Source organism: Chenopodium quinoa, unplaced genomic scaffold, assembly GCF_001683475.1.
Source record: "Chenopodium quinoa cultivar QQ74 unplaced genomic scaffold, ASM168347v1, whole genome shotgun sequence".
Lineage (NCBI taxonomy): Eukaryota > Viridiplantae > Streptophyta > Magnoliopsida > Caryophyllales > Amaranthaceae > Chenopodium > Chenopodium quinoa.
This window is the reverse complement of record NW_018743878.1, coordinates 83,023-155,111: the sequence shown is the minus strand read 5'-3', so window position 1 is coordinate 155,111 and position 72,089 is coordinate 83,023. Positions and strand designations below refer to the sequence as shown.

Here is a 72,089-nt window from a genome sequence, read left to right as displayed (position 1 = left end):
AATACCTGTCACTTTCTCTTTATTTCAACCCCTCTACTCACCATATAAATGGTTGACTATTTAGAATGATTTTTTTGTTGTGTGAGTTGGCACTTGTGAGGTTGAATTTTTGTCAACCCTTGTTACGCATAAGTGTGAATTATCTTTAGGAGTTTGTTACAAAATAAATGTTACAATGATTATCTTATTCCTCAAGATCATATTTTGTTAACCGTAAGTTTAGGAGCTGCTAGATTCTTGTTCTAGTATTAAAGTTAATTCTTGTATTTGTTATTGCCAATGGTTTAGAGAGGAAAAAAAAAAGTACAACATTCAGCTTTGTGTGTTCAACAAACTCGTTTCTAGTGTATTAATTCCTGTAAGCTTGATTTCTAGTTGATTAGGTTTGTGGGTGGATATTCCTGTAAACAAATCTCCATAATCAACTAAGTTTTTTGTTAATTCATGGTGGATTTTTCTTATTGAGTTAATACCTATCTTTCATAGAGGAATTCTGGTTATTAAATCGTGATTACACGCATCACTCTGTTTTTAAAATCAAATGGAACTGACATCTTAGTTGTACAGATTTATGTTGATGATATATTATTTGGTGCAACTAACGAATCTTTGTGTAAGTACTTTGCTGACCTCATGGGTGGAGAATTTGAAATGAGCATGATGGGTGAGTTAAATTTCTTTCTTGGTTTGCAAATAAAGCAAACTAAAGAAGGGATCATGATCCATCAACAGAAGTATATTAAAGAACTGATCAAGAAATATAAGCTTGAGAATGCTAAAACCAATAGAACTCCTATGAGTGTTGCAACAAAACTTGATGAAGACTTATCTGGAACTTGCATAGATCAGACTATGTACAGAGGAATGATTGGCTCTCTACTTTACTTAACTGCTAGTAAGTAGAACTGACATATCTTTTAGTGTAGGTTTGTGTGCCAGGTTCCAAGCAAACCCAAAGGAGTTACACTTGATAGAAGTGAAAAGAATCCTTCGTTACTTGAAAGGAACTGATGATTTGGGCCTCTTCTATCCTAGAAGGGACTTAGTTGAGTTAAATGGTTTTACTGACGCTGACTATGCAGGTGACTTGGTTAATAGGAAAAGCACTTCAGGTATAGCATAGTTTTTAGGACCGTGTTTAGTATCTTGGGGTTCCAAGAAACAAAACACAGTTATTATCTACAGCTCTACAGCTGAAGCTGAATATGTAGCTGCAGCAGCATGTTGTTCACAAATGTTATGGATAAGGCAACATGTAAGAGATTTTGGTATATTTTTTTTATTGTGCTCCTATTTACTGTACTAGTGCTATATGTATTTCTAAAGATCAGGTTCAACACTCAAAGGTCAAGCACATCCACATTAGGAATCACCTCCTAAAGGATAATGTGGAGCAAGGGAATATTAAGTTAGAATTTTGTCAAACTGAGAGTCAAATTGTAGATATTCTAACCAAGCCCTTGAACAGAGAAAGATTTGAGAAATTGAGATTGGAACTTGGGATGATCAAGCTGACTTGATTAATTTTGAAGTTTCAAGATAAGGCAAAATCAAAAATAATGTAAAAAGAGGAAAAAAGACATCTAGCATAACTTTGGTGTGCTAAACATAGCTGAAGTGTCACCGTTGGTGAATTCCTAGAGGTTAGTTTTCTAATACTTGAATGCGTGTATAATTAGTATTGTACATTGTATGTGTGCATTAAGCGTGTTCCAATTGCATCTAATTTTTTGAAATTAATTGAATTTGGAAAGAAAAGATTTTGTTAAAAAAAAAATCATCCTGATTAATCTTTGTAAAATAAATTAAGTTATTCAATTAATGACTAAACTGTACAACCCTTTAATTTCCATCACACCGCTTCATTAATTATAAAAACAACCCACACCCACCGTTTTGCTCCACTGTCAAATCACAAAAACCTCTTCAGTAAAAATCATCAAATTCTCTAAAACCCTCAATCTTCATTCATGGCTACTGAAACATCCAAACAACCACGAAAGTTCCTACACCTCAACATTCCAAACCAGAAGAAACATCCCTTCTGGCTATGGTGGTGTACAAATCTCCAAACAAACCCGAAAAAATTCCCGAGGAAATTGCTGAGGGAGTTCCTGAAGCAAACACACCCACTACCTCAACCACTAAGAAAAAACCTAAAGAGAAAAATTCAGTAGGTGGTGAAGCATCGTCTTCCTTAAATGTGTTCAAGAGATTACAGGAGTGGAAAGAAAAGAAGGCAAAGGAGAAATCACTCGAAGAACATATCAAGGAGGTAGAAGATTTTGCTGAGGGGGAATTGCAATCGAAGTCAGAGAACAATCCTATGGAGGAGGATGATGATCAAAAGGTACTTGAAAAACATTCTAAAAGGTATATATATATATAGTTGGCTATAGACTAGATTTAACTTGGTGTCGAAAAGCTAGGTTTTTGGAATTTCTGGATTTATTGCATTTTCAAGGATGGGAACATATGTTAGCTAAATCTTCGAACAACTGCACGTATCCTCTGGCTATGAAAGAATTCTATGAGAATTTTAAAGTTAAGGAAGGAATAATTTCAAGCAAAATTAATAATATTGAAATTTAATTTAATGTTGAGCGGGTAGGAGACATTTTGAAAGTTCCTATTGAAGGCTATGAGGCTTATGTCAAAAGGAGGTCAGGTGTGAAAATGGGGAATTATCTGGGTGAGGACATAGTTGAGTTTCTAAGAGGTAAAATGGGAGTGAACATTATGAACCACAACAATTTGAGCCCCATGAACAAATTGTTGTTTAATATGGTGAAAAAGATTATCTTATCTAGAACTCAAAAGAAAGATGAGGCAAGTTTGTTAGATATGGTTGTGATCTTTTTCTTGGCTAAAAAGATCAAAATTAATTTTTCTTCTCTGATGTATCAACATTTAGCCACTCTATTCCAAACAAAACCAAAGTAGGCTATGGAGCATTGTTGTCTACTGTGTTTGAGGCCCTTGGAGTGAAACTCAAGGGAGTGTATGGTGGTTTGAAGGAGAATGTAGAAAATGTTATTAATTAGCAGACTTAGCAGGGGTTGAGCCTAAATGTGGTGAATGGTAAAATTCAGGAGGTGGAAGAAAAGAAAAATGAAACTAGTGGGAAAAAGATAAAGGGAGCAAAGTTAGGTGAGCCTGTAAGAAAGAGTAGAAGGTTGTCAGCTGGTTCCTTTCCTCAGACGAGTACGGAGAAGCCACTTGAACTTGATAAGGATGCCCTAAAGTCATGGTTGGGCAAGTTGCTGTACTTTTTGACAGAATTGAAGTTGCCGAGAGACAACTCAAAGAAGCTACTGTGATAGTTCAAAAGCTAGATTAGAGTGTGCAGGATCTTGAGAAAAGTCTTATGGGACAGCAGGTTGAGTTCCAAAAGACTATCAAGAGCTTGGAAGCAAATTTGGATGCTAGCATTGAAGCATACAAGGAGGACAATAAGAAGATTCTTGAAATCCTCGAAGCTTGAACCAGTCTACCTCTTGCAGCCTATCCTAGCCTAGCCTTAACTATTTTCTTCTTTCACTATTTATGTCATGAAAAATTTTAATTTCATTTTGGTATTTTGAAAACTTTGGTTTGTAATCGCTAAAATAGGATAATATTTTGTTTTTTTATGTATTTTGGATCTTTTCCTATACATGTGTGCTTTTATGATATGAAAGTATGTGTAGGATTTTGTGAAGGGACTAGCTAATGGGAGCTAGTCAGCGCTGCCTTCAGTTTCCCACACTTAATAAATTGCTTATGGGGATGTTGCTAGATGTCTAATAACTTAGCTTGCATGACTTTTTGATAATGCCAAAAGGGGGTAAGAGAAGAAGCAAACTTGAAAATGAAAGTTGTTCTGGGTTCTAGTTGATAAAGTATCAAAGATTTCTTTGATATTGTGTATATAATAGTTTAGCTCTGTTTTTTTTTGTTTTTTTTTTTTGTGTTATGTTAAAGTTTTTTTTTCTTGCTTTAGTTTCTGTGTGTGTTTTATTTCTTGTTAAAAAAAATCAAAAATACAAAAATACGTCCTTTGATTCTATTTCACTTTCCTGCTCGAAATTTGCTAAGTTTTTCATCATCAAAACGGGGGAAATTGTTGAAGTTTAAGAGTTTTTATGATGATGAATAAAAGCAAACTTCAACAAATGCGATTTCTCTAAGTGTTTGATTAGAATAGGTGAAGTTGACGTTGGAAGTGGAAGAGTAACCTATCTAGGAAGACTCAAGGAGATCTAAAGGAAAGTTAAAGAAAGTGGAAGAAGAGTTCCTCATTGGAACTAGCTTTGATCCCTAACAGGAACACGAAGAGAAGTTTCCTAACAGGAGCTTGACAGCAAGCTAAGAAGATTGGCTTAGTCTGCGTTGAAGACATCAAGTTTCATAAGAACTTGGCCTGCGAAGTTCCAGCTAGGAGCTGGAGAATGAAGGACAGCGGGAACTTAGTCCTGGTCTGCATGAAGCCCAAGTATCCTTGCAATACGACGTTTGATGAGATAATCGAGCTAGAGAATATAAGTCTTTTTTGTTAAGTTTATTTTTCTAAGGATTAATGTAATTATGTGAAGAGAGTTTATACATGGAATTTATTAAAAGCTTGGCAAGCTTTAAAAATGAAAAGTTTATAAAAGATAAGTTTTAATTTTATAAAAAGATTTTTGAAAGATTTTATTTTATAAAATCCAGTTTTACAAAATATTATTCTTTTTATAAATTATATCTTTGATAACTTTTCTAAAAAGATTTTCTTCTAAATAGATTTAAATAAAAGTTGTAATTATGAAAACGGTTGTTTTATAATTTCTATCTTTTGAAAACCCTACTTTACATACGAGTACAATTTATATAAAGTAGAAATCATAATTTGCACAACTTTGTGAGTTTATGCGTGAAGAATCTGAAGAGTGCTTAAAATTGTAAGTTTGCTAAGTCTAAACTTTGTCATATTAGTTTCAGATTTCATGTGTTGCTTTCCAGTCACATAATAGAGTCAAGAGTTTGTGTTGTTTTGGTATTGCGGTGAGTGTTTAGCATATTGCGTATAGATTGTAGGCTTTAAGGTTGAAGCTGGGTGTGTGAGTACTCCGGGAGTGCTGAGTGAATCTAAGTCAGGGACTTAGGTTGGGTAGAATAGGGTTCTATTATGTAGCAAGTTCAGTCTGAAACTTGTGAATAAAGGTTTGTAGTTAATAGGTTGTAACTAGGTGTGTTGCCCTATTATAGTGGATTAGTTTTGTGTGAAATCCCTTGGAGGGTCGAGGTTTTACTTCTACTTGGGTCCTGGAAGGTTTCCTTGTAAAAACCTGTGTGCATTGCAAGTTCCTTTTATATTATGTTTTTAATTCCGCAAAAGTAGTCACTAGGAACTCATATACAATTCACCCCCCCTCTTATAGTGTTCGTCTCAACTAACAGTTTAGATTGAAACCCTCAGGGTTTATGATACATTGTGGACCGGCGATAGAGTTTCGGGTGAAATACTGATGTCTAGGAGCACTTGAAGGAGGAATTTGAAAGGTTTAGAAAGAAGAAAGATTAAGAAAAAAAATTTAGAGATAATATGATCAAAAAAACGGTTTTTCGTAACCACGAAAGGCTACTATTCATATAGGAAAAAGAAGGTGAAAAGATAGAAAATACACCGCCAAAATAAGAAACCCAGCGCACCACGTTAGCAATCGTCGCGTGGTGACAATTTTGGCGCGTGGCGCTAGATTTCAGTTATTTGCGGTTTTTGTTTATATCATAACTTTTGATCCTGAAGTCAGATTAAGGCTTATAATGTATCATTGGAAAGCTATAAAAGTCTAATTTCGAAACCAATTAGAATTAGATCAATATCTTATCCATATAAAACAATATGGTCAAAAAAGTGCAAGGGTGTCGATTTTGGATAAAATTTGGTATTTTTGTCATAACTTTTTCGTTATAGCTTGGAATTGGGCTTACGATATATCATTGGAAATCTTATTTCAAGGCTATCCAACCATTTAAAATTTGGATAAAAATTATGAGTTACAAAAATCAGATTTGGTCAGTTTCGGGACTGCATTTATGAAAAGATAAAAATGGGCTAGGATATGTGGATTTTGGATTAAAAAAAGTGTTTGGGCTATTTGAATGGCTAGAATGGCTTATGAAATTTTAGAAATTACATGAATTTCTAAGCAAGATTCAAGTACTCCTTTCTTTCAATACTCCACTCGAATCAAATGACGATAAAAGATTTTCCTCATCATCGGGTTTCGGTCAGGGAGACATTTTTAGGTGTCTACAGTCTTGCTAGGTCTTTACACCTGCAAAACAACGAAGAATCGATTTATGGTCATTGTAGTATCGGAAGGTGGAAATTCAAAGTAGTAAATGGGATAGTAATTTGGTATTAATTGCACTTAGGGTACTCTCAATTGTTTGTTTAAGTTGTATTACCATCATCAATGATGGGTTTTTATATATAGCATGGAAATGCGTGATAATTAGGGAATTTATCCTAATTATAATGTCGTTTTACCTTCCTGGTTACAAAGTAGAACAGGTTCATGGCCCACCCTGTGTGAGTGGTTTGACCTAGCTACCATGTGTCCAACTCAATTGGCCTAACTAGGCTGAGCTGTTTAGCCATGTGTCAGGCTCTTATTGGTCTAACTGAGTGGGAATTTTACCGTAAACAGTTTTGTATTTCAGAGCTTTAATATTTCAATTCAATGTTTCTTTTTGCTAATTTGATCCAACTTTCATAAGTAGAATGTCCAATACAATGGTTTTTTTGGGATTGTAAGTGTTATGATGCTACCTCTAGTAGAAGGGGATGCACACTTTCAAATGGGTTGATGAAGAAATAATGGAATGGCAAAGGGTTAATTCAAATAAACTAGTGTTAAAATAGTTAGAAAGGAATAAATTTAGAGCATCATAATTCGCTTAGGTTTGAGCAAGATGGTGAAAGGTGAAGGAAAATAGAGTGAGAATGAGGGATAAGGTAGAAAGTTTAATTTAAGTAAGTTGGGGAGGAAACGAAAATGTGGTCCCTGCAAATGACAGAGTAGACGGAATCCGTCAAAAGGTAGTGCTAGACAAAGTGTTTGCAGTCATTAGTAGTTGTTTAAAAAAAACTTGGGTATTTGTTCACAATGTAGGCATTTTATAGGATAGTTCTAGAGAAAGTTTCCTAACATACATGTACTACCTCTGTTTCTTATGATGTACAACAAAAGAATATTTTATATCTTACAAATGATACCCTTTTGTTCCACATAATGATTAGGGAATTTTTCCCCGCCACGTGGACCAATGATATCCTGCCATGTGTCATCCACGTGGACCCATCAAAGTCTGCCACATGTCACCTTGTGAGAGGTTCAAGGTGGACCAATTAAGTCACGACACGTGGCAGACATAATTGTCAGCTGAGCAAGTGGCCTCATACGGCCCAAAGTTCCAAACAAAGCCCAATCAGCCCTAGGTTTACTAAAACCTAGTATTGGGCTCGTTTTCCAACACCCTACGAAAGGGAGATGCTTCCCTCTGAGGAACATTTATATAGAAATATTCAATACACACCAACTCTCCATCAAAGAAATTCAGACTCTTGACACCTCAAACTGAGCAATTACACATTGCAGATTCTCTCTTGGAATCCAAGAGAGACCCTTTACTTTCCGCACTTTACTCCTCATACACATTTTAACTTGATCGTTGGAGGCGGAACTCCCACCCACCGGAGTCTCCGTTGTTTTGCAGGTACAGGCATCCAGAGGTCAGTCTTGGAATTGTAACTCTCCCGAAGGACATCAAAAAACCCCGAAACATTTGGCGCCGTCTGTGGGGAGAGTACTTCAAAGATGACTTCACAAGAACCTGTACTGTAGGGTTTCGTAGTGACCCGACACTACGCGGAAGGAAACCCGCCAAGACCCGCCCCTTAATTAAAGCAATTAAACAAGCATAATAAACTTAATCAAACAAGATTAAAGACAAGAATTATACCTTTGACGCGTGCTTCGCTCCTAAAGAGCTCTTACTTCAAAATCCCGAAAAGACGAGATCTCCGACGGATCGTACCCTCGACCCGACCCGAGCGTCCTAAGTCTTGAAGGTTAGTCAAGACCCGGACAAAATAACTATGAGTTTTACGAATCAAAGGTTTACTCTTTTCTTAGAGTTGCCTTTTTAATTCCACTTAAGGTTGTATCAATTCCCAATACCAAGCTTGGTATTTATAGGGAAATGATCCCTTGATTTTTCATCCTCCACCAATGTGGGAGAATATATTATTGCTAATTAATTTATTTCTAAAATAAATTATTAAGCAAAACTAATCACAATGTAACAAGTGTTAAATAGAGAGAGAAGGTTAGGTGAGGACCATAAATGGGTGGGGGGACCATTGCCTTGTTCCTCAAGGCCTTGCCCAAGCTTGGTCCCCACCCATCACCAAAACCGTCACTTTGGTCCCCACCCCTCACCAAAACCGTCACCCTATGGACATCTGGGCTGGCAGCCTGCCTTGGCTGCCAAGGCTGCCAGCTGGCGCCTAGCACCAAGGCTGGGCAGCCAGCCAGCTTGTTGTGCTAGCAAGTAGTGCTGGCGCGCACTGGCGCGCACTAGCCTAGCACGCATCAGCCCTAGCACGCTGCGAGCTGTTGGGCGCTGGTGCTGCTAGCCTAGTGTTGCTGCCTAGCACTCCCTCGCACACACTCTCGCACATGGCCCCTCGCACAGGGCCTCTCGCACTACCAGCCAGCTAGGCCAGCATGTGCACATCCAGCAAGCGCACTACGCACGCAAGGCCTAGCATGCGTGCTGCTAGGGAGCCACGCATGCTGGGCTTGGTGCTCCTTGCTAGCATTTTGTGCTTGGTGTTGCCATGCGAAGGCAAGAACGCAAGCACACAGCTAGGTGCCTCATTGCGAGGCTGTTGGGCGATGGTGCACACGCACACACGAATGTGCCTAGCACTGCGATGGTGTTGTGCGTGATGCTAAGGAGTTGCGATAGCGCCTATGCACACACACGCACACGAGGGTGCTGTGCTTGGTGTGATAGGGCTGCGATGGTGCGAGGCATGCATGCACAAGCCCATGCGCCAGTGCCTAGCACTGCGATGGCTGTGCATGGTGCGATGGGCTAGCGACAGCACCCATGAGCACCCAGGCACCCTCGCTAGCATGCTGCTAGCTGCGATGGGCTTCCTGGTGCTTGTGTGGCTTGCGATAGCTGCCCTGCGCACCCAGGCACCCATGCTAGCTTGCGATGGGCTGCTAGGGCGCGCCTAGGCTGCGATGGTGCCTAGCACACCATGGTGCGCCTAGCACACACATGGTGCACCTAGGCTTGCGATGAGCTAGTCTAGCCTAGCTACGACTACGCTCATACTTGTTGCTTGTGATTTTGCGACGCTCGAGCTCGACGCCCTAGGCTCGATTTCCGACGTCTGTATTCGTAAAACACTGTCGACTCATTAAATCCTTTCGGATAAATTCGACGTCTCGGATCGGAGATTCGATTGGGTTCGACCCGAAGGGTTCAGTTAAGAGTAAGCTGAAATATCAATTGTACCTTGATATTACTGATCGAAAGCGGCCTCCACCTAGGCATTCCGATCACTTGACCTTACTGAAGAATTAGCTCTGTAATAATTCTGAACCCTCTATCGGAATAATACACTTGTTGGAGGGACACCATTCCTTTCAATCTCCCACTTGTCCTTCCGGACAAGTGTGCATATTGTGTATAGCTCATTTCCTTTGTCACTTAATGTTTCTTCGTGAACTATAAGGTAAGATTCTTTGTCATCCTTATTACGTTCAGAAGTGTTTCTCGATCTCCGAGTTCGACTGTCAATAAACAGATGATTTCTAAAATCCATCTAAGCATGGCCATGCATTTTACAGTCTCACTCTTCGAGCGGCCTTTTAAACAACAAAACATTTTCCCTATTGTTAGTAGGGGGACAATCCCAGTCTTGTATTGTAAAGTCTTCTTACTAAGAGGACATAGACTCCCGAGTGTTCCCGTTATGATCCCCATTTACGGCAGACGTTTGGAAACATCAAAGAGCCTAGTACTCAAACAAGAAAACTTCACAGTACTCATGGTATGAGGAAACAAGTTCCGATAGCCATAATGAGAAATGTACTTATGACAAAATTTAAATTTTCTTAAAGTACTCTCATAGGTCTTATACAGTACAGTTCTAAACTGTACTTGTGCAAATGATTTATAACTGTCACGTCCTCGCAGCACAAGAAACGGTGCTGTAAATCATACTACACACTAATCTATGGCGGTCATCAATCGTCCATCTGTTAGATGACCTCGATTAGGGATACTTCTCGATTTAATATTCAATGTTCACTTAACAGGTGTTTCTTTATCCAAGACATGGTCTTGATACCCTGTTTTGAATATTTCCATAAATCGAATGGACTCATTATTTAATTCTAAACCACAATTAAATAGTAATGGAGTGAATGATAATTTTGCACAAAAATTAATTACTCCATTAATGAATGGTTTTAGTTCAGTGTCTTACATTAAATCAACCCTATTTAATTAAAACACTTGTACAGGGAATATCAAAGCCAATCTCCTATGTGCTTGATTCCCATTGCCTCAACGTGTTTGTTGTGTTTCACTTGAGGCAAAGTTTTAGTCAAAGGATCGGCTACATTATCATCCGTGTCGATATTATAAATTCTGATTTCACCTTCGGATTTCCATTCCCTTATCATGTGAAACCGCCTTTGCACGTGTTTGACCTTCTGGTGTTCTCTCGGCTCCCTGGCCTGAGCGATAGCTCCATTATTATCACAATAGAGATCTATCGGTCCCTTGATTGAGGGTACAACACCAAGTTCACTGATGAACTTGCGAATCCAAACAGCTTCCTTGGCAGCTTCCGAAGCGGCCAAGTACTCGGCTTCAGTTGTAGAGTCTGCAGTGGTGCTCTACTTGGCACTCTTCCAGCTGAACGCTCCTCCATTCAGACAGAATACATACCCCGACTGTGACTTGAAGTCGTCTCTGTCAGTCTGGAAGCTAGCGTTGGTGTAACCTTCAACAACCAGTTATTTGTGGCCTCCATACACCAGGAACTTATCCTTGTTCCTTTTCAGGTACTTAAGGATGTTTTTTGCAGCAGTCCAATGCGGCTCTCCTGGATTCGATTGGTATCGACTCTTTACACTCAGGGCATACGATTCATCTGGCCTTGTACATATCATGGCATACATGATCAATCCAATTAGCGATGCATATGGGATCTGATTCATTCTTTCTCGCTCAACAGGTGTCTGTGGAAACTGTTTCTTACTGAGAGTTATGCCATGGGACATGGGTAAATGCCCTCTTTTGGCATTTTCCATGTTGAATCGAGCCAGTACCTTATCAATGTAAGTACTCTGGCTTAATCCAATCATCCTCTTAGATCTATCCCTGTAGATCTTGATGCCCAATATGTATAGTGCCTCTCCTAAGTCCTTCATTGAAAAGCACTTTCCCAACCAGCCCTTTACGGACTCCAACAATTTTGTGCTGTTTCCAATGAGCAGTATGTCATCAACATACAGGACTAGGAATGCAATATCACTCCCACTGACCTTCTTGTATACACAAGACTCATCTGGATTCTTGATAAAACCAAACTTGCTGATGGCTTCATCAAATCGCAGATTCCAACTCCTGCTGGCTTGCTTTAATCCATAAATGGACTTCTTCAGCTTGCAAACCTTTCCAGCGTTGCCTGGATTGACAAAACCCTTTGGCTTTGTCATATACACAAATTCTTCCAAAATCCCATTAAGGAAGGCGGTTTTGACATCCATTTTCCATATTTCGTAATCGTAATATGCAGCAATCGCTAGGATGATCCGGACGGACTTTAGCATTGCAATCGGTGAAAAGTTTCGTCATAGTCAATCCCGTGGACTTGTCTATAACCTTTTGCCAACAGTCTAGCTTTGTATATCGATACATTTCCATCTTTGTCTGTCTTCACTTTGAAGATCTATTTGCAACCAATGGGTGTATAACCCTCGGGCAAATTCACCAAGTCCCAGACTTGATTTTTTAGACATGGAGTCCATCTCGGAATTCATGGCCTCTTGCCATTTTGCAGAGTCGGGGCTCGTCATAGCTTGCTTGTATGTCGCCGGCTCATCACCATCCATAACTAGGATGTCCTGATCATCAGTTAAGACGATACCGAGGTATCTGTCTGGTTGAGATCTTTGTCGTTGCGACCTATGTAGGGTAATCGGTTGAGCATTTACATTGTCTGTTTGACTCTGACCAATCTTCTTAGATGCTTCCAAAGTATCTAGATTGTCAGTTTTGTCAGGTTGACATTGTTGCTCGTCCTCTCGAACTTCGTCGAGTTCGATTTTCCTCCCACTTGTCATTTTGGAAAGGTGATCCTTCTCCAGGAAAACACCATCACGAGCAACAAACACTTTGTTCTCGGATTTATTGTAGAAGTAATACCCTTTGGTTTCTTTTGGATATCCCACAAAGAAACACTTATCCGATTTGAGGTGAAGCTTGTCCGAAATTAATCGCTTGACATATGCTTCGCATCCCCAAATCTTGAGAAAAGACAACCTGGGATGTTTCTTAGTCTATAATTCATATGGAGTCTTTTCAACAGCTTTTGACGGAGCTCTATTCAGTGTTAGTGCTTCTGTTTGTAGCGCATGTCCCCAGAACGAGATAGGGAGTTCACCAAGACCCATCATTGACCGAACCATGTCTAACAAGGTCCAGTTTCTCCGTTCGGACACTCCGTTCCATTGAGGAGTTCCAGGAGGTGTCAACTCTGAAAGAATGCCACATTTGATTTTCAACCTCTTTCTGAAATTCTTTGAACTTTTCAAAGGATTCAGATTTATTCGACATTAAGTAGATATAGCCATATCTACTATAATCGTCGGTGAAGGTGATGAAATATTGGTAACCTTGCCTTGCGGGTGTGCTCATAGGTCCACATACATCCGTGTGTATTAGACCTAATAAGTCACTTTTCCTTTCTCCCAATTTGGAGAATGGTTGTTTGATCATCTTGCCTAATAAGCATCCTTTGCAATTTTCAAACGATTCTAAGTCGAATGAGTCAAGAACACCTTCTTGAAGAAGTTTCTTGATGCGTTTGATGTTAATGTGGCCAAGACGACAATGCCACAAGTAGGTTTGATTCGACTCGATGGTCTTAGCCCTTTTGGCAGTATTCTCAATGTTATAGACCTGTTTGTCTAGTGACAGCACATAAAGACCATTTTCTGAATGTGCCTTTCCATATAAAACATTATCAAAATATATAAAACAACTATTATTTTTTATTTGAAATTCGAATCCTTTGGCGTCCAACGCCGATATTGAAATAATGTTTTTGGTCACTCTAGGAACATGATAACAATTTTAAAGTTCTAGAACAAGCCCAGTGGGCAAAGACAAACTGAGAGTTCCAACGGAGACGGCAAACATCCTTGCTCCGTTGCCGACCCGAAGCTCGACCTCTCCCTTCTCTAGCGTCTTACTTATCCTTAGTCCCTGAGCATTGGAACAAAGGTGTGAGCCACATCCGGTATCTAATACCCATGATGTTTTGCTAGCGAAGTTTAAGTCTATAACGAAAATACCTGATGAAGAAGCAACGTTGTCGTTCTTCTTATCTTCCTTGAATTTGAGGCAGTCCTTTTTCCAATGTCCCTTCTTCTTGCAGTAGAAACATTCAGAATCTGACTTAGAAGAAGCTGCCTTCTTGTCCTTGTTGCCCTTGGCAAACTTTGACTGAGGCGGGAATTTCTTCTTTTTCCCTTTAAAGCTCTTCTTGTTGCCCGCACGTTTGAACGGCTTTCCCTTCCTCGCCATGAGCATGTCATGCTTTCCCTCATCCTTGAGGGTTTGCTCGGCTTGCTTCAACATACCATGAAGCTCGGTGAGGGTTTTCTCCATACTATGCATGTTATAGTTCATCTTGAACTGATCATAGCCTTTATGAAGGGAATGGAGAATGATGTCAATTGCCATTTCAGTTGAATACCCAGCATCGAGCCTTTCCATGTTTTCATCATTTTGAGAACATGCGAGCTGACTGGCTCTCCTTTCTTGAGCTTGCTCTCAAGGATCTGCCTGTGGGTTTCGAACCTTTCAGTTCGGGCCTGCTCTTGGAACATATGCTGAAGCTCAGAAATGATCTCAAAAGTTGTCTCCTTTTCAAAGAAAGTCTTTTGAAGGTCCGGAGACATTGTGGCCAACATGATGCATTTGACATCCCGATTGGCACTATGCCATCGGTTAAGGGCAGCTTGAGTGACCTCCTCATTGGGAGCGTCGGGCATTTCCTCATCAAGGATGTATTCCTTTTGCTCCTGCATTAGTACAATGCGGAGATTTCTTTGCCAATCAAGAAAGTTTGGCCCGCTCAACTTCTCCTTGTCAAGAATTGAGCGCAAAGAGAATTGGTTGTTGTTTGATTTACTTGCAGACATGATTTCTAAAATTGAAAGAATTTGAAGTGAAAAACCATTCATACATCAATAAGTTGAAATTTAAAGCGTTCATGCACTTATTCACACTTATTGATTATTTTATCCACGCATTTTAAGAATGTCCCTTATGGGCGAGAATAACATGATTCCGAGATCCCAAAGATCAAGAAATGGATAAGCATGCTTTGGCTTGTCTTAACCATTAAATATCTTAAGGTAAGCAATCCAATTGCTAATAGCTCCAAGCTACTCTCGGTTTGATAAAATGTCGCATCTAATGCATACTTGACATTTTATCTCTTTTGCCACGACATCTAAGGACTCCTTACTGATATCGTTGAGCTTAACCAAGACAACTGTATACCTAGTATACCTTACGTTCCTAGGGAAGTAGTGATGCCTTGCTTTGGCGTAATCCATCACGTACGCGCATTAGTTCGGTAAGTGTTGTTCTTGGAATGGCAAATTTTAGCTCAATATTATTAAGGGGCCTAGGGTTTCTATGTTGGTTGATTTAAGTGAACTTAACTAACCATCGCAACATCATAGAAATCCTAGACATGCATCTAGAAAACATATATATATAACAATATATATAAGGCATAAAAATAGATGCATTTGGCAACTAGCATGACCCCTTGAAATCTTCAATTTCCATGGGTCTTCATCTTGGCTCGTCTTCCTCGAAACGCCATCTTGAGACTTCTTGGCCAAAATGAAATAAAAGAAGCTAGCTAGACCGACTAAGACTAATCTAAATAGTACAAAAATACTTAACGGTTCGCAGACCGTATTTAGATTTACAAAAATACATAACGGAACGCAGTCCGTATTTTCTATCCTAGTCGGGCCCCACTAGTTGCCATTTTCAAAGAACCTGTTTTGAAAGCAATCTTTCATTCACCCGTTCACTATTTGTGAACGGCCCACGCAATTTTACGAAATACATAATTAAACATGCAAAGCTAGTAACTAACTTAGGTCTTTAATCCAATTAACGCGCCTAATTAAAACTAGTCAAAGTGGTTTAATCCATTATTTCTAAACGCAAAATGCAAACGCATTTAATTAAGCTCCCACTAAATTCCGCATCCGTACTTAATTAATCCGATTAATTAAGTCAGCATAACCCGTAATTTGTCAAAATTTTGCAAAATCGAAAATCGAGGTTTTTAGCCTCATTAAATAATTAATTAAAATTATTAATTCGGGAAAAAACGCAAAATCATAGCTCAACGTTAAGCAAAATCACCCAACAAATCCGTTGGTGGGTGCGCACCGTGGCTGCTAGGCAGCCCATGGCAAGGCGCCATAGTGCGTGGTTGAGGCCTGTTGTGCCTAGCAAGCAGCGCCTCAAGCTCAGCTGCCTGCTAGCATGCTTCGCATGCTTGCTAGCATGCTGGTGCCTGCGAGCATCTAGCCTGCTGGGCAGGCGCATCATGATGCTCGTGGTGCGCTGGCTAATGCTTGCTGCCCTGCTGCCCAGCAGCATGCTTCGCAAGCCAGCCCAGCCACCCCACGCACCCCAGCCATGCATCCCAGCCACACACACATAGCGCATAGCAGCATTCAAGGCTCGCCCTTGTGCGCACCACAGGCAGCCACATGTGGGCTGCTAGGCAACCCGGCTAGCCTTGGTGGCACTTGGGTGTGTTGCCTTGATTTGCGTGCTATGACTCGGGATTTTAATCCCGATTTACGTGTGACATGAATTAATTCCAAATTGTATTTTAGAATTAATTTTAAGGAAAATAAAATAAAACAACCATTAAGTCTAACTTAAACAAATTTTATTTTAATTTGTGCACAAGCCTAAATTTATCCAAAATTTCAATTTTGAACAAAATTATGTCAAACATTATGCTTAAAATAAAATGAGCTATGTCCAAAATTAATCTTTCCAATATGCAAATTAATAATGGATTTGACAAAAGGGAGTTGGAAAAGTAAATTAACCATCCAATGATAAAAAATTTCCAACTTGCATACTTGTGTAAAATACCAAGATTACATCTTCTAATATGAAGATTAATCAAATTTTACTCACAAGTAATTGAAATTAATGGATTTTAATCAACCAAAACATGAAAAAATCCAAACTTTGTTCAACATGGAATTTAGGGTTAGGGTTCCAATCATTTAAACACTTAAAGATTAGAACTTTAACAATACTTGGGAACTTAAGATACAAGATCACAACAAGTTTTCACACCTTATTGCAATTTATTTGCAAAATTGTGAAAAAACAAGTTTATGTGATAAATTGGTATATCAACTTAAGCACTAATAAACACTCTATTATTATGCTCAAGGATATTTTAAAACCAGTAGATTAGTGATGCAAATGTGCATTTAATCTAATCTTGTAATGCTTACATTAATCAAGGCTTAAAAAGAATTAAAACTTTCGTTGAAAAATGAAAAACCCTAGAAAAATTGGGTTTCTGGTTCGAATTTGGCTTCTGGACAATCGTAAAAGGGTTGAAACAGTTCTAGAATGTCGATTCCACCCAAAAATCACTATTTTTGAGCCAAAATCTGGGTTCGACAGCCAAATCGATAATAAAATCGAGTTTTAAAAATTAATTAAAACGAGCATCTAATCTAATTAGATGAACATGAACCAAAAAAATAAATTCTTTAAAACACCTTAATTAAACAATAATTGCAAAAATTAAAAGGAGCGTGGCTCCGATACCGCTGTAGGGTTTCGTAGTGACCCGACACTACGCAGAAGGAAACCCACCAAGACCCGCCCCTTAATTAAAGCAATTAAACAAGCATAATAAACTTAATCAAACAAGATTAAAGACAAGAATTATACCTTTGACGCGTGCTTCGCTCCTAAAGAGCTCTTACTTCAAAATCCCGAAAAGACGAGATCTCCGACGGATCGTACCCTCGACCCGACCCAAGCGTCCTAAGTCTTGAAGGTTAGTCAAGACCCGGACAAAATAACTATGAGTTTTAAGAATCAAAGGTTTACTCTTTTCTTAGAGTTGCCTTTTTAATTCCACTCAAGGTTGTATCAATTCCCAATACCAAGCTTGGTATTTATAGGGAAATGATCCCTTGATTTTTCATCCTCCACCAATGTGGGAGAATATATTATTGCTAATTAATTTATTTCTAAAATAAATTATTAAGCAAAACTAATCACAATGCAACAAGTGTCAAATAGAGAGAGAAGGTTAGGTGAGGACCATAAATGGGTGGGGGGACCATTGCCTTGTTCCTCAAGGCCTTGCCTAAACTTGGTCCCCACCCCTCACCAAAACCGTCACCCTATGGACAGCTGGGCTGGCAGCCTCCCTTGGCTGCCAAGGCTGCCAACTGGCGCCTAGCACCAAGGCTGGGCAGCCAGCCAGCTTGTTGTGCTAGCAAGCAGTGCTGGCGCGCACTGACGCGCACTGGCCTAGCACGCATCAGCCCTAGCACGCTGCGAGCTGCTGGGCGCTGGTGCTGCTAGCCTAGTGCTGCTGCCTAGCACTCCCTCGCACATGGCCCCTCGCACAAGGCCTCTCGCACTGCCAGCCAGCTAGGCCAACATGCGCACATCTAGCCAGCGCACTACGCACGCAAGGCCTAGCATGCGTGCTGCTAGCGAGCCACGCATGTTGGGCTTTGTGCTCCTTGCTAGCATGTTGTGCTTGGTGCTTCCATACGAAGGCACGTACGCAAGCACACAACTAGGTGCCTCATTGCGAGGCTGCTGAGCGATGGTGCACACGCACACGCACACACGAATGTGCCTAGCACTGCGATGGTGATGTGCGTGATGCTAGGGAGTTGCGAGAGCGCCTATGCACACACACGCACACGAGGGTGTTGTGCTTAGTGTGATAGGGCTGCGATGGTGCGAGGCATGCATGCACAAGCCCATGCGCCAGTGCCTAGCACTGCGATGGCTGTGCATGGTGCGAAGGGCTAGCGACAGCACCCATGAGCACCCAGGCACCCTCGCTAGCACGCTGCTAGCTGCGATGGGCTGCCTGGTGCTTTTGTGGCTTGCGATAGCTGCCCTGCAGCACCCAGGCACCCATGCTAGCTTGCGATGGGCTGCTAGGGCGCGCCTAGGCTGCGACGGTGCCTAGCACACCATGGTGCGCCTAGCACACACATGGTGCACCTAGGCTTGCGATGAGCTAGCCTAGCCTAGCTACGACTACGCTCATACTTGTTGCTTTTGATTTTGCGACGCTCGATCTCGACGCCCTAGGCTCGATTTCCAACATCTGTATTCGTAAAACTCTATCGACTCATTAAATCCTTTCGGATTAATTCGACGTCTCGGATCGGAGATTCGATTGGGTTCGACCCGAAGGGTTCAGTTAAGATTAAGCTGTAATATCAATTGTACCTTGATATTACTGATCGAAAGCGGCCTCCACCTAGGCATTCCGATCACTTGACCTTACTGAAGAATTAGCTCTGTAATAATTCTGAACCCTCTATCGGAATAATACACTTGTTGGAAGGACACCATTCCTTTCATGTACCACCTCTTAATGAGAAACGACCTACGGCCGACGTCTAGGTCTTCTCAGACCAAGAAACGGATCACGACTATGAAGTGGCCACCCATATGACCCCTGAAGGGTCCCTCAGGACACGCCGCATCCGTCCCACCGAAAGGAGGGAACAGAACACTAAGCAGGTAAGCCCCAGTGAAACAGGTCAGCCCTAGGCGGCCGAAGGGTCCACCCCCATAACTAGAAACGAGCTCATGACCCTCATGATAAGTTTCAAAGGGGAGATAAAGGATCTTATTGATAAACGGACGGTTGTCCCTACCAAGGAATAGTTGGCCAAGAAGCCCTCCTATTCTGGGAGGAAAAAACCGGTTAAAGACCGAGAGGCCACTCCTTACCCTAAACCAAGGGAGGGACGGAAGCCTTTGATAAACCTGGCTGGACTGCGGTTCCCTGAGCCAGGGCAGAGGAAGGTCATCCGGCATATACAGTCGGATGGTTCCAAGAAAACATATTCCGATGCTCATATGATAATCCAGCAAAAGAAGAATATGCAACTGTCAGAGTCGGCCTCCACGTCGAACTTCAATGACAGTTTTCATAATGCCTCGCTGAGGTATTCTCAATCAAACCAAGAAGACCAGACAGACGGCCTGTCCGCCCATTCTAGTCCTCAGATGTTCCAGGCGGCCCCGTGTGCCTCAACAGCCATACATGCCCTATGGACCGCCTTATATGCAGCCTACCCTCTTCGGGGGGAGGCGGCACCCAATATCCAGCCTTTGGATTGGCAGCTCCGACTGCTAAAACTTAGGGAATAGCCTTCAGCTTTCTCCAAGGAAATAGCTGAGGCCGCACAGCTGGCCAAGGTGAAGAATGTGTTGGTAGGAACTTATGATGGTACCTCTAACCCAGAAGACCACTTGATGGCATACACCAACCTTATGTATCTACAAGGGTTGGATGATGCTACTTGGTGTAGATGATTCCCAGCCACATTGAAGGGCGTCGCCCAGCAATGGTTTGGCAACCTACCGGCTGGATGCATCAATAACTTTAAGACGCTTGCATACTTGTTTGCGTCAAACTTCTCAATGAATATCCCTGCAAAGAAGACAAGTCTTGACTTGGGAGCCATACAGCAGGGAGAGAAGGAGGGGCTATGCTCATATATCAGGTGCTTCAATATGATGAAAATTCAAATTCAAGGGCTATCTGATGAGGTAGCTTACACAGACTTTTTTAAAGGTCCGAAGGACGGTTTACAGGAGACCGAGCTCTGCAACATCAATAAGCAGTCGGACTCAAAGAGGTCTGACAAAAAAGAGAGTTGGCCATCAAGGCCGCCTAAGAAAGAAGAAAAGAAAAGAACACAAGTCTAGGTAGCTGAATCCTCTGAACAGCCGTCCAAGAAGAAAAAGAGAGAAGCAAAGACGTACTCCCCAAAGTACGAGTTCAATAAATACTATTACTCCATCCTCATGGAGATTAAGGATCGGGTCTCTATTGACAAGTCGGCTCCTATGAAGGGTTCCGCCAAAAATCGGAACAAAGACAAATACTACCACTACCATTAGGATATTGGCCACGACACCAACGAATGCTATAGTCTCAAGCGGCTGTTGAACTGTCTGGATGATAATGGGTTCCTCAAGTCTTATATCTTGAGGTCCAAGGTTACCTTGCAAACTCACCCTGGACAGTCATCCAAGAAGAAGCCCCACTCTGCTAATAGCTCAGATACGGATGAAACTCTGATCTATACAATAGCAGGCGGCTTTGCTGGAGGCTGCCCTACCATCCGGGGCAATAAAGACTATGTTAGGTGCCTCTATGTTAACTCAGTCGATGAGGGACAGGCGTCCACGGAATACTTCCCAGAAGTCGTTATTACTGAGGAGGACAAGGGTAAAATCAAGAGTTTTCATGATGATCATATTGTCATCGAATGCAAAGTGGCCAACAAAAGAGTTGGCCGGATCCTCATTAACACTGGGAGCTCGTTTAATCTTATCAGTCACAAGTGTCTGGCCAAGCTCAGGTACAAGCCCGAGAGTATGCACGAGGTCTCTCATCTGTTAGTAGGATGTAGGGGTGGTGTGGTACACCCGGTAGGCCGAATAGACCTATCCATTCGTCTAGGCGAGAAAGGGGAGGGACGCCACATGGTGGTTCGGTTCTTAGTTGTTGAAGAACCGACGGCCTACAACATGATTTTGGGGCGCCCTACCCTGAATGAATCCAAAGCTGTTATCATCCCTTCTCTCATGCTTATCAAGTTTGAGAGGGATGATGGAACAGTCGGCTCCCTACGGGGAGACCAAAAGATGGCCAAGGAGTGATACCTCTCTGATGTCAAGCCTACTGTGGTCGCACCCGACCCTAGTGGAGAAACTACTGACCTTGACATAGTCAAGGAAGCTGCGCCTGCTGCAACATCAGCCGGCAAGAAGAGAAATGCCAACCAAATGATAGCCGAGAAAAAAAGACAAGCAATAGCAATCACTGACCGGTCAAAGGCCAGATGAACTCCGTCCCCAACCGGCTGGTGAACACATGGACATCGTCCTAGATGACTCTCATCCCAACCGGACCGTTAAGGTTGGGAAGCTTGCTTTTTCTGAACTCGGTGCAGACTTACACCACTTGTTAAAAGAATTCAAAGAAATCTTTGCCTTTGAAGTGGACGAGATGTCAGGCATCAACCTGGATCTAGCCGTCCACAAACTTGTTGTGGATCCTAAAAAGAAGCCGGTAAGGCAAAGAAGAGGAACCACGGTGAAGAAAGAAGCCAGGCGGCAGCCGCCGAGGTGAAAAAAATGTTAGATGCTGGTTTCATTTGACAATGCTACTTCCCTAATTGGGTTGCCAATGTTGTGCTTGTAAAAAAGCCAAACGAAACCTGGCGCATGTGTGTAGATTAAACAGACTTAAACAAGGCATGTCCAAAGGATAGCTATCCTATCCCAAAGATCGATAGTCTGGTCGACTCTACATTCGGCCATGCCTTGATGAGCTTCGTGGAAGAAAGATCAAGAAAAGACGGCATTCGTCACTGATCAAGGCTTATTCTGCTATACTGTGATATCGTTTGGTTTGAAGAATGCGCCTGCTACCTTCCAAAGAATGATTAATACAGTCTTCATTAATCAAATAGGAAGGAATGTGGAGGCATATATTGATGATATGATTGTTAAATCCAAATTCCAGACAGACTATCTTACAGATCTCTGAGAAACATTCGCCACACTTTGGCGGCACCAGGTCATGATAAATCCCAAGAAATGTGTTTTTGGTGTTGAGTTTGGAAATTTCCTCGGATTTCTGATTGATCAAAGGGGGATAGAGGCCAATCCAGAAAAAATACAGGCGGTCATAGACATGCAGTCGCCCCGCACTGTAAAGGAAGTTCAAAAATTAACAGGTTGTCTGGCGGCATTAGGGAGATTCCTTAGTCGGTCAGACAACAAGTGCCTCTATTTCTTCCAAGCAATCATGAAGAAGATAATGTTTGAATGGGGGACGATTGCAGAGGCGGCCTTCTAAAAGTTGAACGAACACTTACACTCTTTATCGAGGCTCGTCAGCCCTCTGTCAAAGAAAGTGTTATACATGTATTTGGCCATCTCTGATCATGCTCTCAGTACCGTTCTCCTTGCTGAAAGAAACGGTTGCCAGCTCCCTATCTATATCATCAGCCATGTCCTGAAGAATGCTGAGTTACGATACCCCATGGTTGAAAAATTTTGCTTGGCCCTCTTCATGGCAGTCAAGAAGCTGAAACCTTACTTCTTGGCACATCCGGTTGTGGTCTACACTGACCAGCCAATCAAGCGGCCACTAACAACTGTGGAATCATTCAGCCGAATGATTAAGTGGGCAATTAAAATACAAAGCCTAGAAATTACTTTTGAGCCAAGGAAAGCAGTGAAGGGGCGGGCACTTGCCAACTTCATTGTTGAAATGACTAGGCCGGCTGATCCAGAAAATCCTGACCAAGTCTGGAAGCTATATGTGGACGCGAGCTCCACAATGAATAGATGTGGTGCAGGCGTCATATGTCAGTCTCTTGAAGGAGACAAGTATGAGTATGCACTACGTTTCAAGTTTCAAGCCTCAAACGATGAGGCAGAATATGTAGCCCAACTAGCCGGCATCCGTATGTCCAAGGCGGCCGGGGCAAAGAAAGTAGACGCCTGTTCTGATTCACAACTGATTGTTAGCCAATACCATGGTGACTATGAAGCCACTCATCCGGCTATGATAAAGTACCTACAAGCGGTAAAAGAAGAGGCCAGGACACTTGAAGAATTCCACCTAAGTCAAGTGCCTAGGTCCGAAAATAACCAGGCGGATGCCCTCTCCAAATTGGCATCATACGCCTCCTGTGACACACCAAGATATGTTTTTTAGGAAGTGATGGAAAAAAGGAGCATTGAGGAGGAACCTATTGGAGTCCTTGATCAAAGCTCAACCTATATGGATGGCATCCGGGCATACATAACAGATGGTACCCTGCCGGATACTTACCTAGAGATGATTGTAATGAAAAAGCGTGCGTCTAACTTTGAGATTCACAAAGGGGAACTTTTCAAAAAGGGTTATCTACAACCTCTTTTGAAGTGTGTTACCCTAGAGAAGGGCCAAGAGGTCCTCAAAGATCTGCATTTAGGGTTATGTGCCTCCCATATAGGCGGCAGAACACTAGCAAAGAGAGCCAGGCAACAAGGCTATTTCTGGCTTACCCTTGAGGCAAACGCCATGGAGATGGTTAAAAAATGTGACAAGTGTCAAAGGTTTGGCAAGCTCATCCATCGTCCGGCCACTGACCTGACGGCTCTCCATAGCCCAGTACCATTTTCCAAATGGGGCATAAACATTCTAGGTCCCTATACGCCTGCTACAGGCGGACGGAGATATATTTTGGTAGAAGTCGACTACTTCACCAAGTGGGTAGAAGCAGAAGAAGTCAAAGGCATCAAAACCAAAGATGTCATCTCCTTCATTTGGAGAAATGTCATCACTCGGTATGGGGTACCCATGTCTATGGTTTTTTACAATGGACCTCAATTCGAGACGCCTGCTCTTAAGAACTGGTTGGGAGACCAAGTGATCTCTCATCGTTTTACATCAGTTGGCCGCCCCCAAGCAAACGGCCAGGTTGAAGTATTTAACAAAAAAATATCTCTGATGGCATCAAAAAGAAAATTGAAAGAACCAGCGGCCTATGGGCTGACGAGCTACCACATGTTCTGTGGGCCATCAGGACGATTGAAAAAGGGGCGACTGGAGAAACGTCATTTCTAATGGTTTATGAGGCAGAGGTTGTTCTGCCTATTGAGCATTATGAGCAGACTCTTTGAGTCATGCTTTATGACGAAGAGGCCAGCTGGGAGGCCATGCAGCTAGCATTGGATTCACTTCCAAAATGCAGGGGCAATGCAGCCTTGCGCCATGAGATCTATCGTTTGAGAATGACGAGAGCTTACAATAAAAGAGTGCACAAGCGACCCCTAAAAGTAGGGGACTTTGTGTTACGAAAGATTAAAGCAGTCGGTAGGGCCAACGAGCAGGGAAAGCTGACTCCTAACTGGGATGGCCCCTACCGACTGGAGGTTAGAGGCGGAACCTACTGACTGGAAACACTAGACGGCAGGTAGCTAACTAGAACTTGGAATGTAGACAACTTAAAAAAGTACTACTTCTGAGATTTGTAAATTATTTGTAAGAATATCAATAAAGTTTACAATTTTTTTCCATTATTGTGCAAGTCTCCTCAGTGGGGCAAGCCGCCTGTGCAGAACACAGTCAGCCTTATTTCTTTTAAGTATTTGAGTAAAAACGTTAAGTCCAGATGACTTAGCCATCTGTTCTTTTCTGAACAATCGAATGAGGTCACAGGCCGGATGATCAACCTAAGGCCCATGGCCGAATGATCTTTTTAAAATTCAGCTAATACGTCTATCCCAAAACTTAAGAAGCAATCCGGCGACATCCATCCGGGTGAATTCATCGCAGAGAGCATCTCTCATTTGGGTGGCACATTGCTCTATAAACCTAAAACAAACGGCCCTACCGAGTGTCTACTTGACAGCCTCGTAACCGCTTGACTTGAGACAAAGATAAACGTACCGCTATATTGTAAACACGTGGTAGACAGTTAAAATCTAAGTCAGAAACCGCTTGATATTGCTTGGGACAATACAGTCAGCCTAATTTGAGTAAATAGCCAAGCAAAACTTGGCGAATAAAGTGGAATCATGCGGCCAAAGCCGCCTGCTTCTTCTACTCACTCAAACCAAAGTGGCAAATTGGTTAACCCCAACGGTTAACTCCTGTTCACTCCGGCAAACTTAAGATGGAACCTAAACGGTGCGAACCAAGCCGCCTGTTTTTTGGCAAACAAACGGTATTCGGCCACTATTCCTCTAAGTTGCAAACACAACAGACGGCCACAACCGACTATTTCTATTGATTACTCAAGTACAAGTGACGGAGATTGATCAACATAAAAAGTTCATAATCACTCAACAATCTACATTTAGAATCTAAAAGGTACGAATGAAAGCGCCTGTTTTTTGGAAAACAGACGGCCTTCGGCCCCTGTTCCTATATGCAAGCACCAAGCAGACGAACTATTTACAATCAATGAAATACACTAAGTACAAAGCTTAGTGACAAAACTAAGTTTCGTCAAGAACTATATAAAGGCCGAGAGCCGAGTAATGCCATGTGTTCAATGGTCGACTACCGCCTGGTTTGGGGTAATCACCTTAGTGATTGATTGACTTAGAATTAGTAATACTCAAAGGTATCAAAAATTCTAAGTCAATCAACTCACCTTTGAAAACCAGGCACCAGTCGCCCAGGGGCAAGAACAGTCGGTATATAACATTCATGAAAGCAAGAGGCAAGCCGCATACATTTAGCAAAATTCATGAAAAGCAAAAATTCAAAAACTTCAAGATTTAAGAAAAACGGCAAAAATAGCCAAATAATTAATATAAGCAGTCGGTCAGATGACCAACTGAAAATGTTGAAATTAAAAATTTTATATAAACCCCGACCCCTTGGTCGGGTAAAGATACAGAACAAATGGCACGCAGGCCAAACAAAGTTGACATAAAAATTGGAATTTAAGCAGTTGGAGGAGGACCTACAAGGTTGACAGCCGCTTGATTTGGATCATCAACCGGCGCATGTTCCTTATCGGCATCTGCCTCTTCCTGCGGCGGCTCCTCATCACCGTCCGCCTCCTGCTTCTCCTCCTCTTCCTGGTCCGACTCCCCGGAAATGAAGTCGAACGCCTCCTCATCCACGTCCTCCTCACCGTCTTCCTGTCCCATAATCTTCTTGTTGAATTGATCAGAACAGACGGCGAATTGGCTCCCCCATTTTTCATAGCTGGTATCAGGGAAGGAGGTCGCCCAAGTCATCTTCATGATGGCGTTTGTGTCCTCCATCATGTCCTGAACGATGGCCATCTTCTCTTCATCAGCTTTTTCGTTAAGTTTCTGGGTGAGGTCAGCCTCTTGATTTTGCAGGCGGCCCTTGAGCTTGTTCACCCGAGCGCGGAGTCCCTCGGCCTCCTTATCCGCCTCCTTTAGAGGCCTGAGCTCAGCCTTAAGGTCCTTTAAAAATTTCTCCAGCTCTAAGATCTTTTTCCAGGCCGCCTCTAAGTCCTGCTTGACCTGTAAAGTGGCGGACGCCTGGTAATACCGTACGTCAGTAGTCAAAATCTCGTTTTGAGCTATCTGGAACATAGCTTTATCAGAATCAGAGGCGGCCATGGCCTTCGCAGCTTTTACCTCTTTGTTCTTTTCGGTGATGGGCTTGCGGAGACCATACACTCACAGCATAGACTGCAGCCGGCCAAAAACAGTCGTCAGTTACAAGCGACCAGGCAAATGTTTAAATTTAAAGAGCGAACTTTTTACTAAGTTTACCTTGGCAAGGAGACCAGGATGGCTTCAAGGTTAAGGGTGTCGAATCCCTTAACAGAGTCCCTTTCCTCGGCAGGGATGGCTTTCAGCATAGCCTTGGCCATCTGGACCAAGTCCAGCTCTTGTGGGGCATCTGCAAAGAAAACTGATTAGGGCGCGGCATAAAAATAGAAAGCCAGCCGCCTGAAATCAGAGGAGTCGGTTGGTTGATTAAACTTCATAGATTTGAGCAAGTTATACCTATGGCCGCCTCCTTTTCTCTTGAGGGTCGGTGAGCGCGGGGAAATTATGTCGTTGACTAACCTCCTCACGGCCAAACAAAATTTATTATAATCCTAAAATAACCCCTAAACAAGTATAGTGGTAAGTTCGGAGTCGAACCACAAGGAACGGTAATGTTGGATTGTTCTCGATCTAATGCTTAAGCTACGCCGAAATCGGTTTATGGATAGTGGACACTACAACTACACTAAAACACATATAAAGAACAAGGTATGATAAAGTCTACTAGGGGAAAAGATCCACTTAGAACAATTAATAAGCTAATGAGAATCCATTTGATAATCAATCATGCAAAGAAAGAATTATAATGAGAATTAACTACACTCAAAAGGAATCTCTCAAATTCCTAGCCTAGATCCCTCATTGACTAGGTGCATAGAAGAAAATTACCCAAAATGCAATCAAATATATCAATTCTAATTCACAATCCCTTGTCAAACTAAAACCAATATGCAATTAAGTGTGCTATCATGGGAGATCAATCCAATCTAAAACAAACAACATGCCAACATCAATTCAATCAATTTAATCACACAATTATCATCAAATTTATCTCAAATAACTCAAATAATCATTACAAAGTCTCACTCAACACCTAGTAGAAGGGAAACTACTCAAGCATAATGAAAGCAACTAAATAAAGCAATAAGAGAAGAGAAAGTAAGAAATGCTCATTGATATAAGGTGGAGATCTTCAAATTCCTCATTTGATTATCCAAAATCCATGAAAACCATTGTGCTCCTCACTTTCTCTCTCTAAAATTTTGAGAGTTTCTCTCTCTAAAACCTAAAACTAACCTAAAATCTCTCCTAAACTGAAAAATCTTTTTTCTTTAATGAGCAAAAAAAACTATTTATACCCCTACAAAATTGCTTAGGAAGCTCCGCAAAAAGTCAGCTGAAACGGGAAAAGGTCCGACCGAACTCTAGGTAGGTTCGGTCGGACTCAGGGTAGGTTCGGCCGAACTCAGGGTAGGTTCGGTCGAACCTCCCTGATCCTTGTTTGGTCGAACTTTCCTGGTTCGACCCCTCCTGTAAACATGCTGAAAACTTGGTTGAAACTGCCTTGGAGGTTCGGTCGAACTTTTCAAAAGTTTGACCACACCTTGGTTCGACCGAACCTCTTAGAGGTTCGGCCACACCTCCTCTTGAACTTCCTCTTCTTGCTTCCTCTTCTTCCCTTTTGCTCCTCTTGTCTTTGTCCATGCCTCCATACTTGGCCAAGGGGCCTCCTACCGTGCTTAGGACCGTCATGGAACCTGCAAAAGATAGCAAAGATCACGAGAGCATGGGGATGATAAAATTATGCATAAAGATTATCAAAACAAGCGCAAATAAGCATACTTTTCATCCATAAAAGAAAAGGAAGCCATAAGTGGAGAAAATAGGTAGAAAAACCTAAGAAAAACAGGAGAAAAGAGACCAATACACTACCCCTAAGGGTAACATAAATGTCACTCATCAGTCGGCTGCTCCGAGGGGTGGCCGGAATCCTTGCCCCACTTTGGGGAGTCCTTCCTTGCCTTGCGGCCGTCTGTCTCCTGGCACTGCCAGGAGTCGGCACTTCCCAGTCGTCTGTTTTTGACGTTTGGGGTCCGGCTGAGTTGAGGAGGAAGGTCTGACAGTCTCGCTCTACAACAAGTCAATGAATCAAAAACAGGTGACCAGCATATTATAATTAAAAAGATGGAAAATTGTGCCAAGGTGAAGTAGCTCACCCTAGGCGCTTGTTTGGCAGGCGACTCCTCGGTGGACCACTTGCCAAGAATGGTTGCGCGGAGTTGGGAGGCTATTTTCTTGGAGGCCGAGATCTTTTCCATAACTTTATCAACAAAAGATGAATCAAATGGTTAGACCCAAAAATTAGTCAAGTCTATCAAGACACACTAAACAGGCGGTCCTCTACTTCTCGGCATCTCCTCGCTAAGGCCGCAGGCGGCCAGGTATTTCCCATCGTATAACCACTTATACTTTGGGATGTAATTTTGAGGGACGAACTCCCTTACCCCGGTCTCGGGGTTCGCCTGTATGTACACTTTGAAGAGCCCTCTATCCAGGATCTCTTCCTTTGCTTGTTGAGGAGCAGACGGCAGATCAGAGCCGCCTATTAGGTAAGGTGGATCTTTGTTCCACCTGTTGTACTTTTTGTTCTTGACCTTATCAGGGTGGGAGACTATGTAGAAGGTGTGCCTCCAATCCTTCCACTTGTTCTCTTTTCCCATGGTCATCATGTAGCCTTTATGGCTAGACAGCTGATACCAGCCGGTACCGCTTGTTTTTTGGGTCCGGCTGAGGCAGTTCATATGAGAAAAAGCTTCAAAGCTTGGCTCTACCCCATACATCTCGCAGCCGGCAACATAGCCCAAGATGTTGAACCATGAGTTTGGGGCCAATTGCCAGACACCCAGCTGGTACCCATCAAAAATCCTCTCTACAGTCGAATGTAGAGGAAATCTTAAACCAGCTTTGATGGCTGCCTCATAACAGCCAAAACACTCGTCCCTATAGCTGGACGACTCTGGCCAGACTACCATATCCTCGGCATCCGACACTATTAAAATGTAACCATGACCCATCACATGGTCAGCCCTAAAGCTCCCTATTTTTTCAGACATGGTCTTGCGCCTGCCTTTGGGAACATGGAAAAAGTAGGGAGTGTACATTTCCCTTTGGGTGGCAGCCGGCTCTGCCCATCTCTCCCCTTTCTCCACCTCATGGCTCTCTCTCGCTGTATGTAGCCGAGAGTACTTCTCCTCTGAGTCACCTAAGTGCCGACTGGAGGTGCTGGGCTCAGAGTCGTCGCTCGAGCTCTCGAGCAAAGCAGTCGCCTGCCCGGACAGATCAATGATGAAAGGTTCATTCTGAACCTCCTCCCCTAATTCTGCCAAAATAGAATCACTTGGGGTGCTAGGGACGCCAGGTGGCACGTCCGATATCTCGCTTATGGGCGCGTAGAATGAGGAGCCGTCCGAGTTTGTTATCCTGGCCGTTTTTTTTGTTCTGGCCATGGTGTCTTGCACAGATACACAGAAAGTCGGACTCTGGGCAGTTCACAAAGGGTGGTCCAGCATGGGACAGGCGGCACTCCTAGTTCTAGATTCAACCGTCCCCAGTGACCGGCTGATCACTAACCTAGGTCGTGTCGGGTGCTTTTGGGCTACCATTTTTTAAAACAGAAAAAACAAAGAGAAAATGAAAAAGGAAACAAGTGGTTACGTTTGAGAAGAGAAGTCTTGGAACCCTTGAAAAAATTAAGCAGCTGAAGAAGCAGGCGGTCTGTAAAACAAGAGGCAATCGTCCAAAGAGGTAGAGCAATCGTCCAAAGTCATGTCTTAAAAGTTTCTAGAATGTCCAAATGATTTGGACACTCCCTATTTATAGGGGGAGAATTTCAAGGGTAAAAAAAAAAAAAAAAAAAAAAAAAAAAAGGATAAAAACCGTTCTCCAATCATGGCGTGACACATGTCACAGCGCCACGTGGCATACCACGTCACCCCTGTGAAGGGTAAATGATTAGGGGATTTTTCCCCGCCACGTGTCATCCACGTGGACCCATCAGAGTCCACCTCGTGAGAGGTCCAAGGTGGACCAATCAGGTCACGAGACGTAGCAGGCAGAATTGCCAGCTGACCAAGTGGCCTCCTACGGCCCAAAGTTCTAGGCAAAGCCCAATCAGCCCTAGGTTTACTGAAACCTTATATTGGGCTCGTTTTCCAACACCCTATAAAAGGGAGATACTTCCCTCTGAGGAACATCTATTCAGAAATATTCAATACACATCAACTCTCCATCAAAGAAAGTCAGACTCCTGACACCTCAAACTGAGCAATTACACATTGCAGATTCTCTCTTGGAATCCAAGAGAGACCCTTTACTGTCCGCACTTTACTCCTCATACACGTTCTAACTTGATCGTTGGAGGCGGAGCTCCCACCCATCGGAGTCTCCGTTGTTTTGCAGGTACAGGCGTCCAGAGGTCAGTCTTGGAATTGTAACTCTCCCGAAGGACATCAAAAAACCCCGAAACACATAATAAGAAAAAGAGGTGGTATATCTTACTTCGTACTTGAATTGATTTAATACATAAATATATAAATTTTTATTAATTTGAAACAAATATTTCAAAAAAAAAAACATTCACACTAGTTTTTCCATAAACGTCATTTCTGTTGGCAAATTCCTGACCACAACCAAGGAGAAAAAAAACCCAAAAAATACTTTAACCTTATCATCAACCAAGTGAGCACACCACCCTTTATTTAGTCATATGCCATTTGGGGTTCTAAACTTGTAACTGCAGTAAACTGAAAACAAGAACATTCAAAAATGGCTGCTATAAAACTGTTGGAATTAGCTCTGTTATTCAACCTGTTTTCAACACCAAATCAATTGGGTGGATTATTTACTGGGAATGGAAAGCCTGCATCATTTCCACCATCATGTAATCGAATCGAATGCCCGAGTTTCGATACTATAGAACAAGGTAATGGCTACGAAATTCGTCGCTATAATTCATCTGTTTGGGTGTCCACCAACAAAATTGTTGATATCTCTCTTGTTCAGGCTACTCGTACTGGGTTCTTGCAGTAAGTTTTACAATACTCCATTTTTTTTTTTTTTCTTGTTTAAAGCTTTTTTACATGCATATTTTTTAGTCACTAATTGTCAAGTTGTATTAGCGTAGATTACATAATAGTAGTGAGTTTTTGGCTTAATTTAACATATCGAAAATTCGTAATTGAAAACCCGTACCTAATTTCATATTGATGAATGTAAGGTATTTATCTAAGATAATCAAAACATCATCTTATTGCAACCTTGGAAATTTCACGTTCAACGCATATTTTATACTCATTGTTAATCGCTCATACTACGTAAGAACTTAACCCATGTTCTAGAGCTTGAACAATGATGTGAAAGGCTTAAGAGCAATCAATCCAATTATCCAACGGCTAAGGCCAATGCAAGGGCTGTTTAAACCTTATTTAACTTGTTTGACTGATTAGGATCTTTTAGTAAAAATTATAAAAAGTTGATGTTTAAAAAGTTTATATTGAGATGAATTTAAAATCTTGGACATGATTATACTTTTTCTTATGTATAAGTCATCAAAGACCATTAAAGGGACATGTAAGAAATATGAATAGTGCAAAATTTAAAAAATATGATAAAAAATAAATAAATAGATAAATAAATATTGAAGTATCTATTTGGTTATTTTTCAGCTATTGATTGTTTATTTCTTCAATTGTAGTCTTATGTTTATCAATTATGGTTTTGTTTTCGGTAGGCTGTTCAATTATATTCAAGGGAAAAACGAATACAAGAAAACAATAGAGATGACAGCTCCAGTGATCACCCAAGTCTCCCCAAGTGATGGACCCTTATGTGAATCTTCATTTGTGGTGAGCTTCTACGTTCCGAAGGAGAACCAGGCAGACCCACCACCTGCTGAAGGGCTGCACATCCAGAGATGGGACTCAACTTATGTGGCAGTCCGACAGTTTGGAGGGTTTGTCTCTGACTACGAAGTTGGAGAGGTAGCCGCAGCATTGGAGAGCAGCCTTGCAGGGTCCAAATGGGCAGCTGCCATCGAAAAAGCCCAAACAGAGAATCCTAAGTCAAGTTATACCGTTGCTCAGTATAATTCTCCATTCGAAATCTTCAATAGGGTGAATGAGATATGGTTAAGTTTTGGTATGGAGGATGTTGCTGCTGAGTGAATGTGAATAATCATTGTACTTGAATAAAATTGGGCATTTGTAACAATCAAATACTCCTATATGAGAATTACCTTTTTATGCCTTTTTATGATCTTAATGGTAAAAATGTTTTCGATCTTGTCATGAAATCATGAAAATAAATTTTGGGCAGTTATGAATTCATATATTATGTAATTTGGTGATGGAGAAGCAATGAAACCAATACATAGCACTAACAGAACAAGCAATCAAGCACCATCAGTCAGTAGAATATGCCAATGCATGCGATTAGCTAAAAATTGACATTTTTGTCATTAATCGCGATAATAAGCCCAAGTATCTTCGATACTACAATATTAACAGTTGCCCCCATTCAACAAGTAAATTGAAAATGGACAAAAATCGGAGCACAGTTCCTACGAGGCTAAAACCTATCGACTGCTACATTAAAAATCATATTATCAGAGTTGAACATTCGTAAAAGTCTGAATAAAACTATCACTTGCCGTACTCTCATAATTTACAAAATTTTGGTACTCACTGTCAGACAGAAAAGCTTCACTAAAAGGACCGCTAACCTGTCTCATGTTTCCTTTCTGCATATTTTCAAGAGGATACATTGCATGGTCTGAATCCAAAATATACCCTGTCTGCTCGGAAACATATCTTGTCACTGGCTTGCTCCCTGAAAACATGCTACAAGAAACCATTCTTTGAGTGGGACGCACACGAGTAGAGTGAATGCCGAACATTGAGGAAAATGATTCAACATTGCCATTATCAGAATAATCAGCGGTACTGAATGAATCTCGTGTACTTTCACTGGTGAAAGATGCTTCATCTGAACTAGTGAAAAGGGACCAATCACTGGTTGTAGCATCAGAAAATAATTCGGGATGATCCGCATGCATTTCAACGGCTTGATTATATCTATTGTTGGACCGGGGAACATCTAGTCCTACTTTGGAAGAATTATGGGTTTTGGTGATACAGGATCTTGAAGACTTGACAACTTGCTGCTTTCTAGCATTCTTTATATAGGCTCTTGGTGGTCGAGGAAAAGACCTATTGAAACAACATAAAGTTCAAAATCTCAGAGATGGAAGACTGTAATAGTCATGCTAAGTTGTTGCTCGAGCTTTCCACAAAAGCACATGAAACATATGATACTACAATGAAATTGCAAGCAATAGTAGCTACAATTCACCTTAATATTGCAGTGTCAGCAAATTATGTCTGAAAACTAGTGGTTTAAAACTAGCCATCTAAAAACTCTCAAATGTTTCCTCACATTAGCTTTAATTGAGGTTTATAACTGTAAAGACCAAAAGAGAAGTTGACTTTTGAAACTTTCTAAAGCAATTACTTAAAAGGTGAGGCAAGTTTCTTTCATTTATAAAAAAGCTAAAAACCTGTCATCAATGACTCCTAAAAAAACTACTTGTATTTCGACAAACGACAGCGTAATTTCCTTCCCTCTTTTCAACCATGGGGAAGGGGCAGAGGAGGGCAACTTTGAAGTTAGAAAGTGTTGCCTAATGCATAAGAACAAGGACTTTCATGGTAAAGTAAAGAAAAAATCATTCTCTAGTTGCTCTACTACCACTTATTAGATTTCATTAAAGTGCTCATTCAAATCGCAAAAGACCCTGTATTGTGTATACAAATCAACCAAGCAAAGGCTTTTTATTTTTAACAGGAAAATGCTAATAAATTCGAGTTACCTCATGTAGAACAAGATATATGCTCCTTCTGACATCACCTGGCTCATGGACACTGGATGAACCTGATGACAATCACCATGAGTACTAGAGCACAAATAGCATATTAAAAGCATCTAATTTTGTAGTATCAGTTTATAATTGCTTTCACTGGTTTAGAGATAAAACTACATACATCTTGATACTTTAAACCCACAACCAAGGTGGTAGTCATTCAAAACATAGATATGTTGACAATTGCCTCTTTAAATTAATAACTTTGTCATTTTTAGTAAGCCACGTTATTTTATTTTATTTTTGCCAAACAACAAACTACTATTTCAGCATGTCTCATTTTGTTAAGTACATCAAACACGTTAGAACATCTGCTTTCCTCTCTAATTTTGGGGATGGATGGTAGGAAAAAAGGTTAAGGGATATAAAGTCTATGGATCGGAAACTACATTTTGGACCTAAGTGCCAAATATCACGTATGAAAAAAAATTCAGAATGTGATAAATGAATGTGTTTTACTCATGAGAAACTAATTGCTAGCTCTGTTTTGAATCCTTAGAAAGAAAAGTGCAACGATGAGGTGTGGATCGAACCGTAATGATTCCAAATAGACATAACCTTGCATCTAAAGATGCCCTGGGAAACTAAACTAAAATTATTGGATAACTAATCTAATTTACTAAAAGGCAAAGAGGCTGTCATGGTAGTGTCATGCAAATGTTCATAGAATGAATATTAACAAGCACTGTAAGGCAATTAAAAGAGAAAAACGAACAGGAAACGAAAAAGGGAATTGACACTAGGAGATTACCACTGTATCATCTATCCTGTACCAATTTTCCTGCAGATCCTTCACATAAGATACATAGTGTCCAGAAAATGATGCATTTAACGTATCCACATGCACAACCACGCCATAAAGCATGTAAAGCAGAGGGCAGTCATTTGAGCCTGTCATAAATGGGACCATGTCCAGCATCTCGGGAAAAGTAATGCATTTGTTTATCTTGCCATAATTTCCTTCCTGCACAAGGAAAGCCATATTTTTTTTCTTTTATGTAATTCCCAAGGCATAGCAAGTCAATACAGTCTAATAATTAAGCAATAACCTAGGTGAAACCACATAAAAAGGACAAACAAATCACTTGCATGGTAAAATTACACAGGCAAAGATACCAATTCTGTAATTTAACAACAGTTGAAGCACGAGATGCCTAGTCTGAACTGCTATCCCTTCTATAATCTCCTTCATAAGTGATGATGCTGATAGCCAGCATGTATGCATCAACAATGCAAATATCTTTAAAGCCTTTTGATCAGGTGTAAAGTACTCTCTTTTAAAAAGTTCAGCACACACATTACTTCTTATAATAACATAGCACCATCTCTTTTCATGCTGAATATAATACTTATTACAAAGCAGTAATAAACCTAGGGTGCTCAAAAGACGACCAAAAAGTATGAATTGCCTATGTGCTGATATTATTAGGTGAAATCAACTATTCAAATATCTATCTAGTCCTCTTCTCTGAGGCTTTTATGTAACTAGAGCTATGCTACGAATGAGACAAGTTGTCTTTAATATGTCAGTAAAATTAGGCAGGATTCATATTGGGTGTGTTCAAGGCTCAATGAAAATATTAATGATAAATTATTATACGAAACATCGAAAGGGGCAAATCAAATAATTGAGAAGCATAAACCAAGATAATGCAGGGTGGAGCAAAACCTGAAACCTCTTTAAGACAATCGTAAGAATGTTGGGAGCCTCATCAATGCTCAACTGCTTTCTAGCCCGCACGTAAGAAGCACACCTTTTCATGCAAATGTATGGGTGTTACTTGATTAAATCCACTGACATAATTGAAAGCATCCTAACCATTGATGAAAAGAAAATTTGCCAAACCTTCCACATCTGTACATGTTCTCTCCATCTAAATCTTCAGGATTAGTGAACTGAGTCAGTGCATCTTCCAGTGATTCAACCCATCCAAAGATTTCTAATGTCAGATCCATTATGTTCTCATATCGTTCTGATTCATGGCGACATCTCAAACACACTACCTGTTTGTTAAAATTGAAAAACACGTATTGCTATCACATATAATCAAACATAATAAGCAGAACTTCAAATTCTCAGATTGCTGGAAGTTTGGGAACATCAATGCTCTCCAACATTGTTAGAAAATTCCCACAGATTTCACAGATATTCTATACCATTGATTTAAGGCGCCCACCAAATGTCTGTTGAACAAATGTTGTTTCCTGCAAAATGGGGTGAACCTGATTCTCACCACCGGCTTCCTCTAGACATATTGATTGCATTGATGCAACTAGAAGCCTAAGAAAAGGGCATGAATACCAATCAGAAACTTTATATGTAGGAGTATGTAGGAGTAACTTCTTCTTCTTCTTCTTATAGGGCTACATCAACCAAAATGACTAAATTGCTTCACAAAGTAGGATCATTAGCAAGACAAAGAAATTGCAATTTCACTATTTTGGATTAAAATAAACCTTAAAAATTCGTGTGCATCTTCTTGACTTCCATCACCTATCTGGCAATTTATACTCCGTATGTGCGACAAAATATTGCTTGGAGACAAAGGCCCTGCAGTGTCTCTTAGCATATGCACATGTTGCTCAAGCTCACACATCAAGCACCAATTATTGAGGGAGCCTATTATGAACATAACAGATTGGATAATTAGAGACCAGGAAATAGCCCTCATCATTAAATCCACTTTAAAGAAAAAATAGACTTTTTTTACAGGTTCTTGAATGTGCTCGGCTCAGAAGGTAGACAACAAGAGGTTTTGTGCAGGTTAAACACTGCAGCACAGCATTTGCATAGCAACTGCATATAAAAAATAAACAAGAATTTAGGTCAATAACTTTAAAAACATTAAACGTGATTTATAATATCAATAAAGAATTTTGAAGAACTCAACAGGTTACGGATACATGCAGTTATCTTCGAAACATGAACCAGTAGTTATCCATTTTATAATTTGTATAACATTTCCAGTCTCTCTTATCATTTGTATCAGTATTCTGTGTAAAAGCAACTCTGAGTACAGGTTTTTTGCAGTGGGCAAGGACAGAGGGAGGAGGTTGTAGGGAAAAAGGTCTATGCAAAACTTGTTAGTGTTCCTTACAAAAGATGATATTGCCCCAACAAAATTGTGAAAGCCGAAATACAGTATAATTATAATAATCAAAGATCAAAAGCCTACCATCTTATACATGATTTGAAAAACAGAAATCTGATATACTCCATCTGTTTCAAAATTCTACCCTGCCATTTTGGGGTATTTTAATTACTCACTCCATATCCTTATACCCACTCCTTAATCTGAGAGCCTAAACCATAGGGTGAAAACTTTGAAACAGAGAAGTCAATACTTTGCAAAAATTTCCCCACACTACTTGTTAGCATAGTTATAATAGTTTACTATACTTTTTAATTTTTTATCACCATTAAAATATAGTGTGAAGTCCAAATGATTAAAGAAATAGATTTTATTCTAATAAGAAGTACCTGTTTCCGCAATTTAGAAGACCTCTAGGTATCAAGTCAAACACCTCAACTTCAAAGAACTTTGAGAACTTTTCAAAAGGGAACAGCACCTGACATGTATATAAGCGGAGTAATCAATCTGCTTGATAAAACTACACTGTGACACAATAGCAATAAATTGTTCTGAGACATTTTGTACCGTTATCATAGTGACTTTGATTTTCAACTGACCTTCACTCTCTTACAACTACCAACGTCCATTTCAGAGGTAGCTTTTCTGGACATCTTTGATAACTTTTTGAGGCCAACAGATTTCGTTGACCTGATGCTTGTGATACAATTGGTTTCATGTGAGGAGGTGAAATTGCCCATTTTAGGAGCTTTCAACAAGATTAAAATAACAAACAGACAAAAAAAAAACATTTAATACATCAGCAGAATACAATAAAGAAGAAACACTGACTTCACCAATATGTAGATCATTATACACATTAGGCACAATGTATATAGTGGCATTAGGACATATTTTGGTACTTTCAAATCTATGTAATCAATTACATGTAGGATAAGAGAAAAACTACACTAGTAACCAATTAATCTTAAAAAAGAAATAAGAAGTTACAAAGAGATGTTCAATGATATGTTATAGAGTGTATATCGTCAACAGCTATCACTAAAATAGGACTCATAAAGACACCTTATGTTTTCACATATTTACCTTTCTCTATACAAACAATGAGGCCCTCACTACATTCCTCGTCTCATTTTAAAATTTGCAAAATTCTTTTGTTGCAACAAGAAGAGCAAAATAACATGCTCCCTTTGTCCTAAAAAAAAAATACACTTGACCTTTTGCATTTTTAATAGGATTAGTTTTGCTCATCTCTTTATATGTGTCATGCCATATTCCCATCATTATATAGAATTCTATGGCTTTGTGCCTATTTAAATCATGTCAGATCAATCACTTTCTAAGGTAATCAATCAAAGCTTTAATCCCCATAAGTGGGGCCGGCTAAATGAACCAAAAGGAAAGTTATAAAAACTAATCCGACGGTGGGTTTCCCGCTGTCAATAAAGGAAGAGGGTTACGGTAGGCCGGTGACTTTGTCACATCACATGACATGAGCCAAAATGATATTTTTTAAGGTAAATGCAAGAGTAAAATAATAGTAGCCACTTTTAAACTACTTTGAGTTAGAGCACACAATATTAGAACATCACAAAAAGAAAGTTATAAAAACTTTGTAGGATGGAGGAGTAATGGGTCAATAGAAATTATAAAGGGCCTTAAACTATTAAAAAGAATCGTGCTTTCACATAATCTGGACTTACTAGAAACTTTGATGACCTTGAAGTAATAATATTTGTTCAAAAGAAACTTATAGAAAGAGTTAATCATTAACTAATCATGTTATAATTAAGCTTTCTTATGATAAGTATTCCTATCTCTCGTTTCTCCTTCCTCCTCTCCTATGTCTTTTCACTACTCAATAAAACAAAAGCAAGCACAGCATGGCACTAAATTCCATTTCTAATGTGTTTGGTACCTTGGTTTATAGAATTTTGATTATTACCACTTTTCAACATAGGATTATCAATTATTACAAAGGGCTCTTCATTTATTCCCTACCCCTTGCCTCAGAAATATTAAGATGTATAAAACCATATTACACACCAAGAAAGACTCACCAATCCCACCCTATTACTAGGTCATCACCTATACCCCAAACTCCATTGTTTTCTACCACCATTCTACTTGCACCCTTGCATCTACCGCCATCATATACCACACTACTACACTATGAACCTCTAATTTTGGCCATTACCAATTCTTTAGCAGCAATCTTTGTAGTGTAAAGGATCATTGGCTCCATTCTTTGAGGCAAATTGCTAAAAATAGCTAATTATGATCCAAATGTAAACCAAAACTAAATGAAAATCACTTAATTTAACAAAAATGATAATCATTGTTCAACAACAAAAAAAAAAAAAAAACAAAAAAAAACCACCAATTAAAGTGAGAAAAGCCTCATTAAATCGAGGGTGCGTACTATTCACCTGATTTTCACTTATATGAACTTGGTGGAATTTATCTTAATTTATTAGATATATATTAAACTTATTAAACTTATATTAGTTGTAATTAGAACTTGGTAGCCCTTATTAACTCTTATCAAAACTAATTTGAACATATTTTTCCAACTAATCTTATCTAAATTTATTAATCCTTATCAAAACTTATCTTTCCTTATAAAGTTAAGGTAAACAAGATAAGGCCTAAGAGGTGAACAATCAGGTTTCTATCTATAGTGGAATTGGCCACAATCAGATCATCCTGAAAAAGAATGAGAATGGGCAGTTGGGAGAAAATCCTAAACTCTTAAGAGGGTTGAACACTGGGGTAGTACCTATATTGAAGAGAAAGAAAGGCAGTAAAGCTGCCATATTTTATAGGTTTAGCCTCATTCTCCTCTTTCCATAATGTTGTTACTGAGATGAAGTATGTCGTTACAATAGAAGAGGCAAATAAGAGGGAATGAGGAAACTAAAAAAATTTAAAAAAATAAATAAACATAAATAAATAAATAAAAGGAGACATGTTTGCATTAAGGAGGAGCTTTGGGAGGAGAGAGTGAGGAGCAGAGGGTAAAGGAAAATAACTCGGACGTTATTTGATTGTCTGAAAACAGCTCTAAGCTTAATGATTACACCAATGTTATTTTGCCACTAGAGGTTCCTTTTAAGACGTTCAAAAAAATTAGAGTTTTATTTAGAGAAAAATCCCCAAATATAGGTAAACTATGGTTCAATTCCTAAAAATCAAGCAAAGGTCATCACCCCTAACTTGATAAATAAAACAAATGCCATATGCATGGTTTTTAAAACTAATTGGTCCATCATAGTGAATAATATGTCTACACTATTGTGAAAGAGTTGATACTTGAGAAAGATGTTTTATTTAATCAAAATACTTCCTTTGTTCCCCATATTTTGCATCCTAGGGGGATTTTTGCATCCCAAAGCACATATTCAACCTTAAATATCTTTGATAATATAAGAGTTAAAAGTATACAAAGTTGATACTATGAACCTATGATAGTATATATCAAGATGATCTAACAAGACTTCATATGACTCTATTTTCTTTTACAAATAAATCAAAATCTGTGGTTGAAGAGAAGTGTGTGAACAACATAAAAAATGCAAATGGTACAATATTTAGGGAACGGAGGAAGTATCAAATAAGTAGTTTTGTTAAATATAATGAATATACTTTCCCTTCCATATAAATCAGAATATGGTTGAAGAAAAGTGTGTGAACATTATAAAAAACACAAATGTTGCAATATTTAGGACATAGAGGATGTATCAAATAGGTGGTTTTGTTACCCCTCTGTTTTGTTATGACGTTTAGCTAACACAATTTACTATCTTATCCCTTCATCCCACAATATTTCCACCTTCCACTCACTATAGCTTACTTTAGATAAGTATTTCTTACACCCATCCACCTTTTACAATTTATCTCTTAATCCACCTTTCCGTAATTTATACACAAAAGTATACTAGCAGAGAGAGTATTACTTTTGGTGGTTTACAACATAAAATTATTAAATAAACTTGTCTGAAATTCCTCCGAAAACAAATGCACAACTAGCATGAACCTAACATAAAAATATCTTAACTAACTGTCTTAATATATGGAAACATATTAAAAAAAATAATAATAAATAAATAAATAAAAAATGAAGCAATTTTCATTCAACATATATAAACTACAATAATTATGTATCAGAGGACACTAAATCTAGTTTGTTACCTGGTTCACCAGATCCATGTCCCTTCCTCACTTTTTCCAAGTGTGCTTGATCTCTTGCTACTTTAGGTATTGACTTTCCAGAATCAGATTTGACATATTTAGAGTCTGCTGCACTTTTTGACTTGATGTTCTCGCAGTTTGAGAACGTTTGAGAGAAAGTGTTTCTCTTTGAAATTTCTTCACTACAGTTCATTGCTTCTCTTATTGGTAAACTGTACTCTGAAGTTCCTTTATTCACATTCATGCCTCTTTCAGTAGAAGATGACAAGTTTCGTGTCTGACTTTTGAGCCCATCCTCCAAGTTCGTAGGCTCCCTACCTTTTAACTGCACCAAATGCAGTTTACATGTTTGATTTTCCAGAAATAAATTGCAACTAGGTGATAAAAGATAGAAACATGAAGAATTGAATAAAAACATGTCAAGAACCAACCTTATGCCTAGTTGAAGCCTCCTTTGAAGGATCTGAATCATTCCTCAAGTACATATCATTGGAGATAGATGCTGCTCTACCTTTGCAATCCGGCATTTTCTTAGAGGATCTGCGTGAACCTCGCTTTTCTAAGGGTATCCTCTCTTGTCTTGATATCTGACAAGCATCCACAGAAGCTGAAGTATCAGCAGGGGAAGCACCAGAAGAACTGGCATCAGTGAGCTGTGATTGACAGTCATTGAGCTGATGATATGCAACTTTGTGACAAGAATCCCTCCCAACATTTTCTTCTGTTGAAAAAGGCTTAAAAGAAGAGTAGATATCATCTGGTGGCTGGCATTGCTCTTTATGACCTTGCCTCCAATGAATTATCTGACACCTTCCAGAACTGCACTCAAATTAACAATGTAAATTCAAGGTCTCGGGAGTAGCCAAGTGAAGAAATTTTCACTTAGAAGCAGAAGTCCTTTGTTCCTAAGTGCAAAAAGGCTAAGTAACATACTTATCATTACTATATGTCTCAAGAGCACATCGAAAGTCCGGCAAAATAAAAAGGACTGTTTTTTAAAGGATATGACTACAATCCTTTGTGGATCCCAGAATTACTGCCTTCATTTCGTTAAATCTCACTGTAGTATGTCAAGTCTAGAGATATAAATGTTTAGACATGTTTGAAATTTGTTTTCCCAAAGATAATTGGATATGCACTAAACCTTTTTAGTTCAGATTCATGTGCAAATGTTTGTATGCCTACAGCTAGGTGAATAACACTCTCTACCACTTAAAAAATTAAAATTGACTGCAAATTTACATTACAGGTTGCTTATTAAACGCCTAGAGATCTATAACCCTTCCACAGTTCCACTCCATCAAGTTGTTACTTGTTACAATTCAGAAAAAAAGAATTTCAATAAGGAAACCATTAGCTTATAGAACTGTTATGGAATTGTTAATTCTCAATCATGAGAAACTACTTGAAAGGTAGTAAATGCACATAGACACATTTTTTTTATGTGCAAATACATTAACATGATTCCTCAAGACATGCGATCAAATATTAGTGACTCTAAACCTTTTCATTATTGCGATACCATCCAAAAAGATGATTTCAAAAGTTCTGGTACAAAAGGAAGCATTTTCATGAAAATGTGATTCCGTAGTAATGTAGGAGCATCTCTCTCAAAGTTTGGTTAAAAGAATCTAAAGGTTGTTAACTAGTATTATTTTGCTGCCCTCTTTATTCTTTAGGATCATTTCTTGGCTTGGAATGCATGTACAAAACTTTAAATACTTCTCTGAAAACCTTTCACACATTGAATTTCGATTGAAACTGACTGAAGTGCAAGGGTTGACTTTGGCGGTAATAATCACTCTAAACTCAATACACAAGGTAAAATTACCCATGGGCTGAGCTTCTATAGACTAGCCACATGCTAAAATTGAATGAGTAGAGAAAGAAAAAGGCACTTAAAAGCACAAGAGATCATTTAGGTGAGCATCACTGTGCATAGTATCTCTTTTTTCAACATAGATCACAATACCGATAGCACAGATAAGGAAATTCAACAAAAGTTCATCTGATTTTATTGTATTTTAATCTACAGATAAGTGCAACTAATCTAGCTAAGAATCACCAAGTAAAGGCAGGAATTTCATACGTACTAGCTTCTCTATAGAACCCCAATTATTTAAGTTTGAGTTTTGGGGCTAGGAGAGCATGTCTCCTCATATTCTTGATTTTCTGTATTCTTCTTAGTTTCTTTGTGAAATTTATTCCCTATGTGGCTTTCTAGATTAGTGATACTAGTTTTCATATGCTTATTGCTCATATCATGAACACCAAAACAGCCGAAACACACCTTCATTGACGAAAAATATACCAGCAGCTTAGTGAAATGCAATCCCTTCAATACAACAAAACTCTATTCAAGGAAATATCAATACATAATGTCTTCCAATCTCTATTTAAGCATAGAAACAAGAGCAAGAACATCAAGCAATCCCTATTTTGCAGAAAAAATGGAATTATCTTGCAACTGGCAATATGGACATACCAGTATCTGACAGACTTGCATCTTGAGCAGCGTGTTGTAGCCGGGCTATGGCATCTGGCACACTCCCAAAAAGCAGTAGTTGGAGAGGGTGCAACAGGAGGAATAACACTAGCAGTTGCCATTGATTCCGGCCTAAAAGACTCTACGAATGCCTCTTCAACAAGTAAATTTACCCTCTCTTTCTTCTTTGAAGCCTCACTCCATTTTCCAAGTAAGATGTACAAAACCACTGGCAGCACAATAAGGAACAGAAACAGGGCAGGTATATCAGCTTGCCTTGGCTCAAGCATGTCCCTTTCAGCATACTCATATCCAACTATACTTCCAACTGCCTAACTAATGCTGCTCTCTTCGAGCTTTGCAAGTCCAACAAATTTACATACCCCTTCACTTGAAGGGACTTATATAGAAACCATTTACCAAGACAATTGTAAAATTTTCACCCCTCAAGTTCCTTAATGTGCAAAGACTAAAGCTGCCCCCAAATTGGTCTTCTACTTTTAGACAGGAGCGATATGACCAATTGACAAACCCCACAGGAGCAGCATGAATATATGATCTTACTCTACTGATGGCTCCAAGTCACAGTTTTCTGAAAAAACAACACAAAATCTGGTTCAAAATAGCCTCCATGGACATATTATTAAGCACACATTAAGCAATAACAACCCAATTCGGCTCCTGCCTAGCAAATGGCCCAGGGAGATCAACTCACATTCAGCACTACCCTGTGAACAGAACATACCACCTACACGACAGTGAAAGTATCCCCGCCAATGACAGAACTTTATAGCTTAAATCTCAATTTTTGAATGCACAAAACTATGAGATACACCATTTACCCATTACTCAAATATTGAACAAAAAATTAAGAAAAAGGATATAAACCCAAGATTTATAATAAGCTTAAAAGCAAACCCATTTGGTCAAAACATCAGCATTTCAAGTTATGGACACAAATTCATAGATCATACCTTTCAAAACATAAACCCCAATTTATTTAGCAACCTAACATTACTAAAACTAATTCAATACCCCAACAAACCCACCAAAAATTAACTCATTTTTCCACAATAAAACACCAATAAAATTCCAGTGAATCCAATGAAATTTTTTCTAGATTTAGACATCTGAATATAAGTCTTCAAGATAACTTTTGAAGTACAAAAAAATATAAAATAAAAATGAATCAAAAAGGGGAGTACCTTAATAATGCAATGAAATGCTAAAAACAAATGTGAATGTGATAATTGAAGTTTTTGTGACTTCTCCTTGAAATGAAGAGATACTTTGATTCTGCTGACGTTAATAAGAAAATCTTGTGTCTCTCTCACTCACTCACTCTTTTCCTCTTTCTCTCTCATCCAACTGAACAGTTTGCTGCTGTAAGAGGTTTTCAATTTTTTTTATTTTATTTTAACTTAATTTTGGGTTTTTTTTAATTAGTGTAATTTTGTCTTTAAGATTGGTACCTAAATTCAATCTCACCGAACACGTGGAGAGTAGTTATTAGCAGTTTGAGTACTTTCATGGGGTCCCACTTGCTCTGACAGTTGAATTTTTAATAGTAACAATTTTGTACTGTTTAGTTCAGTACTTTGATAAGTTCATCACTAACCTTTTGGCTGTAAAAAAAAAAAATAGATGAATAAAATAAAAAAACGGTTTTTTATCATAACTGTTTGTTTATTCACCATATATCTCTGAAAATTTTCAAATTCACCGTATACTCTTGAATTGTTACAAAAATTCACCATATACCCCCTAAAGGCAACAAGATGAGTGAAATTTAGTTAATTATGCATCGAAATCACCTTAGATATCTCCCCCTCATCCTTGAAATTAGGGGTGAAAGTAATATGGTTTAAAACCAAACCAAAACGAAAACCGAACCAAATTATTAATTTAGATTGGATTTTTTTTTTCAATTCGGCTTGGATCGGATTGGAAAAATAAAAAAAATTGGATTTCGGTTTGCATTCGGTATTAAGGTCTTCAAAATATAAAAAACCGAACCAAACCGAATTAGATGTAAATGTACAATTATAATTTAGGCCCAAAAGCCCACCAACTTAAGTCAACCCAATCTCACATAAAAAGAAAAGCAAACCCCTAATTTTCCAAAACCCTCAACCGCCTCTTTTAGATTTTCTTTTTCTCTCCTCTCTCTTTCATTCTCAGCTTCTCTTATGCTCAAATCCTCATGTTTCTTCGAACTGTCGCACGAAATTTTGCGTGTGGCAGGCTTGACTGATAAATTTCACTTGTCGGCATGGCTGACATGTTTCATGTGTTGGCTAATATGTTTCATTTGTTAGCTGATATGGTTTTTGTGTTGGTTAATATATTTCTTTTGTTAACTGATATGTTTTTTAAAAAAAATAAAAAATTGATATGTTCCTTTTGTTGGCTGCTATAAGACATCAGTTGGCTGATATGTTTCTTTAGTTGGATGATATCTTTATTTTGTTGGCTGATATGTATATTTTAATTGTTGGTTGATATGTTTATTTTGTTAGCTTACCTGTTGCTTTTGTTTGCTGATTTCATCCTTTTGTTGGCTGATATGCTTCATTTGTTGGCTGATATGTTCCTTCTGTTGGCTGATATATATCTTTAGTTAGATGATATGTTCCTTTTTGTTGGCTAATATGTTTCATTTGTTGGCCGATGTGTTCCTTGTGTTGACTGATACATTTTTATTAATGTTTGATTTATCCCTAAAAAATTGACTAATATCAGACATCAATGACTGATATGTTCATTTTAATGGCCGATATGCGTCATTAGTTTTATTTTACTTCATTTTCTCCTCTCACCACTCACGCAAGACTCCCCTATTCCCCCAATTCATCAACACCAACTTAACAATAACAACAACCGCACAAACCACCGGCTGCTCCCTAAATGCCCAACCAACAACAGCACCACCGCTGCTTAGCCACGCAGCCAGCAGGGCAGCAACTAGGACGTGCAACGTTTGCACCGTCCAACCACCACCTCTCCCCTAAACACCAGACCTACTATGAGCACCCTACCCGGCCATACCGCAGCTCCAGCCATAGCCACGATCAGCCGTGTAGCCAGGCGAAGTGCCCAACCACGCAAACCAGCAGCGAACTCCACCGTACCAGCCGCTGCTTCACATCTAGGGTTTCAATTGCAAATTGCCACACATTTCTAACCGCCACCAGCACCGATGTCCACCATACCAGCCGCTGCTTCACATCTAGGGTTTCAATCGCATATCCACCATTGCTGCCACCATTTTCAAATCGTCATCGTTGTCATCCACCATTGATGTCTTCATACACTATTGTTGTCGTCATCATCGTCGTCGTCTTCATCATCATCATCATCATCTCCTCTGTCGCACAAAACATATTGGGTCAGATCGCACCCAATAGTTTGTGTTTGTTCTTTCGTCTGCAACTTAGACGAAGGCAACCTTGATCGCCACTAGCTCTATGGTCGACAATTCGGCAAGGAGTACACCAAGAAGCATTGAAGAAATCGAGGGGTGCGAAATTTAATTTCAAATATTGTTCTTGAAATGATTTGTAATTAAATTTTCTAGGTATTAATTTATAATTTGTATTTAAATTAGTAATTAACTTGCACAATATTTAAATAATTAAAATTGCAAATCTATAGAAATTAAGCCAAGAATTTCGGTTTATGGATTGGATTCGGTTTCTTTATTGACAATTCGGTTCGGTTTGGATTGGACCGAATTCTTATTCAGCTTGGATTTGGATTGAAAAATCAAAAACTGAATTATTTTAGTTTGGGCCATAATCCAAACCGCAAACCAAACTTTCACCCCTACTTGAAACCACTCCTCTCTTTTCTCCAACCCCCAAAACCATTCCAAATCTCCATAACCATATCCGTATGATTGATTTTGAGGATGAGAAAAGGAAACTGGGGTGGTTTTGGGGGTGGAAAAAAGGAATGTGGGTGGTTTCAGGGGTAGGGGAATGTATTTAGGGTGTTTTCAGGTCATAATTAACCCTAATGACTGGCGAAGTTAACTATCATTAGTCATCAAGGGTATATGGTGTATTTTTGTGAAAACTCGGGGGTATATGATGAATTTAAAAAACTTTAGGGGTATATAGTGAATAAACAAAAAAACTCACGGGTATATGGTGAAAAAACCATTAAATAAATTCACTACTCCCTTTGTGCTTTTATTAAGGGCTTGTATTCCATTTTGGGTAATAAAATTAAGAGCCGATTTCTATTCAAAGGTTGTACTTTTTGAGCTTTTGGTAATATTATTCTCTTTTTGATGATTTGTCATCCTTTTTTTTTCTTTTTTTATACTTTTGACATCAATTCCCTATGCTTTTTCTCTCCCTCTCATCAATAATTCTCAACTACTTTTTCTTTCTCTCTATTACTCTCTAACCCCACATGCATATTTGTATATTCAATTATTAGTTTTAAGGAATCTATAGCTTTCTTAATTCCCGTGAGTAAACCCAAATAGGCTCTTAATAAGAAGTTGGAGAGAGTAAGAGTGAACCCAATGGTTGCCCACAACCATTGTGGTTATTGTTGGAAACAATACCTGTTGATTCCAAGAAAACAAAATCGCCATACTCAACATCAAAGTTTTGTCCTCCTTCAGTTGTGCCATGGTTTGAAACTCATTAATTTAGAAGGGAAATACGCCAACACCAGTACAGGTATCCTAGTGACGCACGCCCCCCAAGTTTTACACAACTACGTACGTAATCCGTGTACTCGAACTCGAAGGTTGGAATTACTCAAGAACTGTTCAGATTTCAAAGGGTTGGTTTGTGTTTTATGTGATTAGGGTTTTTCCAAAGTCGTCTCATTGAAGAGGCTCCTGTTTGTATTTATAAATTTCAAATACAACGAAACCAAATAAATCTAAACCACATATCAGGTTATGTTGTGCCCAACTAGGCACAACTGATAGCCAATTCAAATAAGACCTGACGCACACGGTCGTGTGAAAGAGGGTACACGACCATCTAGACCGGTTCGTATGCAAAGCCACATGACCGTGTAGAGCAAAGTACACGGTCATGTAGTACAAGGTACACGACCATGTAGTGGATAGTTGTACAATAATGAGTTTTCAACCAAAGAGTTACTCTCGCCTTCTTGGTCGGACGAGCCAACCCGATTAAGTCTAAGATAAAACCTTTCCGGTTGCATTACTTTAAGCTCTAAAGTCAAGGTATGTGTTTCCAAGGTCCCTTCCTCGCTCCTAGGAGTTAAATCTTAGGATACTCACTAGGGAAGTGTTGAAAACCTTGTGCACTAACGTGTTATTTAAAATCTTCGGATACTAGCATTTAAATTCTAAGACTTTCATTTACTATTCAGATTTCATGATCCTTGGTCTGTTTGCATTAGTTGGGGATTGTTGGAGTTAGTAATGCAACTAGAAAGGTTAAGCAACTCCGCAAATCTTGGCTACACTTGGGAACTCATGAGTACTTCAAAAGAACCATACTTGTTCTCCTTAGAAGAGCGCCACTCTTCGCACTCAAGCTGATATGAAACAACCAACAAAACCAAGAAAAGAGGGGAGAAAATCAATTAACAACAATTTCAAAGCAACAAAACAAGATAAACCTATCAAAAAATCACCAAGATAAATGAAATAAGGATTCTTAATCAAAGCCAACACCAAGTAAAGTTAGGATTAAGGTGTAACCACAAAGATTACAAGGAAGCAATCACAAAGATAGCAAATAATCACAAAGATTATGGGTAGAGAGAGAAAATCTCATTGATTTCAAATTAATCAAAAGTTGTTCCCAAAAGCAAGCTTAGCCCTATTTAAAGGATTTACAAACAAACCTTAAAATTCTTAAATTACACCCGTTGGATTACAAATGAAAGGCCAAGATTAAAAGATAGCAAAAAAAAAAAAAAACCACAAAAGAAATGAAGTTGCCAGCTCAAAACAAGGTTTCTGGAGCGGCCGCTCTAAAGGGTAGGAGCGAGCGCTCCTCAATTCTGAAAACTCAATTAGCTTCCTTAGGAGCGGGCGCTCCACTGTGAGGAGCGGGCACTCCTCGCGACTGCCTGGACATCTCAACGTCAAACGTTCTTAACTTCTTTGTTTCTTGATCAAATCTGGCATATGAGCTATTTTTGGAAAGCTCTCGGACTCTACTTTCATCTCCAATTTGAATCACCTGAAAATTATTTATAATAAAAAATATATGTCTGATTGAAGTTGAGTAATACATAAACAAGTTTTTTTCTCTTGGCTAACACATGGAATCATTGGAGCTTTATTCTAAGCAATCTAAGTGTCACACGAGTTTGATGATGGTCAACCCGGAGAGGTGACCACCAAGGAGTTTAACACGGCTACGTGTCACAACACGTGGCACTTCTTCAACTTCCTCCACCAAGTTCCATGCACCCGCGTCAAACCCCTCCTCTTCAAAAGGAATTACCCTTCATTTCGGATCATTATAATCAACATCTTCCTCAAATAGAAAAGGAGCAAGATCACCGACATTAAAGGTAGCATGAATTCCAAAGTCTCACGGAAGTTTAAGCTTGTATGCATTGGATCCAACCCTCTCCACAACTTTAAAGGGGCCTTCGGATCTTGGCATGAGCTTGTTCTTTCTCTTATCCAGGAATCTTTCCTTTCAAAGATGGAGCCACACAAGATTTCCTACATTAAGTTCCCTTGGCTTCTTGAATTTGTTTACTCTTACTTTATAACTCTCATTTGCTTTCTCAATCCTCTTCTTGACATCTTCATGAAGCTTTTTCATCGTTTCAACTCTATCTTTTGCCTCAAAACTCAACTCCTCTTGAGGAATACTAGGCAACAAGTCAAGTGGTAAGCGGGGATTGAAGCCATACACTACTTCAAATGGTGTTTTCCCGGTAGCTATGCAATAAGAGCGGTTGTAAGCAGATTCAACTTGTGGAAGTTTAACATCCCAATCTTTCATGTGCTTGCTAATGGTAGCTCGAAGAATGGTGGACATGGTATGATTTGTCACCTCCGTTTGCCCATCGGGTTGAGGGTGACTAGAAGTACTATGCAAGAGCTTGGTTCCTACCAACTTCAACAAGGTCTTCCAAAAATAGCCAAGAACTTAGGATCTCGATCCGACACAATGCTTTTTGGAATGCCATGAAGCTTCACCACTTCTCTAAAGAATAAGGTAGCCACATGAGAAGCATCATCGGTCTTGTGATAAGGAATGAAATGAGCCATCTTACTAAAACGATCCACCACAACAAACACGAAATCGTTTTTCCTTAGAGTGCGAGGGAGAGAAACCACAAAGTCCATACTAAGATCATATCATTGGTGACTAGGAACCGAAAGAGGAGAGTAGAGTCCTTCATGGAATTGACTCTTAGCCTTATGACAAGCCCCAAAACGAGCTATTACATCTTGCATATCACCAAACATTTTAGGCCAATAAAATTGTTCTCGAAGGATGTCATACGTTTTTGCAACCTCAAAGTGTCCGGCTAGGCCTCCTTGATGAGCTTCTTTCACAAGTAACTTTCAGTAAGAACATTTGGAAACACAAAGCTTGTTTCCCTTGAAAAGGAAACCTTATTCCATCATGAAAGAACCATTGATTCCATCCTCACATTTCTTCACCAACTCACCAAAATCCTCATCATCACCATACAACTCCTTCAGCAACTCAAACCCCAAAAACTTTGCATCGAGAATAGTGATCATATAATGCCTCCTAGAAAGAGCATCAGCCACAACATTGCTTTTACCTTCCTTATACTTAGAAGAGGAAATGAAATATTGGAGAAATTCAACCCATTTGGCATGTCTTGCATTGAGCTTATGAGAGCCATTGATGTACTTGAGAGATTCATGATCGGAATGTAGTACAAATGGTTTAGGCCTCAAGTAATGTGACCAATGGTTCAGAGCCCTCACAATTGCATAGAACTCCTTTTCATAAGTATTATATCTCGTTCTTGCTCCAAGCTTCTCACTAAAATAAGCAATCGGTCTCCCTCCTTGAATAAGTACCGCCCCAATTCCAACTTTACTAGAATCACATTCAACCTTAAAGGGTTGGTCAAAATTTGGAAGATCCAGGATTGGAGCCTCATACAACCTCTTCTTGAGAGTCTCAAAATCCTTTTGAGCCGATGGTGTCCACTCAAAAGTTCCCTGCTTCATGCATTCGGTGATCGGAGCCAAATTAGTGCTAAAATTCTTCACAAATCTTTGATAGCACCCTAATGTGAGGTTGCCTACGTATCCGTTAGGAATTAGGCCAGATGTAGCTCTAACCGAACCTCGCACAAGTGTGTGTACACCTCAAGGAGGTCTTTCAAGGTTTGTCGCGGTGCGTTGCCCTCTGTTGCGGCGTGACAGGGCTGACGCGGCGCGTTGGACCTGTTGCTGTGCGATGGCTCTAAAAGATATCAGAGTTTAAGTGGAGTTTGGTTTTTGATGAGTTTTCTATGAAAAAGATATCCGAACATCTTTGAATTCGAATAGAATAAGGATTATCATATGAGAAGTTTTACTTAATCTCGAATTCCTTTGATCTTTATCTTTTCGGAAATGATAGATTAGAACCTCCTAGAGGATTCTAGAGGATCCTAACTAATTAGGGATTAAGAATATGATCATACGGGGCCTAAATAAAATATTTGGACTCCATATAATCATTGGGTCGTACTAAAAGTGGACCTAGGCTCGGTTTGAGCTCGGTTTAGTATTTTGGCCATAACTTATTCATTTGAAGTAAGATTTGGGCTTATAATATATTGTTGGAAAGCTATTTTCAAACCCCATAAAAATAATGGGATTGAGAACATGGACCAAAATAATAAGATTGGGCATTTTTACAGTTTGGACACGAAATGAATGATTTTAAGGACACGAAATAAATGATTTTGGATTTAAAGACATGAAATGAACGTTTTGGGATTAAAACACTTTAGTTAAGGTTAGAAATATGTTCAAGGCTTAAGAAAAATTTACGAGATTCTTCAACTCTTCACTGAACTCGTCAATCAAAACGTGAAAGGTGCTGATCACTAGGTTTGGTGTTTAAGGAGACACAATCAGGTGTCTACAACTTTCCCCACCCCTCTCTGCCTCAGCACCGCTAATCCCCCTCCCTCTACGCCGGTTTCCCCTCCCTCTGCGCCAGTGAAGCGACCCACTGTAGACACCTGATTGTCTCTCCCCAAAAACCAAACCTAGTGATGAGTACCTTTCACGTCTTTGATTATCGAGTTAGGCGAAGAGTTGGAGAGTCTCTTGAAGTTCCTCTAAGCCTTAACCATTTTAATCTACAATCATTCATTTCGTGTCTCTCAAAATCATTCATTTCGTGTCGAATTTATGAAAACGTCCAAACCAGATCATTTTGGTCTATGATCTCGGTCTAATTATCGTTTAGTTGGAGGATTGAAAAGAGCTTTCCAACGATATATTATAAGCCCAGATCCGACTTATATCGAAGAAGTTATGGCTAAAATACTAAATCGAGCTCGAACCAAGTCTTACCTACGACCCAATGATCATGAGGAGGGTCCAAATACCTTAATCCAATTCCTAAGCCAATTAGGATTTATTACAAGTTTCTAGAATCCTCTAGAAGGTTGTTTTCAATCCTAAATCCGTTAGGATTTATTATGAGCTTCTAGAATCCTCTAGAAGGTTCTATTTTATCCTGTTTTCGAAAGATAAAGATTAAAGAATTTGATATTGAATAAAACATCTCTTTTTGTATGTTCTTAGTCCCGGTCAAAATAGAATACGTACGGATATTTGGTTAACCCAATCCGATTGGGATCAAAATTCGTACTAATTCTTATCTTTCCAAAACCATCAAAGAACGACAGAACCATTGCGCTGCGATGGACCTATTACGCAACGATGGAGCTGTCGCGCCCTGACGAGATTTGTTTTAATTTGATTTTAATTTTTCATTCTTTTCCAATCATTCGACTCTCTTTTTTCCCTATAAATAGAGTTCGTATCACCCCGCTTTCAATCACCAACAATCATCATCAATACCCTTTCTAATATTCTCGCTCTCTCTCTCTCTCTCTCTGAATTTTCATATTCTTAGCCTTAGCCAAAACATATCCTTGATACTCTCCCCAATCAGTCACAATACCTCATTCACGAGACTTGAATACTCCTAGCCAACCTCGACGTTACCTTCGACCTCGACGTGAAAGGTTGATAGTTTTGAGGGTTTGGTCCCAAATTTATATTTCAATTCATATTTGATTTATTTATTTTGTTGATTTGATCTTTCTTGAAGTTACTAACGTGTTTATTGTTTTAATAGCAAGAACGGATGAACATCAACGTAAGTAATTCAATTACTTAATCCTTGATTGTGGAGTAGAAATCATGTTTAGAATATTATTTCAATTCCTAGTATCATGTTAGGATATTTTATTATGATTTCTAGTGACATGCTTAGGATGTTTTTATGATTTCTAGTATCATGTTTAGGTTAATGCTTTGATTATGATTTTTATTAGTGACATGCTAGAATTTGTTATTAATCCATTTAGTATCATGCCTAGGATCTTATTAATGATGTTTTGATGATGTTATTATGATGATGATTTGTGTCAATTAATTATATGTTGCCTGATTATTCGTGATTGATTGTTATTGCTTGATCACGCCCCTTTTTGCAGGTTTAAAGGGAATTTGTATTTGAAATCACGCCTAATAAGATAATTAATAATTTGATTTAAGTTAATATGCTTTTAATTCAAGTGATCACCGATAATAGATATGATGTGCATTAATAATCAATCAACATAGATTGGATATGCTTAGGATTGATTTGATGTATGTATGTTGATCGAAAAGCACACATGAATATCATAAGAGTTAAGTAGAGGCCGATTTAGGGCGGGTTCAATCACTTTTTGGTTGGACTCGTACCATCATCCCCAAACATCCATTCATGGTTCTAGACCACTATGGAGTTAGCAATCTCCGTGATTGTGAATGAGGTGTAACCTTCACACCCGTGAACGGTTTACAAGTTCCTAAAACTTGTTAGCGACTCTTCTATCTCTAGCTTCTTTCCCTTTGGACGCCACTATGCTTAAAAGCATGATCACAGTGGGGCTCAAAGTTAAGTTTGAAAAGTTCCCTATAGTCTTTGGCGATTATACTGGGGAGGATTTCTAATTTTGATTCCTAAAATTTATTTTGGCAATCGATTTAGAATGAGTGGATGAGACTTGAAAGACTCTAGATATTCATTGTGAGTAATTTTGATTAAAAATATGGCATAAGTAATTTTGAATGAGTAATTTTTATTTCAATTGGATAGCCCTTTCAAATTTCTTTCCTACGGTATATTATAAGCCCAATTCTGACTTAAAACAAAGAAATTATCATTAAAATACTAAACCGGGCCTAAAACCAATAACCTTGCACTCAAATGGCCATATCTTTTGATCCATAACAGGTTTTAACCTAATTCTAACGGCATTGGAAAGTAGACATTCAGTGCTTTCCAATGATATCTTGTTTGCCTTAATCCAACTTTTCAATCAAAAGTTATGGAAGTTTTAAAAAGCGCATTTTCGTAGAAGGAAAATCGCATCGAGCGCAACTCTTAAAGCTGCGCGCGCGCAGGTCTTAGAGTTGCGCTCAGCACTTCAGCGCGACTCTGAGAGTTGTGCACGCCAACTGACGCCGCGGCTCTAAAATCCAAAACCTAGATTCCTATGCCTATAAATAGGGGTCTTCGCTTAGACCTAAGGAGAATGGAAAAATCAGAATTAAAACCCTAGCATTGTGAAATCCCTAAACTCTCAAACCCTATTACTATCATACTACTTTTCTCCTCTCTTCCCAAATACTCTCCAACCCTAATTGATTCCATTGAAGCCTTGGAGGTATGAAGAAGAAGGAAGGTCCATAAACATCCAAAACAAAGATCTAGCTAACAAAGGAGAATACTTAGTTTCCTGAGCACTTAGATAAATCACTTTTTTTTTCTTGTTTAAATAACTTCAATTGATTTATTAGTGTTGTTTTATCACATTAAATAAAATTTAATTAATTAATTTCACATAGTATTCTTGCGTTAATAAAGCTTAGAATTGAATAAATTAATTGATTGTTTTATCACCTAAGCCAAGGTGAATCTTGTTTATTTATTGTTCTTTTCACGAATTTGAAATAAATAAGAATAACGACATTCGTTGCAATGTAGACCTTTTGTGATTAATGCTTGTAAATAAAATCAACTAACTTAGTTTTAGGTATCACATTGCATATATTTTTTGGTGATGAAATTGTGAAAAAGGAAGAGCTAGTAGAGGCCGCACTTAGGCTAGGATAACGATTCCCCCCTAAAGGGAACGCTATTTCAGTACCCTTGCTCCCGAACTCATTTCTGGTACAAGTAGACCAATTTGGGCATGGGTAAACTTATGATTCATGCTAAATATCCCTTGAACTCTACTTGGGAGAAAGGCATGAACGAGGTTTATGAGTTTTCCTAAAACTCACTGGCGACTCCTTACTAGTTTCTTACAAAAAAAGCGTAATGATAGAATCAATTCTAATTCAAGGTCCCCCAAACAGTCAAGAATTCAAATCCTAACACACCTTCAAAAGTGTAATATCCTAGGCTTTTAAAGGGCCATGGGCATAAAGGAAGTGGGATCCCCAACAATAAGCTACCCTCCTCACAATGATCAAACTTCAACAGACCAGTCACTCCTTATCTAGCCTGTTGAAGATGTTCCCATGTAAGAGATTCATGCCATTGAAGAAGAAGAGGAGATTTTCTTCAATGCCATGACTGATTTCCAAAACGAGAGTACCAATAAAGATATTGCTAGTCCTTCCCAAAACCCTATCAGCGTAGATATGGCTGGCCTTTGTGATGCTCTTCAAGAATTAAGTCTAGAACTTCAAATTCTTTTTAGGAAAGTAGATAAATTAGAAAATAAGCCTGTTCTTAAAAGAAAGTGTGACTCCTTTTCTTCCTCTCATAAACTAAATACCGTTGGAAGAAAAACCATTTATTTTCAACGTTGTTGAGCCTCAAGTGAAAAGGAACAAGAGGGCTTACACGCCTATAGACATTACTAATGAAAGAGCCTTTAACATGCTCCGTGACATGGGTATGGTCAAGCCTCTTGAACCAAAGCCATTTGAATCCTTCAAGAGGATCGATCGATTCTATTGCAAGTATCATCAGTCCGGGGGTCACACGACCGAAAATTGCTTCAAGTTCAAGGACTATATCCAAGGACTCATAGATGATGGGAAACTTTTCATCAACACCCCAAGAGAAGAAAGCACTACTACCACTTCCAATGATACCACTATCAATGGAATATTGGAAAGTGATGACGAGAACGTATACCTCAAGGACATGGTTGAATCACCACTTGCTGTACTCTACCCGCTTGAAGACAATGATGACATATGGAATGAGGACTCCCCTGAAAGAAAATGGTGTCCTTCCAACAAGTGTATTATTCTGATAGAGGGTTCAGAATTATTACAGAGCTAATTCTTCAATAAGGTCAAGTGATTAGAATGCCTAGATGGAGGCCGCTTCCGATCAGTAATATTAAGGTACAATTAATATTACAGCTTAATCTTAACTGAACCCTTCGGGTCGAACCCAATCGAACAACCGATCCGAGACGACGAATCAATCCGAAGGATTCAATGAGTTGTCGGAGTTTTACGAACTTAGACGTCGGATATCGAGCCTAGGGCGTCGAAACCAAGCATCGCAAAATCACAAGCAACAAGTTCGAGCGTAGCCGTAGCATCACTATGGCCTAACCATGTGGACGCTAGGCTAGCTCGAGCTAGCATTCACAATGCATGGCTAGGCACACCTTGCGTACTAGACACACATAGCAGCACCATCGCAGTGCTAGGCACTAGCGTGTGTGCGTGCGTGTGTGCCTTCACACAGCACAACACCATCGCAGTGCTAGGCACTGGCGTATGTGCGTGCGTGTGTGCCTTCGCACAGCTCATTGCACCATCGCAACATATAGCACAACACTAGGAAGCGTAGCCATGTGCGTGTGCATCGCTAGCACAACACCAAGCAATAGCATGCTTGTACGTATGGTTGGCGAGGCAATGCCCAACATGCGTGGCTCGCTAGCAGCACGCATGCTGGCTATGCGATGTGTGTGCGAGAGGCTAGGCAGCAGCACTACGCACCAGCCAACAAGGTTGTGCGTGTGTGTGTGCGTTGGCTAGGCAGCAGCACTACGCTAGCAGCGACCCAACAACACGCAGCACGCACATGCTGGACGTGCTGGGGCCAATGCGTGTTGACACCTTGAGCTGGCTGGTGTGCTGGCGTACTAGCTGGCTACCAGCCCAACTGCCTTTGTGAGTGGCGGTTTAGGAGAGGTGGGGACCAAGGCCTCAATGGTCCCCCCCATGGGATATGATCCTCACCTAACCCATTCTCCCCTCTTGCCATTTGTTGCTATGTGATTGCATTTGCTTAATAATTTATTTTAGAATTAAATAAATTAATGCATTTGCACATGATCTCACATTGATCATGAAATGGGATTCAAGTCCCCATTCTCTATAAATACCCCTTGGTAGGGATTTTGAGAATACACAACTTGAGTAGAACTCAAAGGTATCTCCATTGTTGAGAAAGCCTTAAGTTCGTAAAACTCCCTTTTTATTTGATCGGGTCCCGACTAACCTTCGGGACTTGGATCACTCGGGTCGGGGTTCGTGGGTACGAGCCATCAGAGACCTTGCGATTGCGGGGTTCAAGTAAGAGCTCTTTTGGTGAGCGAAGCACGTGTCTAGGGTATAATTCTTTTCCCCCTTTTCTCTTAATTATGTATTAATTATGTTTTGCATGCTTTAATTGCTTTAGTTATCAGGGCGGGTCTTGGTGGGTTTCCTTTCGCGTAGAGAGGGTCTCTACGAAACCCTACAGCGGTATCGGAGCCGCGCTCCTTTTAATTATTGCAATTATTTATTAATTAAGGTGTTTTAAAGTGGATTTAAATTCTGGTTTTTCTTTTCTAATTAGATTAGAAGTACGTTTTAAAATAGTTTTAATCTCATATTTTTCGGTTTTGGTATGGGAACTCGGATTTTGGCTCAAAAATAGTGTTTTTTTGGGTGGAATCGACGTTCTAAATTAGTTTCAACCCTCTTTGAGATCTGTCCAGAAGCCAAATTCGAACCAGAAACCCATTTTTTTGAGGGTTTTTTCATTTTCAACGAAAATTTTAAATCTTTTATGCCTTGATTAATGCAAGCATGTCAAGGGTAGATATAATGCATTATTGCATCCCTAATCTACTGCAATTTAAATATCTTTTAAGCATGATTATGGAGTTATAATGTGTGCTTAAGTTGATATGTTCTTTTTCACATAAACTTGTTTTTCACAATTATGCAAATAAATTGCATTAATAAGTGAATGTTTATTGTGAATGTGTGATGTTAAAGTTCCTAGCATGTTAAAGATCCAATCTTTAAATGTTTAAATGGTTGGAATCTTGACTCTAAATTCCATGTTGAACTAATTTTGGATTTTTTCATATTTGGTTGATTAAAATCCTTAAAGTTCAAATGCTTGTGATTATTTTGGAAGATGTAATCTTGTTATTTTACACAAGTATAAAAGTTGGAAAAAAATTTCATTGGATGACTAGTTTATTTTTCCAACTCCCTATTTGTCAAAATCCATTATTAATTTGCATATTGGTTAAATTAATTATGGACATAGCTTTTTCAATTTTAAACATCAAGAAAGACCTATTTATGGAAATTTAGGCTTGTGCACCATTAAAATTGAATTTAATTAAGTTGGACTTATTTTATTTTCATTTTGCCCTAAATTAATTCTAAAATAAATTTAGATTAATTTTCCGTCACAAATATATCGGGATTAAAATCCCGAGGAAAATGCATGCAAATCGAGGCAAAAACCCCAAGCGTCACCAAGGCTAGCCGGGCTGCCCACGCAGCCCGCATGTGGCTGCCTATGATGCGCATAGGGCTGTGCCTTGATGTTGCGCTGCTGTGTGGCGAGGGATGCAAGGAGGCTGATGCGTGGGCAGTAGGCCAAGGCTGCTGGAGCGCTTGGGCACGCTGCTGGGCAGCATGGCAGCAAGCCCCAGCCAGTCCGCCACTTGCTGGCAGGCGCCAGCATGCTAGCCAACATGCACAGCTTGCAAGGCAGGCTGCTGGTGCTAGCAGCATAGCATGCTACGCTAGGCGCTGCATGCTAGCACCACGCACCAAGCACACCCCATGGGCTGCCTAGCAGCCATGGTGCGCAACCCACAAGGATACAAGTGGGTTGTTTTTGCTTAATTTCGGGCTATGTGTTTTGCGAAAATTTTGCCGTTTTAAAATTTTTATGTAATTATTTTAACAAGGTTGGACCTCGATTTTTCCGGCACTTGCAAAAAAATTTTGATTTTGACAAATTTAGGTTAACCGGCTTAACTAATTTGATTGATTAAGTTGGATGCGAAATTTATGGGAGCTTAGCTAATTACGTGTACAAATTGCACCTTAATAATACATAATTTATTAAACAATTTTGACTAGTTTTAATTAGGCGCGTTAATCGGATTAACCACCTAAGTTAGTTACTAGTTTTGTGTGTTTACTTGTTTTATCTCGTAAAATTCATGGGCCATTCACAAATAGTGAATGGGTGAATGAAAGATTGTTTCAAAACAGGTTTTGAGAAAATGACAACTAGTGGGACCCGACTAGGATAGAAAATACGGACTGCGTTCCATTACGTATTTTTGTAAATCTAAATACGGTCTGCATACCGTTAAGTATTTTTGTACTTTAGATTAATCTTAGTCGTAGTAGCTAGTTAATTTTATTTTGGCAAAGATGTCTCAAGACGGCGTTTCAATGAAGACGAGCCAAGATAAAGATCCTTGAAGATTTGAAGATTTCAAGGGGTCATGCTAGTTGCCAAATGCATCAAATTTATGCCTTATATATATATATATATATATATATTTATATATATTGGGAATGACAGATGCATGTTTAGGATTTCGATATGTTGTGATGATTAGTTAAGTTTACTTAAATAAACTAACATAGAAACCCTAGGTCCCTTAAAATATTGAGCTAAAATTTGCCGTTCCAAGAACAACACTTACCGAACTAATGCGCGTACGTGATGGGCTACAAAGCGAGGCATCACTACTTCCCTAGGAACGTAAGGTATACTAGGTATACGAGTTGATCTTTGTTAAGCTCAATGATATCAGTGAGGAGTCCTTAGATGTCGTGGCAAAAGAGATAAAATGTCAAGAAAGCATTAGATGCGACGTTTTATCAAACCGAGAGTAGCTTAGAGCTATTAGCAATTGGATTGCTTACCCTAAAATATCTAGTGTTAAGATAAGACAAGCCAAAGAATGCTTAATCACTTTTTGATTTTTGGGATCTATTTATTCTCGCTTAAAAAGGAAAAATTATTAATACGTGGATAAAATGCTCAATAAGATTGAAAATTTGCATGAACGCTTTTAAAATTCAAACTTATTGATTATATGAATGGTTTTTTATTTCAAATTCTTTCAATTGTAGAACAATGTCTGCAAGTAACTCAAACAATAACCTTATGTGCCCGGATCTCCTCGATAAGTTGGTTATCAAGCTTAACTTGACAAACTTTGAAGAATGGGAAGAGGAACTCAGGAAAACTCTTCAGAGTTGTTCCAAGGAGTATGTTCTAGATACTTCCCTCCCAACCCTCTTCACCAAGAAACACTTGAGTGACGAAAATTATTGTGCATGGTCCAAAGATTGCAAAATAGTGTCACAACCCATGGATAACTCCATCCCAGAAGAATGGAAAGAAAAGCTTCCATTATCTTTTTCGGACTTATTCCTTGGAGGACTAAGGGATGTTGTTGGTGTGAGATTCTCTAAGAGTTTCAACGATAACAATGATGGACTTTTGTTTGAGGTGACTAGGTCACTCACAGACATGAACGTGAAGCCATCAGAACAAGGTTGTCTTGCTAAAGAGAGGTACCATCTTTGGTCTACAGTCTGCAACACCAAGTTGAGACCGGGTATGCCGCTCCGACCCCATGTGGCGAGAATGACTAGGCTCTTCAAGCACATGGAACTCCTCGGAATTCCATTAGAGGATGGAATGCCTGGTCATATTATGCTCACTTCACTCCACTCAGGATATGATGCACTAAGGGAATATTTTTCTAAAGGAAAGGAGACACATTCTTTGAAGAGTGTGGTGGAGCTACTTCACCAAGCCAATTCATTTGGGGCAACCAAAAGACCATCAAGAAGGAGGGATTTCAAGAACAAGGAAAAGATGCGATGCTTCTATTGTAAAAATTACCCTATACATGTGGCCCAATGGCCTCACGACATGTGGCAACCAGCCATAGGTCAACAGGGTACCAATCCCTTGTTGACACGTGTCCTTTGAACTCTAGATGGGGTACTGGTCTCCCCACTATAAATAGTGGGTAAGACCTCATTTATTGGGCATTCACAAACTTCCATAAATACAAACACGAATCCCGAGCAATATTAACTGCAGAATCCTCCTGTATTAGCGAGGAGTATTTACTATTTCCGCACTTATTACCTCCTGTACGTTACTGACTTGATCGTCGGAGGCGGAGCTCCCACCAACCGGAGTCTTCATGGTTTTGTAGGTACAGTCGTCGGTTGCACATTTTAGGGATTGTAACTCTCCCGTAGGACACATCAAAAACCCCCGAAACATTTGGCGCCGTCTGTGGGGAGAGTTCTTCCTAGATGGCTTCTGAAATTGTACCAACGAATGAGGGCAAACGGCTTACGGTCGAGCCTGAGGTCCACACAGACCAAGAAATTGGTGACGATTACGAAATCGACACCTATGTGGCCCCAGACGGGTCTTTTAGGACAAAACACATCCGCTCCAAAGAAATAAAGGAGCGGGGTGAAAGTCAGGCTGCTCCAGGCAGCCTAAACGGCAGACAGACTAGGATAACCCAGGCGGTAGAAGGTACTCCTCCCCTCACGAGAGACGAACTCATGAAATTCATGACAAGTTTCAAGGGCGAGATCAAGAGCCTTCTAAACAAGTCCAACGACCCTTACAAGGGTCAGACGACAAAGAAGCCTTCTCCCTCCGGGAAGAAGCAACTCAAAGACCGTGTGCCTACCCCTCACCTGAAACCAAAGGTGGCGGATGGGTCCACGATCGACGTCTCAAAGCTTCGTTTCCTTGAGACAGGGCAAAGGAAGCCCATCCGGCAAGTACAGCCGGATGGATCAAAGAGGACTTACTCTGATGCTCGGATGTTCATCCAGGAAAAGAGAAGTCTGCAACTGTCCGTGTTGGCTTCAACGTCGACCTACCCAGACAGCTTCCGAAACGCTTCCATAAAGTATTTGGAATCAGACAAAGGGAGTCAGTCATGCGGTCCGTCCGCACGCTCTAGTCCCAAAATTATCCAGCCGGCACAGTACGGGTCACTGTACATGCCGTATGGATCTCCATACATGCAATCGACCCTCTTCGGGGGTCAGGCGGCATAACCGGTCCAGCCTATGGACTAGCAGCTCCGGCTGGTTAACCTTGGGGAACAACCAACGAAATTCTCCAGGGAAATTACCGAGGCGGTACAGCCAGCTAAGGTGAAAAACGTGTTGGTCGGTGCCTATGACGGTACCGCCAACCCAGAAGATCACCTAATGGCCTATACCAACCTCATGTACTTACAGGGGTTGGACGATGTCACCTGGTGTCGGTGCTTCCCGGCCACATTAAAGGGCATAGCTCAACGATGGTTTAACAACCTGCTAGCCGGATGCATCAACAACTTCAGATCTTTGGCGTACTTGTTTACGTCAAACTTCTCCATGAACATCCTTGCCAAGAAAACAAGCCTTGATCTAGGGGCCATACAACAGGGAGAGAAGGAAGGACTTAGGTCCTACGTCAGGCGGTTCAATCTGATGAGAATTCAGATTCAAGGGCTGTCTGGCAACGTTGCCTACACAGACTTCTTCAAGGGCCTGAAGGACGAGTTAACCTTCAAGTTCGACCTGTTTAGAAAGAGGGTTTCCACCCTCCAAGAGGCATTAATGGAAGCTGAAGTCTATATACAGGCGACGGAGCTTTGTGCTGTGAGGCACCCGTTGGACTCCAAAAAGTCCGAACGGAAAGAGAGCCGACCATCCCAGCCGGCAAAGAAAGAAGAAAAGAAAAGAAAATAAGTCTAGGCGGCAGACCGATCTGGCCAGCCGGCCCAGAAGAATAGAAGATAATCAGAACCGTACGTTCCAAAGTACGAGTTCACCAAGGACTGCTCCTCCATTCTCATGGAGATCAAAGACCGGTTGTCTCTTGAGAAACCGGCAGCAATGAAAAGTCCCATCAGCAGCTGGGACAAGAGCAAATACTGCCAATTCCATGAGGATGTTGGCCATGACACCAACGGTTGTTATAGCCTTAGGCGGTTGTTGGACCGTCTGGATGAGGAGGGGGCTCTGAAATCCTACTTACCCAATTCCAAGGGTACCCCCAAGATAAACTAGGGACACCTGTCCAAACCAACGACTGCTAACTCTGAAACAGACGAAGAAAGAGTCTTCACTATAGCAGGCGGTTTTGCGGACGGAGGTCCTACCATCCGGGGTGCCAAGGACAATATCAAGAAGCTGGTCAACTCAGTAGATGAGGGCCAGGCGTCGAAAGACACCTTCCCTGAGGTCCTTATTTCTGAAAGGGACCGAGGGCAGGCGAGGCGGCCTCACGATGACCCCATTGTCATCGAATGCAAGGTTGCCAACCAACGAGTTGGCCGGATTTTAATTGATACCGGGAGCTCGTCTGACCTGATAAGCTATCAGTGCTTGACAAAGCTCAAGTACAAGCCCAGCAACATGCAAGAGGCTCCTCACCACTTAGTCGGTTTTGGGGGAGGGGTGGTGCATCCGGTGGGAAGGATTGACCTACCTATCCGGCTTGGAGAAAAGGGACAAGGGCGGCACATGGTCGTCAAGTTCCTTGTTGTTGAGGAGCTGACCGCCTATAATATGATTTTTGGTCGCCCCACCCTCAACGAGTCCAAGGCTGTCATCATCCCATCTCTCAGGCTGATTAAGTTTCAGAAGGATGATGGGATAGTCGGTGCCCTGAATGGGGACCAAAAGACGGCTAGAGAGTGTTACCTCTCAGACGTTAAACCAATTATGGCTTCAGCGGTGGCTTGGCGAAGAGCCCATAGAACTAGATAACTGCGATCACGCAGTGCCGGCTCCAAGGGCAACCGGTAAAAAGAGAAAGGCGGACCAATTCACCCTTCAAAAAAGAAAAACAATAGTATCACTGACCGATGAACGGTCGGATGACCTCCAAACCCAGCCGGCTGGTGAGAGCGTTGATGTCGTCCTAGACAACAGCCGGCCCGACAGAATCGTGAAGGTTGGGACGGTTGCCTTTGAAAAATTGGGAGCAGACTTGCTCGAACTCCTGAGGGAGTTCAAAGTCATTTTTGCCTTTGAAGTGGAAGAGATGCCAGAAGTTAGCCCGAATCTTGTTGTCCACAAACTCGTCGTTGATCCCAAAAAGAAGCCGGTTAGGCAGAAAAAGAGGAATCACGGAGAGGAAAGATCTCAGGCGGCAACCGCCGAGGTCAAAAAGTTGCTAGATGCTGGGTTCATCCGGCAATGCTACTACCCGGATTGGGTAGCAAACGTTGTTCTTGTTAAAAAGCCGAATGGCACCTGGCGGATGTGTGTAGACTACACAAATCTGAACAGGACATGTCCGAAGGATAACTATCCAATTCCAAAGATCGACAACCTAGTCGACTCTACAGCCGGTCATGCTCTGATGAGTTTCATGGATGCCTACTTAGGTTTCCATTAAATACCCCTGTGGAAGAAAGATCAAGAGAAGACGACATTCGTCACTGATCGGGGGTTATATTGTTACACGGTGATGCCGTTTGGGTTGAAGAATGCACCTGCTACTTTCCAACGAATGATAAACACAATTTTCATCAATCAAATAGGAAGGAATGAAGAGGCGTATATTAATGACATGATAGTCAAATCCAAGCTATAGACGGATCACCTGGCTGACCTCCGAGAAACATTCACCACCCTCAGGCGGCACAAGGTCATGCTTAACCCCAAGAAGTGTGTCTTTGGTGTTGAGTCTGGGAAGTTTCTCGGATTTCTGATTGATCAAAGAGGCATAGAGGCTAATCCGGAAAATGTACAGGCGGTTATTAACATGCAGTCACCCCGCACTATAAAGGAAGTCCAGAAACTTATCGGTTGCCTGGCGGCATTGGGGAGGTTCCTCAGCTGGTCAGGCGAAAAATGCCTCTATTTCTTCCAAGCAATCAGGAAGAGGTCAAGATTCGAGTGGGGTGAAGAGGCTGAGGCGGCATTTTAGAGGCTAAAACAACATCTGCAATCTTTACCAAGGCTAGTGAGCCCCCTGCCCCAGGAGGTTCTCTACATGTACCTAGACGTCTCATATCACTCCCTTAGTGCTGTTCTCCTTGCTGAGAGAGACGACAATCAGCTCCCGGTGTACTTCATTAGCCACATTCTCAGAAATGCTGAACTCCAATACCCAATGATTGAAAAATTTGGGCTTTCTCTTTACAAAGAAGTCAAGCGGTTGAAGCCCTACTTTTTGGCACATCCGGTGATTGTGTATACTGATCAGCCACTCAAGCGGCCAATGACTACAATAGAGTCATCCGACAGAATGATCAAATGGGCTGTTGAAATACAAAGTCTGGAAATAACTTTCGAACCTAGGAGGGTAGTGAAAGGTCAGGCATTTGCCGACTTCATTGTCGAAATGACTAGGCCGGTACAGCCGGCAAATTCGAATCAGGTTTGGAAGTTATTTGTAGACGGAAGCTCTACTATGAACGGTTGTGGTGCAGGCGTAATCTGTCATTCTCCAGAAGGGGATAAATATGAATATGCACTACGGTTTAAGTTCCAAGCCTCATACAATGAGGCGGAGTACGAGGCCCTGCTAGCTGGTATACGCATGTGTAAGGCAGCAGGGGAAAGGAAAGTTGATGTCTCCTCTGATTCTTAATTGATCGTCAGCCAATTCCATGGGGACTATGAAGCCACCCATCCGGCTATGGTCAAATATCTGCAGGCGGTCAGAGAAGAGGCTGCGACACTTGACGAATTTAATCTACGTCAAGTGCCACGGTCCGAGAACAATCAGGCGGATGCACTCTCCAAATTGGTGTCATCCGCCTCTTATGATGCGCCTAGGTCAGTCTTTTGGGAGGTCATGGAAAAAAGAAGTATTGAACATGGATGGAACCCATCCGAGCATATTTGACAGACGACACTCTGCCGGATGTCCTTTTAGAGGCGGCTGCTCTTAAGAAACGAGCTCTGAGCTTTGTAATGCATCAAGGGGAACTCCTCCAAAAAGGGTACCTGCAGCCGTTTTTGAAATGTGTTACCCCAGAGAAAGGGAGAGAAGTCCTAGAGGATCTCCATGCGGGTTTTTGTTTATCACATATAGGCGGCAGATCCATGGCTAAGGGAGCCAGGCGGCAAGGCTACTTTTGGCCCACTCTTGAGGCAGATGCCATGAATTTGGTGAAGAGGTGTGACAAATGTCAACGATTTGGCCGGCTGATAAGCCGACCGGCCACAGACCGAACAACCATTCACAGTCCTATTCCCTTTGCAAAGTGGGGCATGGACATTCTGGGACCATAGACGCCTACTTCAGGCGGTCGTCGTTACATCTTGGTTGCTATTGATTACTTCACCAAGTGGGTTGAAGCAGAGGCGGTCAAAGGCATAAAGACTAAGGATGTGATTTCCTTCATTTGGAGAAACATAATCACCTGGTTTGGGATTCCCATGTCCATGTTCTTTGACAATGGTCCTCAGTTTGAAACGCCTGCCCTCAAGAGTTGGTTAGGGGATCAAGGGATCTCACACTTTTTTGCGTCCGTTGGTCGGCCCCAGGAAAACGGCCAAGTTGAAGCCGTCAACAAACTCATCTCAGACAGCATAAGGAGGAAAGTTGAGAGAGCTGGTGGTCTTTGGGCGGATGAGTTACCTCATGTCCTTGTGGCCATCAGAACAACTGAAAAGGGGGCAACCGGCGAAACCCCATTTCTCATGACATACGACACTAAAACCGTCCTGCCCATTGAACTTTATGAGTCAACACTCCGAGTCATGCTCTATGATGAAGAGGGTAATTGGGAGGCCATGCGTCTAGCATTGGATTCACTCCCGGAGCGCTCGGGCAACGCCGCCTTGCGTTATGAGATATACCATCTGAGAATGATGACGAGGGCCTACAACAAAAGAGTGCACAAACGGCCCCTCAAAGTGGGGGACTTTTTGCTACGAAAAATGGAGGCAACCGGTAGGGCAAATGAGCAAGGGAAGTTAACTCCTAATTGGGAGGGCCCCTACCGGATTTTTGAAGAAGTAAGAGGCGGCACCTACTGCCTGGAGACGGTAGGCAGCTAGCCAGAGCTTGGAATGTAAACAACTTGAAAAAGTACTACTTCTGAGAATTTGTAAATTTTTGTAAATAGAGTGTATTAATGAGAATGCTTTATTTTCAAATTTTCCCTTTTTGCATACATTCGCCATGTCCGGTGCAATACACAGGCGACAGCTATAAAATTAAGGGCCAACTGACCATCTGAAATAAAACCGTCTGCTCCAACACAGCAGACATCCGGCGACGCCTATTTGGGGTGAATTCGTTGAAGAGAACATCTCCCTTTTGGGTGGTACATTGTTCTAGCGATCACGAATCAAACGACTCTAACCGGCTGTTTGAATGATCATTTGTATCCAAGATGCGACTGGTCTTCACTGCAAATAGTACAACCGGTCATTTCTGCAATGTGGTACCCCATGGATTTACTTCAAATTAATACAGCCGGTACCTCAGTAGAAAAATACAGCCGCCCATACTACCAAACAGTACAGACGACATACGAAATCTTGGTCATGCCATAACCAACTTTTATACAAAGTCACCTCAAACGGTTATTTAAAGGAATGGTGTCCTTCCAACAAGTGTATTATTCCGATAGAGGGTTCAAAATTATCGGAAAGCTAAATCTTCAGTAAGGTCAAGTGATCGGAATGTCTAGGTGGAGGCCACTTCCGATGAGTAATATTAATGTACAATTAATATTACAACTTAATCTTGACTGAACCCTTCGCGTCACACCCAATTGAGCAACCGATCCGAGGTGACGAATCAATCCGAAGGATTAGATGAGTCGTTAGAGTATTACGAACAAAGACGTCGGATATCGAGCTTAGAGCATCAAGATCGAGCGTCGCAAGTCGAGTGGAATTTAGAATTCGACGAGAGGTAAAATCAATCGAGTTACAAGTACGTGCCTAGCCGTAGCCTTGCATTGGCCTAGCCATGTGAGTGCTAGGCTAGGCAAGCCCCATCGCAAGCCTAGTATGCTACGCATGCTAGGCTCATGATGCTAGCTAGCCATGGCAGCTCCGCATCATCGCATAGCAGCATGCTATGCTGTGCATGGTGCTAGGCGCTAGCAGCCTTGCTAGCATGCTAGGTGCTGAAAGCAGCAACATAGCCTTTGCATCCTAGTGCATCGCAGCAGCACGCACAAGCTAGCAGCGTGCTAGGCATGTTGGGCTGTGCATGTGCCTCGCATAGCAACGCCTAGCGCCACGTACCAAGCAGCAGCGTAGCAGTGCGTGCTAGCTGGATGGCTGCGCATGCATGCGTGTGTGCTGGTTGGCTGGCCAGGCTGCCCAGCCTTGGTGCTAGGCGCCAGCTGGCAGCCTTGGCAGCCAAGGCAGGCTGCCAGCTAGCCACTTAGATAGGGAGGATCCGGTTTGTGTGTGTGGGGACCAAAGGTGGTGGCCATCGCCTTGGGCACCAAGGCTATGGTCCCCCCTCTTGAAATGGTCGTCACCTAATCACTCTTCCTCTATTTGACACTTGTAACTCATTGATTGCATTGTTCATTAATTTGTTTTTGATTAAAATAAATTAGTAGGAAAATGCAATTCTCCCACATGGATGGGAGAAGGGAGATTCAAGTCTCCTTTCCCTATAAATACCCTAGTTTGGGTTTTTGGAAAAACCACTTGAGTTGAACTCAATGAGGCATCTCCCTTAAGGTGAGAAAACCTCTAAGTTCGTAATACTCTAGTCTTTCTTGGTCTAGCCCCGACTAACCTTCGGGGTAAGGGCCGTTCGGGTTGGGTCTCGAGGGTGGACTCCGTTGGAGGCCGTCGCACTTGCGAGGCTAGAGCTTTCGAAGTAAGAGCTCGATTTGCGAGCGAAGCACGCATCGAGGGTATATTTTCTTTTTCTCTTATTTTAATTATTGCTTAATTATGTTATGCTTGTTTTAATTGCTTTAGTTATCGGGGCTGGTCTTGGGTGGTTTCCTTTCCGCGTAGTGTGGGTCACTACGAAACCCTACAACAGTATCGGAGCCGCGCTCCTTTTAATTATTGCAATCATTTATTAATTAAGGTGTTTTAAGTAAGATGTAATTTCTAGTTTTGTTTTTCTAATTAGATTAGAAGCTCGTTTTAATTAATTTTAAAACTCGTATTTTTTCTCGATTTGGAGGTCGAACCCAGATTTTGGCTCAAAAATAGTGAATTCTGGGTGGAATCGACATTCTGGAACAGATTCCAGATGCCAAATTTGAACCAAAAACCCAAGTTTTTGGGGTTTTTTCGTTTTCAACGAAAATTTTAAATCTTTTAAGCCTTGATTAATGCAAGCATTACAAAGTTAGATTAAATGCATTATTGCATCCCTAATCTACTGCTATTTTAATTATCCTCAAGCATAATTATGGAGTTTTAATTAGTGCTTGAGGTGATATGCTTTTTGTCACACAAACTTGATTTTTCACAATTATGGAAATAAATTGCATTAATGTGTGAATGTTTGATGTGAATGTGTAATTTTAAGTTCCCAAGTAAGTTAAAGATCTAATCTTTAAATGTTTAATTGATTGGAACTTTAACCCTAAATTCTATATTGAACAAAGTTTGGATTTTTCATGCTTGGTTGATTAAAATCCATGAAGTTTAAATGCTTGTGAGTAAAATTTGATTAATCTTCATACTGGGAGATGTAATCTTGATATTTTACACAAGTATGAAAGTTGGAAATTTTTTTATCATTAGATGGTTAATTTGTTTTTCCAACTCCCATTTGTCGAATCCATTATTTATTTGCATATTGGCTAAATTAATTATGGGCATAGCTCATTCAATTTTAAGCATAAAGAAAGACCTAAATTGATTTAAAGAATAGTTCTTGAATAATTTAGGCTTGTGCACCATTAAATTGAATTTATTTAAGTTGGACTTATTTTATTTTCATTTTGCCCTAAATTAATTCTAAAAATAAATTTAGATTAATTTTATGTCACACGTAAATTGGGTTTAAAATCCCCAGAAAATGCACGCAAATCGAGGCAAAACCACAAGCGTCACCAAGGCTAGCCGCCTGCCCAAGCAGCCCGCATATGGCTGCCTATGGTGCACGTAGGGGCCTTGTTTTGATGATGCGCTATGCTGTGTGGCGTTGGGCTGTCGTTGCGTGATGGCTGGGCTAGGTGCGTGGGCCTA

General features: G+C 40.4%; 3 protein-coding genes across 3 annotated transcripts; 1 reads left to right on the top strand and 2 right to left on the bottom strand.

The window, feature by feature from the left end:
* Positions 1 to 26,100: 26,100 nt before the first annotated feature.
* LOC110686549 (midasin-like) lies at positions 26,101 to 26,754 on the bottom strand. Its single transcript, XM_021863165.1, has one exon. The coding sequence runs from the start codon at positions 26,752 to 26,754 to the stop codon at positions 26,101 to 26,103; it is 654 nt and encodes a 217-aa protein (XP_021718857.1).
* A 4,613-nt stretch (positions 26,755 to 31,367) lies between these two features.
* On the top strand, positions 31,368 to 33,040 carry LOC110686560 (heme-binding protein 2-like). Its single transcript, XM_021863176.1, has 2 exons — positions 31,368 to 31,775; positions 32,480 to 33,040. Exons 1-2 carry the CDS (start codon positions 31,516 to 31,518, stop codon positions 32,910 to 32,912), a joined length of 693 nt encoding a protein of 230 aa, XP_021718868.1. The 5' UTR covers positions 31,368 to 31,515; the 3' UTR covers positions 32,913 to 33,040.
* Positions 33,041 to 33,131: 91 nt separating this feature from the next.
* On the bottom strand, positions 33,132 to 46,131 carry LOC110686559 (ubiquitin carboxyl-terminal hydrolase 15-like). Its single transcript, XM_021863175.1, has 14 exons — positions 45,640 to 46,131; positions 44,435 to 45,026; positions 42,381 to 42,768; positions 41,950 to 42,274; positions 38,358 to 38,506; positions 38,148 to 38,236; positions 37,378 to 37,463; positions 37,124 to 37,286; positions 36,824 to 36,947; positions 36,513 to 36,670; positions 36,336 to 36,420; positions 35,418 to 35,630; positions 34,616 to 34,677; positions 33,132 to 33,956 (listed from the first exon to the last, which is right to left on the bottom strand). Exons 2-14 carry the CDS (start codon positions 44,722 to 44,724, stop codon positions 33,353 to 33,355), a joined length of 2,736 nt encoding a protein of 911 aa, XP_021718867.1. The 5' UTR covers positions 44,725 to 45,026; positions 45,640 to 46,131; the 3' UTR covers positions 33,132 to 33,352.
* Positions 46,132 to 72,089: the final 25,958 nt, after the last annotated feature.

Bases quoted from the DNA above. Each gene is read 5' to 3' on its own strand.
- LOC110686559 (XM_021863175.1), bottom strand. From the start codon at position 44,724: ATGCTTGAGCCAAGGCAAGCTGATATACCTGCCCTGTTTCTGTTCCTT. The intron at 42,769-44,434 runs GTATGTCCATAT...ATTTGAGTGCAG, and splicing joins TGCAAGTCTGTCAGATACTG to TTCTGGAAGGTGTCAGATAA. The intron at 37,287-37,377 runs GTAAAAAAAGTC...TGTTCATAATAG, and splicing joins CCGAGCACATTCAAGAACCT to GCTCCCTCAATAATTGGTGC.
- LOC110686560 (XM_021863176.1), top strand. From the start codon at position 31,516: ATGGCTGCTATAAAACTGTTGGAATTAGCTCTGTTATTCAACCTGTTT. The intron at 31,776-32,479 runs GTAAGTTTTACA...TGTTTTCGGTAG, and splicing joins ACTCGTACTGGGTTCTTGCA to GCTGTTCAATTATATTCAAG.
- LOC110686549 (XM_021863165.1), bottom strand. From the start codon at position 26,754: ATGGCCGCCTCTGATTCTGATAAAGCTATGTTCCAGATAGCTCAAAAC.